This window comes from Homo sapiens, chromosome 4 (assembly GCF_000001405.40).
Source record: "Homo sapiens chromosome 4, GRCh38.p14 Primary Assembly".
Taxonomy (NCBI): Eukaryota; Metazoa; Chordata; class Mammalia; order Primates; family Hominidae; genus Homo; species Homo sapiens.
The window spans coordinates 44,944,841-45,016,929 of record NC_000004.12 but is presented as its reverse complement, the minus strand read 5'-3'; the positions used below and the strand labels follow the sequence as shown (position 1 = coordinate 45,016,929).

Sequence of the window (72,089 nt, the reverse complement as noted above, 5' to 3'; positions counted from 1 at the left end):
AAAAACCATATGATCATCTCAATAGAAGTCACAAAAGCTTTTGATAAATCCAACAAACTTTCATGATAAAAGCCTCAAGAAACTAATCATTTAAGGTATGTACCTCAAAATAATAAGAAACATCTATGAAAAACCCACAACCAAGATCAAACTGAATGGGCAAAAACTAGAAACTTTCCTCTTGAGAACCACAAGAAGATATGGATGTCCACTCTCACTACTCCTATTTAACATAGCACTGGAAGTGCTAGCTGCAGCAATCAGGCAAGAGAAAGAAATAAAAGGCCCCCAAATAGGAAAAGAAGTGTCAAACTATCCCTCCTTATAAAGGACATGATTCTCTACCTAGAAAACCCTAAGGACTCCACCAAAAGTCTCTAGAATTGTTAAACAACTTCACTAAAGTTTCAATATATAAAATTAGTGTATGAAAATTAGTATCATTTCTATATCCCAATAACATTCAAGCTGAGAGCCAAATCAAACAAAATTCCATTTTGAATTGCCATGCCAAAGGAATAAAAATAAAAAAAACTAGGAATACATCTAAACAAGAAGGTGAAAGATCTCTACAAGGAGAATACAAAACACTGCTGAAAGAAAACATAGATGACACAAATGGAAAAATATTCCATTCCATGCTCATGGATTGGAAAAATCAATATTGTTTAGATGGCCATATAGCCCAAAGCAAGCTACAGATTTAATGCTATTTCTATCAAACTACTAATGTCATTTTTACACCACTAGAATAAAGCATTCTAAAATACATATAGAATCAAAAAAGAGCCTAAATAGCCAAAGCAACCCTAAGCAAAAAGAGCAAAACAAGAGGCGTCACATTACCCATCTTCAAACTATATGTATGGTTATAGTAACCAAAACAGCATGGTACTGGTACAAAAATAGACATATAGACCAATGGAACAAAATAGATGGCCCAGAAATAAAGCCACATACCTACTGCCATCTGATCTTGATAAAGGTAACAAAATAAACAATGGTGAAAAGGCTCCCTGTTCAATAAATACTTCTTGGAAAGCTGTCTCACTGTATGTAGTAGAATAATAAAATTAGACACCTTCTCTCACCATATCTAAAAATTAACTCAAGATGCATTAAAGACTTAAATGTAAAACCTCAAACTATAAAAATTCTAGAAGAAAACCTAGGAAATACCCTTCTCAATAATGGCCTTAGTAAAGAATTTATAGCTAAGTCCTCAAAAGTAATTGCAATATAAACAAAAATCGACAAATGGGACCTAACTAAACTAGAGAGCTGCTGAATAGCAAAGGAAACTATCAACAGAGTAAACAGATGGCCTACAGAATGGGAGAATATAGTTGCAAACTATGCATATCACAACGCTCTAATATCCAGAATCTATATGGGACTCAAACAACTCAACTAGAAAAAAAAAAAAAGACTTTATTAAAAAGTGGGCAAAAGATATGAACAGACATTTCTCCGAAGAAGACATACGAGCTGCCAACAAAAACATGAAAAGATACTCAACATCTCTAATCATAAGATAAATGCAAATCAAAACAACAATGAGATATTACCTCACACCAGTCACAATGCCTATTGCTGAAATATCAAGAAACAACAGATGCTAGCAAGGCTGTGGAGAAAAAGGAACATCTATACCCTATTGGTGGAAATGGAAATTAGCTCAGTAACTATGAAAAGCAGTTTGAAGATTCCTCAAACAACTTAAAACAGAGCTACCATTCAGCCCATCAACTACATTACTGGGTTTATATTTATCCAAAAGAAAATAAGTTGTTCTACCAAAAAGGCACATATACTTGTATGTTCACTGCAGCACTCTGCACAATAACAAAGACATGGAATTGACCTGGGTGCATATCAACAGTGGATTGGATAAAGAAAATGTGGTATATATACACCATGGAATGCTTTGCAGCCATAAAAAAGAGCAAAATCTTGTCCTTTTCAGCAACATGGATGCAGCAGGAAGCCATTACCTAAGTAAATTTACTCGGGAACCGAAAACAAAATACCTTCTATTTTCCCTTATAAGTGGTAGCTAAATGTTGGATACTCATGGACATAAAGATGACAATATTCATGGCGATAAGGGTAACCATTTCACAGTTTCAGAATTTCTATAGAAAGATGAAGAAAATTTCTGAAGTTATTGAAACTGTGTGAAGACGAATTATTTGGTTGAAAAATTACTATCATTCTAAATGGACTTCACTTTCTGCAAAAAAAAAAATAAGGATGAAATATGTATTGGATGAAAATTATATTTTGTTTTTCCATTTTTACATAATAAAAAACAAACAGAAATTTAAAAAGAAAAGATGACAATAATAGACAATGGAGACTACTAAAGGTGGTAGAGGGGGCAGCCGGGGTTGAAAAACTACTGGGTACGAAGCTTCACACCTGCATGATGAGATTAATCATACCCCAAACCTCAGCATCACACGATATGCCCAGGTAACAAACCTGCCTACATACCGCCGGTATCTAAAATACAATTTGCACTTTGAAAAAACTAAAAAATAAATAAAGGATATCACTACTATTTGAGTAGGACATTGTTTTAATTTGTTTGGGCGCCCTGACATATTTCCATAGACTAGATAGCTTAAATAAAAGAAATATACCTTCTCAGAAGTCTAGAGGGTAGAAATGTCCAAGAACAAGGTGCTGTCAAGGTTGGTGTCTTCTCCGGCCTCTCTTGTTGGCTTTTAGAGGGCTATCTTTTCCATGTACCCTCACTTCATCTTCCTTCTGTACCTGTTTGTGTCCAAATTTCCATTTTGGCTTAATTACCTCTTTAAAGACCATGTCTCCAAATACCGTCACTGTATTTTAGGTACTGGGAGTTAGGAGCTCAGAATATTAATTTTGAATGAATACATGAGGCAAGGGTGAAACAGAGCTATCATTTAAAAGACTATTGCATTATCCAAAGGAAAAATTTTGCTAATTGGACTAGAATACAGGTTATGAGAATCAGTAATTATAAAGTTATATAAAGAAAGGAATTGTGCTGCTCATCAATGTTTTTTCATGAAATCCTCCAAACAACATTTGAGATTTGTTACTGTTTTCCCCCATGTTAACTATAATCCATGCATTAGATCACCCAACTGAAAATTCAAAATGTAGAATTCAATGCAGGTATGTCTGATTCCAAAGAACACATTCTATCCTCCATAGCGTGCTTCCTGGAGGTTGACTTTTATCCTCTTAGAGTTATTTAATAGTAAGTGAATAAAAATATGTTAATTAGGAAGTCTTTGATCATAGAGTGATTATATTTGTTTTCCTAAAGATATAATGTATATTTAGTTTGCTTTTATATAGAATACATATCAGTAGTAACTAGGCTTGAATTGAGGCTTTTTGTACAACAGTTCTTTATTTAGTTTGTTGGATTTTATATTAAATACTGTGAGGAGTCAGAAGTGACTATCTTTGCTTTGAAGGAATTTCCCACGATGTTGAGAAGAAAGGTAATATGCACACGCAAATATGGTATTTGTTATGAACCAAATGAGTTAGCTGACAAATAGTGCTAGAGTTCAGAAGAGGAAAATGCAGAATCACTCCAGGCTTAGAAAAAGTAAATATGGATGAAGCTTAACTTCCAAGAATCTACAAATCCAATTAAAAAAAATAATAAGACAAAGCCTAATAATATCAAATTACAAAAGTAGGCTTCTTGTATTCTAGGTAGGCAAGGGTCTTCTTTTTTGAAGTCCTGTGTGAATCTTAGTCTTACAGTTTTAGGCTTCCAAAGATTGCTATTGTATAAAAACAGAGAGCATCCTGTGTTTTTCCTTCCTAGCAGTCTTCATATTTTCATTTTATTTGTTTGTTTGTTTAACACCAGCATCAGTTGGTAATTGGCAAGCATCAGGAAAGCAGGGATGACTTATATTTGTTTTCATTCCATTTTTACTCCTTCAGCACATAGAAAATATTGTGAGAAAGAAGTCAGTAGATTAGGTTCAAAGACATAAAATGTGGCAGGAATAGCAATCAGATTAGACATTTGTGTAAAATGAGATGATTGCAGGGTAGTTTTAAAAGTCATTTCCTTTATGAAAATATGGAATGTTGTGCACACTATTTCATAGACTTTGTGTTTGTTAAAAGGTCTTAACCAAAAATTATAAATGATTTCCCATATTAATAAATATCAATAATATCATTTTAATGGCTCTATAAAGGCCTTATTGTATGATTGTATCATAATTCAACAAGTGCCACTTAGACTCTTTCTGATTATTTCCCTTTACAAAAGAATGCTATATTATACATTTTGTATATATTTTTCAGATATGAGATTGTTAGGGCAAAAGATGGGAATAAATGTATGATAAATACTGTCAGAATTCTCTCCATAGAGGATATGGTAAAGCATCTTTTCATTTGAAGGAACACGAATAACTGCTCCATACTTCTGAGACTTCCAGCACTTTTTTGTTTTTAAGTTTTGATGATGTTTATTTGGTTTCTGGAGGTTTTCTGTTTTGTTTTCTAAGTAGATTTGAGTATTACTTAATATTCAGTCATGGTGGATATTTGAAGAATAATTTCTCTCTTTGGGATTATTCCTCTAACACCTACAAACAAGTATCACTGTGCTCTTTCTCTAAAGGAAAATATAAAGAGTAGACAAATTAAATGCTGCTCAGATTCTAAATCTATGAAAATATAACAATGGAGAAAACAAATAGAAAGTCTGTAGCTACTCAATGACTTTAGCATTGAGTGGATCCTAGCATGCCCATTTTTGCATAGAATGAAAAAGACACAGCAGGTTCCTTTGGAACATCAGACTGAGAAAATTGACTACAGCTTTAACAGCCTTAAAAGAAATTTTTGGCAGAATGAATAAGTATGCATAATTGAGAAAAGTACCCTAATCTGTAGAATAAAATAGATATAAAAAGAGGCTAAACAAGAATGCTGCTGCCTGTTCTTTTAACAACAATCTTCCACCTGTCCCTGACTGCTAAGTTTAGGAAATCAAAGTTTAGAGCTGAAAAAACAGGAGGTTGGAGAGTTTAGGATGAAGGCAGTGTAGGGCTGTGTAAATTGCAGAGAACTTGGAGCCAGAAGACTTGAGTGGCATGCAATTGTGGATGGGCTATGAAATCAGGGAGCCTGGCTTTAAATCCCAACTCAGACATTTACTAATACTATGATCCCAGGCAAATACCATATCCCCTCTTTGGCTCAGTTTCTACATTTTTAAATAGAGATAAAAATAGTGCCTTACTTTCTCAGTGCCTGACTCATATTATTTATTAAATATTAGCCATTCTTTTATTATATAGCTAGATTGGAACTGGGCAAGTCACCTTACCTTGTGTTTCAATTTCTTCGACTATAAAATGAAGTAGTTAGACAATGTGAGCATGTGATATCACAACTAGATGTGAAAGTCTATGGTCCTATCAGAACATCAAAACAAATTCACTGGATATGATTATGCTACCATTACAGTAGGTTTGGAAATGATTTGAAGCCAGCAAAGTGAATATGAAAATAAAGAATTTGAAGCAAAGTAGGGGAGAAAAGGAGAGAGGAGAAATAAGAAAAGTCAGTTTTACAGATTGTTTTTTAATATCTACATTTATCATCTGATACTATAATTATATTAAATATATGATTGATTGCATAGACAATAAAGTTACTATAAAACAGTCATTTGTGCATTGCAAGAAGAGTGGTTTTTTCCAACTTCCTTTTGGAAACCAAAAAGTGAATGAGGCAGATCTCAAGTGATTTAGAGATTTTGCTTTGCAAGGTAGAGGATGTGGCTGGGAAAAAGAAGCACAAGTCACAGTAGGCGGTGTCCTGTGCTTTTTCTAAAGAGGGTTTTGGGAACTTCAATATTTAAAGGAGAGAGAGCAAGCAGGCAGGAAATTAAAACAGGGAAGGAAAAGAAGGAGAGAGGGTAGGCATGGAAGCTAATGGCTACATTCTTGTGAGGCTCTGATTAGTGCTCAATGAATCTATGTTACATGTGGCAAAAGGAGAAAGGAGTCAATTGTGCATTTATCCTCACTCTCAGTAAATCTACATTTTACACAAGATAAAGTAAGCATGTGAAATTATAGCTATCTGTTTGGGGACAAAAGAATGGCAGTTTTTGCATGACTCAGGTCCCAAGCTTAATTTTCCTTTGTCATAGTGAGCTTGGGGTCCTGAGATTTTATTTCCTTTAACACTTTTCTACCAATACAAAGCTTCCTCATAGATGCCTTCTTTTTTCAAACATTAACAACCTTCATTGTTTTTTCTCCTTTTAAGTACAGAAAAACATAATTTTGTACAATAATTTTATCTGTCTTAAATATAAGACTGCTTATGATTCACTTAAAATTGAAAAATGGCTCCACGTTGCCGGCTTTTAGCCAGATTATAATTTCAACCACAAATCAGAGCTTTTTAACATTGAGTTTGAGTTTCAAGGACCCAGTAAAGTGGAAATATAGACTTTTTCTTAGGATAGTGTTATAACAGTCAAAAGAATCATGGCCAAACTGAATTGCCTGTTGCAAACACCATTGCAGTTTTTTACTGAAGTATCAGAGGCTTTTTAGTACCTATCACAGTGTATACTCTAAATAAATATTATGGGGCCAGGCATGGTGGCCCATGCCTATAATCCTAATGCTTCAAAAGGCCAAGGCAGGAGGATCGCCTGAGGCCAAGAGTTTGAGACCTGCCTGGGCAACATAGCAAAACCCCATCTCTAAAAAAATTAAAAAATAAAATTAGCCAAGCATGGTGGCAGGTGCCTGTAGACCTAGCTGCTTGGGAGGCTGAGATGGGAGGATCACTTGAGCCCAGGAGTTTGAGGCTACAGTGAGCTATGATCACACCATTGCACTCCAGCCTGGGTGACAGAGTGAGACCCTGATTCTAAAAATAAAAAAAATTAAAAACACATAAATACATAAATAAGTATTATGGGATCAACAAATAAATAAATTGAATAAACAATTGAGTAAAATTACTTGGTAATGAGGCCTTTCTTGACTATCCTATATAAAAGAAATCCCCAGGTCCCCACATCCCCCTTACTGTTCTTATTTTTCTCCATAGCATTCAGTCATGTTATACTACATATGTATTTGTTTATGGTCCTTCTCTTACTGCTAGAATGTAAGCTCCATGTTAGAAGAGACGTTGTTGGTGTTTTCCTTTGTATTTTTTTTTCACTGCTTAATTCCTAGTGCACACTGTAAGCACATAATAAATATTTACTGTATGGATATTTAAGCAAGTCACTTACCCTGATTTCTTCTTCAAATTACTTATGTCACTTTGAAGTTAAAATCTCTCTTCTATACATCATTTTCCCTTCAATCTCCACTTTTAATATCTGTCACTGGCAAACTTAACAAGTATGCTCTTTGTTCAGGTTGATAATGAGAATGTTTAAGCACTTTATTAAATATGTATTGAGTGTTCCTCTACAATGGACACTCTACTATGTATTTTACATGCATAGTAGTTTACTTCTTAAAACAATCTTATGAAATATGTTTTTATATCCTAACTTTAGAGCTAAGAAAGCTAAAACCAAGTAAATTTACTTGTTCAAAGTTACGCAGTTACTGATAAAGCTGAGATTAAACCCATATCTGTCAGCTATAAAAGACTGGGTTTTAACCATGAGCTTCGTCTGCTCTCTAGTTTTCCTCGCTGCTTACTGTTTGAGGTTCTCATTCTTGAATTCAAGAATCTTCCATTCAGACAATGTAGATTTGACTTGGGCTTTATTCCTAGGTTCTTCTCTTCTCCCTAAATCTCAGTCTGAAGTTTCTCAACAGTCTGCCCAGGGAACATTCCTGGTACAGATTTTCCTATGACATGGCAATGACTTCTTTAGGGATGTATCTCTCTTTGTTACTCCAGGTAAACGTGGGATAAACCCTCTACAAATGGTTACTGTTATTAGTCAACTCAAGCTACCTTAACAAAATGCCATAGACTGGGAGGCTTAAAGACTTGAAATTCATTTTCCCACAGTTCCGGAGCCTGAAAGTCTGAGACTGGGGAGCTAGCGTGGTGAGGGCCCTCTTCCTGTCTTGTAGATGGCCACCTTCTTACTGTGTTCTCATGTGGTGGAAAGAGAGCAAGCTCTCTGGTAGCCTTCTTATAAGGAACTTAATCCCATCCAATCAAGGCCTTACCTTTATGACCTCATTTAACCTTAAAGAACTCCAAAAGGTCCTATCTCCAAATATAGTCACATTAGCAGTTAGGACTGTAACATGAATTTTGAGGGACGTAGTTAGTCCATAGCAGATACTTAAAAGCATGTTTGCTATTTATGATATTTGTATCAGCTTTCATTACACTTTGATTTCCAAGTCAAACTCTCCCATGCAAGTAATACTATTCATTCTTAATGAAAGAAAAATAGAACTGTTCATAATGATAAGAATAGTACTATCTGATATAAAGGATAAACTTCTGTGGTAGTGAATGTTTAAAATCTGAAGTGAGGCTGGGTGTGGTGGCTGTAATCCCAGCACTTCGGGAGGCCAAGGCAGGTGGATCACCTGAGGTCAGGAGTTCAAGACCAGCCTAACCAACATGGTGAAACTCCATCTCTACCAAAAATACAAAATTTAGCCATGCATGGTAGCTTGCGCCTGTAATCCCAGCTACTCGGGAGGGTGAGGCAGGAGGATCCCTTGAACCCGAGAAACGGAGGTTGCAGTCAGTCGAGATTGTGCCACTGCACTCCAGCCTGGGTGACAGAGGGAGACTCCATCTCAAAAACAAACACACACACACACACACACACACACACAGAAAAAAGAAAATCTGAAGTAACTAGCAATAAGCCTTATACTCCGTTATCCACACTCTTAGGTAGCTCTCACATTGCACCATTATTCTTCTGTGTGACCAATAGCACAGTGATGGTATGCTATCTCTGAGATCAGATTATAAAAGACCGTGGCTTCTGTGCCTCCATCTTTAGTGTCTCCCACTCCTTATCTTTTTTAGTTCTTCTCCCCTCTCTCTACTACCAGCTCTGGTGGAAGTCAGCTGCCATATAGGGAGGCTGTTCAGACAGCCTCTGGAGAGGCCCATGTGGCAAGGAACAGAGGCCCCGGCAAACAGCCAATGAGACAGTGAGGCCTGCCAACAACCCTGTGAGCTTAGAAGCAGATTCTCTGGCTCCAGTTGAGCCTTGAAATGACTGCAGCCCCAGCTGACAACTTGATTGCAACTTTACAAGAGATGCAGAGCCAGCACCACTCAGCTAAGTTGCTCCGAGATTCCTGACTCTCAGAAACTGTGTGAGATAATAAATGTTTGTTAAGTTACTAAATTGTGGGGTTGTTATGCAGAAGTAGATAACAAATATAACCACAAACGCTCCAATTCTTAAAATAGCTGTTTATTTTGTTACTTACAAGTGGTCCAACACAAGTGTTCTCAACGAGCAGGTAGTTTTCTCTTCCAAGTACTGATTTCTAATTAGGAAAATTCTGTATTGTGGATCAACCATCTTTGCATGGCTTCTAGGTTGGTTGTTCTCATTCGTATAAAGCAAATGGAAAGGGAAAGACATAGAGGACTGAAAATGGATTTTTTTTTAATTTTTTTTTTTTTTTTTTGGAGACAGAGTCTTGCTCTGTCGCCCAGGCTGGAGAGCAGTGGCGCAATCTTGGCTCACTGTAAGCTCCGCCTTCCGGGTTCACGCCATTCTCCTGCCTCAGCCTCCAGAGCAGCCTGGCCAATTTTTTTGTATTTTTAGTAGAGATGGGGTTTCACCGTGTTAGCCAGGATGCTTTTGATCTCCTGACCTCGTGATCCACCGCCTCGGCCTCCCAAAGTGCTGGGATTACAGGCGTGAGCCACCTGCAAATGGAAAATTTTTAATACACTAGACCTAGAAGTAGTGTGTATCATTATTTTTGAATTCCATTAGTTAGAAGTGAGTCACAAAAACTCACCTAACAGAAGGGAAGCTGAGAAATGTAGTCTCTCTGTATGTTCAATAGGAATAAATAACGCATTTGGGGTCAACTAGAGGTCTGCTCCCAAAATGTGGCTCTAACATCGTTCTCCCTTTTGAATTCCAGACCTGAATATGGAACTGCCTATTGACATCTCCACTTAGAGCATGACTTTTTTTTTTTTTTTTTTTTTTGAGACCAAGTCACACTCTGTTGCCCAGGCTGGAGTGCAGTGGTTTGATCTCAGCTCACTGCAACCTCCACCTCCTGGATTCAAGAGATTCTCATGCCTCAGCCTCTCAAGTAGCTGGGATTACAGGTGTGTGCCACCACATCTGGCTAATTTTTGTATTTTTAGTAGAGATAAACCATGTATTTTGTATTTTTAGTAGAGATAGACCATGTTGGCCAGGCTGGTCTTAAACTCCTGACCTCAGGTGATCCGCCTACCTCAGCCTCCTGAAGTGCTGGGATTACAGGCATGAACCACTGCACCCAGTCTAGAGCATGACTTTTTAACATCAACATTATTGACACTTGGGACCAGATAATCCTTTGTTGAGGGGCTATCCTGTACATATTAATAATTTTAGCATCTTCTCTGGTCCCCACCTACCTGAGGCCACTAGCACTCACCACTCCCAGTTATGACAAACAAAAATGCCTCCAGGCATTGACACACCCTAGAGATAAAAATCAACTACTTGATGTTCCAAAAATTTTGAAAGCTCACCCTGTTCAACAGTATACTCATCATCTATTACAATGAACTGAACTTCTTCTGATTTTCTTAATCCAGAAAATAGCAGAAAATTAAACTTGTGTGTCAACATCAAACAGACTTTTGTGCTTGATTCTGCTCTCCCTCGGCCTAGCTTGAAAGCAATCATGAAATTCTCCTAGTCCTTCTTCTTTAACAAGACTCCATTTTATTTTCTTTAACACTAATGCCAATATATTAGTTCATACTTCCTCTAATTAAAAGACTTTGGATTCATCTTCAGCCTTCATTTTCCTCTTCCTTTATCTCTAATAATCAATTGCCAGAGAGATTTTCTTTGAAATGAAAATCTGGGGTGGTTTTACAATGAATTATCTGAAACTCCAGCAATTATAATTTAATTTTCTTCCTATACTCCCAGCCAAAATCAACAAAATAGAAAAAAATATATTTACTGAAACAACAAATTAAATAAAATGACAAGTCAAAACTAGGAAGAATAACTGCCAAAGATAGTAAAGATTTTAAATTTTAAACTTACACATCTAGAACCTGTACATTCATCTAGACAAAATGTTCAGGGAGAAGATTTTTCTAAAGTAATGAAGCTATTCAATAAGGAATTGCCCAAAATTATTTTACCTGGATGTTGGAATTAATGAGACAAGGTAAACAGGCTAATGATAAAATTCAATTTTTATAAAAAAGATATAAATAAAATATTAGATGTAGAAACAATACCTTTTTATAGGTGGGGTCACAGAAAAGCTAGAGACATCTCTAAATTACTCAGAGTCATACCACAGAATTTCCAGGTATGTTGTCATGTCACCAAGTGGACACTCATTATTGTCTCCCTTCTTCCTACCTTACATAAGTGAAGATCACTGGCTGTCTCCGGTAATCTCCCTGAACCCAGTTTAACACCATGGTATGGCAAAAAGACAGCACTGACTTTGAAAATAAGCAATGATATCCACCTTTCCCAGCGGGGTACCTTTGTGTCAGAAAAGAGAAATATTCTGAGCCACAAGAAGCTTTGCATATGCCAATTTTTTGTCATCTGAAAAGACAGCTACATGAAGAGAGAGACAGGAAAAAAATCTGCAAAGTTTATTCTGAGTCACGGGGACTTTCAACTTACAGGAAGGCAAATCAAGTCAAAAGGGCAAAGAAGTGTTGATGAGAAGTTTCCATAGACCACAGAAGGAAGCTCGAGCTGCTTGTCATAATTGCTCACTCTCCAGGCATTCCTTACATTATTTATAGAAGAATAAATTATCTGATCCCAGAACTACATCAATTCAAGTAGAAAGAGTAAGTTAGAAATTTCTATGTAAAATTATCATATTAAAAACAAGAAAAATCACAAATCAAAAGCAGATGAGCAGCATACAATAAAAAATTTATATGGTTTATATGTACTTACTAAATATTATAACTAAATTTTTAATTTAAACATGACATGAAAGAAAATAAGACACCTATAAAACTAAGAGATTAAGATATAGATTAGCAAAAATTTCCAAAACCACAGAGAAATATGAACCGTGAGCTAGTCGAGAAAAAAAAAAGTGTTTTGGTAGGGGAAGCCTTCCAAAATAAAAGTAGAAAAAAAGTTGTATAAATATCATGAGTTCACATTTGGCCTCTCCAGCATGGTGGTCTTGCTTCTTACATGGCAGCTGTCACCAAAGACAATGTTTTAAGACAAGCTGAAGCTGTGTGGTCTTTTCTAAACTGGCCTTACAAGCTACAACATCATTAATTGCATTCTGTTGGTTAGGAGCAACATACTTAGTTTGCCAAATTCAAGTAGAGAGGGCAAAGACAGCAGGTTGTCAAGGTCCACTGTAAAACAGCATGCAGAATGAAAGACATAGTTTAATCCATCGTTGGAAAATACAGCTTGCCAGAGCAAGATACGTAAGAGTTACTTAGAAATTAGTTTTTCACACATGGTGGACATTCATCAGTTATGTTTTACAGAGAGAACAAACAAGCAATGCTTAAAACAAGTCAATTAAGTAGAGATCAGCTAGGAAATCTCTAATCTGATTACTTCATTGTTTACAATAAGGAGTGAAAGTTCAATGGAAACTGTTTGAAATTAATAAATGGAGTAAAAGAGGTATAAGCATTTTCTTAAAGGTGCAAATGTCACTATCAGAAAAACTAAAAATAATATAATCTGATCATGAAGGCAAGAGAAGAAAGCTGGAAAGAAATGAAAGAACGCACATTAAAGTGTGAAGTCAATAGGTAAAGTCTAAAATGACTACATCAAGATCCAGTATTTTTCATACACTAGGCCATATGTAAAATGATTTCCCAGAATACAAAAATAAAATATTACTACATCTATCTTAGTTGTTTGTATCTGGTATATGAGAGAAATTTATTTTTTTCATGCATTTAATGTAATTACTAAGAATTTTACCTGTAAAAATACATAACAGTTTTTATTGACATGTGGAAACTGTATTTTGGATTTTATTTTATTTTTTTGCTAACAATGGTTTAAAGTTTCTTTTTGCTAATAATGGTTTAAATCTTTAAAGTTTTTGAAACTTTACCAATAAACAGTTAAAAAGTAACCACTTGAAGAAAGTAGACTATAAAGTGTCACATTATAAAAAGGAAACACACACATGAACGGAAATAGAAAAAAAGATAGAGTGAACAGTTTTTTAACGTCACAAAAAAGATGAAATGTGAAAAAATATGCATGTAGGTAGGAAATTTTTTTTGTCATATCAAGAAGGAAAGGCATTCACTTAATAAAGGGAAAAAATCTCTCAAAATGCTCAAAACAAATCTTAGGAATATCTTACCTACAGATGATCCCCCCAAAATTGAAATGAGAACCATGGATCCACCACCAAAGAAGGTTTATTTCATGTTAAATAGCAGTAAATAGATATTTTAAAGTTCAATTTACAATGTTTAAAAATATGTAAAATATGCAAAAATATGTCATAAACCTTTAGGCATAGAAAATGAAAGCATCAAAATTCATGTTATAAACTGTAATAAATACTAAATGTATAAAAATAATAATGAGACATTCAAAAACTCAAGTATTACTCGAAGTATTGCCAAAAATTTACAAAATATTGAGCATATAAAATAATTTTAAAAGTCTGCAACTATATTTATGGCATATTAGTAAAGCAAGACTCAAAAAATAATACATGGATTGAAACACCTAATTTAAAAACAGAATAAAAATAAATGAATTGAGTAACCGGTTCCAAACGTTAGAAAATATATAACTACGTAAGCCGAAGGAACACAGAATGAAAGAATTGGTAAAGCAGAAACAAGGAAGTAATAATTTTTAAAGTAATAAATAAACAAAAGTTCTGTTTTTGCATAAGAAAAATCAACACAATAATAAAATTAAACTACAAGAGTAAATGAACCTCACCAAAACGAACCAACCAAAGGAAAAAAAGTTAAAATTCATAAACTTTAAAAGTGGGGGAAAATTACAGGTAGAATTCAATGTAAAAAATCCTATTCAATTTACCAACATTATGAAATAAATCTGAATAATGATTTAAAATTGCTATTTTCTAGAATAATACAAACTACCTAAGCATAATTGACAACAAATAGAAACTCTCAAGTTTCTGTTCTAAAGAATTTAGACATTTGAAAATTGAGAATGATAGCTGCCCCTTAAGCAAGCTCTAGGCTCTGATGGTTATAAAAGTTCTCCCTGGTTGGGAGGCTGAGGTGGGCGGATCACCTGAGGTCAAGAGTTCAAGATCAGCCTGGCCAACATGGCGAAACCTCGTCTCTACTAAAAATACGAAAAAAAATTAGCTGGGCATGGTGGCACGTGCCTGTAGTCCCAGCTGCTTGGGGAGGCTGAGGCAGGAGAATCGCTTGAACCCAGGAGGCAGAGGTTGCAGTGATCCAAGATCACACCCCTGCACTCCAGCCTGGGTGACAGAGGCTCCATCTAAAAAACAAAAAAAGTTCTCCCCGGAGCTTTCAAAGAAAAGAAAACATCAAATCTGTCCAAATTGATCCAGGTAATAGAGATAAGTATGTCTACCAATTGATTATGAGGACAGCATAATACTGACCCCAAACTGGCAAAGGTTACACATTAAAAAATAAATCAAACTAATCTCATGAACAGAACTCAAAAGTTAAATATGCAAGCAAATAAATTAAGAAATAGAAAAAAATCTGTAATGGATTTGAGCAAATTGAAATCAGTAGTAAATAAAATAGTTAAACAAATTATTCAATATTAGGAATTTGTAATAGAATCTTGATATGGTTTGGCTGTGTCACCATTCAAATCTCAACTTCAATTGTATCTCCCAGAATTCCCACATGTTGTAGGAGGGACCCAGGACGAGGTGATTAAATCATGGGGGCTGGTCTTTCCTGTGCTATTCTGATGTGATAGTGAATAAGTCTCATGAGATCTGATGGGTTTATCAGGGGTTTCCACTTTGCTTCTTCCTCTTTCTCTCTTGCTGCCACCATGTAAGAAGCGCCTTTCGCCCACTGCCATGATTATGAGATCTCCCCAGCCATGTGGAACTGTAAGTCAAATTAAACCTCCTTTTCTTCCCAGTCTCGGGTATGCCTTTATCAACAGCATAAAAACAGACTAATACAAATGTGTAATATTAATGACTATGAAAACTTTACAGTCACCTCCATAGTTGTCAAGAAGGCTAAGTACACATCACTAAAGAGCTGATTACATAAGTTATGCCAGTGCTATGTGAAAGAAATATCTGCTGCTTTTAGAAAGATTAAGCTAAGGTTATAGGTATTCTGAAATTTTGCTTCATTTACCATTAACTGGGTTGAGGAGGGGAAGCTTGTTGCAAAAGAGCATGTATAATTCCCATGAATATAAAATATAAAATACTAAACCTTAATAACCATTCTTGCAATAAAGAAATAATATCTTAACATGGAAAATAAAACTATCTAAAAATAAAATAATTCTGTGTGAAATAGATTATTACTAAGTCAAAATCTGTGGGAAAAATTTTTAAATAAAAACAAAAATAGTTTTTTAAATAAAGGATGAACTCCTCCAAGGCACTTAGAAAAGGCCAAAACAATTCAATTTGAAATAAAAAGGAACCTACATAGGAGTTCTCAGGAAAAAACAAACAAACAAATATCGTTTATAACTCAAGATATGGAAAAACAAAAAAATTGGAGTATCAGAGGTCAAGTTCTTGATAGCAAACAATGTTAGTGAAGGTATAAAATATTTAGTGAGAACATAATCTGGTACAGGCTATTCAAAAAGCAATTGAGAGAGAATATTAAAATTAAATGCAGATGTACTTTTGAAATTTAATTCCTGGTAACATATTTTCCAGAGGAACCCACACACGTATGCTTATTACTAGAATTCTCTACCTAAGGAAACCTTTGTGATTGCTCAAACACTTGATTCACCATTTCTTGCTAGTAATTGTTCCCTTCTCCCTTACTTAGCCTTATTAGGCACTCATCTCTCTGTATCACATTTACTTATTCTCTCACCATCTTTACTTCTAATTCATAAATTACTTTAGGGCAGGAATCATTTCTAAATAATGGTATATCCAATGATCTCTTATAATATCTGGCAAAAATTAAGTGCCTAACAAACTCATGTTGGAAAAATACTGAACAAGAACAAGGTAAGATACAACAAGTCATCAAGCTGCTAGTTATAAAATATTATGTGAATCACTTTTAATATTAAAAAATATCTTTTCCAAGTTTGCATGGTTGTTAAAAAAGATTTTAAAAATTCTCATATTCCTATATATAGGCTCTATTTTAGAGAAAATAATGCGTAGATTCTGTATTTGACTTCTGCATTTCTTAATTTCTTCCCTTGTCTTTTTTTTCACATCACAGGTGAGAAAACAGCTCTCACAATGCTAGAAAGTGTTGTGTTTATCATTCACAGATATAATGATAACACTGGAAACAACACTCTCCTTCCTTCTTCCCCCTAGTTGTTTTGTGGTGTTTTGTTTTTAATAGATGCTTTTTCTCAAAGTTTACCCATTTCCTTTACATTGTGTAACATTACTGTCTGTTTTCTAAAAAGCAAGGAAGAAGTCATTTAAGTAAGAAACTAAAATATATGTTGCAGAGGGCTGTCCTCCTCTGTGGCAGGGTTAAAGAGATGAGCAGAACGTGATCATTAAAGGACAGAGGAAGCAGATCTAAGGCATCAGTTCTTAGAATGTGGTAAGAATGAGGCACTTGGGTGAACCCAATAATGACATTGAGCAATAGGGCTTTGGAGAACAGATATAAATATGTAAGTTTGGAGACCTGCATAAATTGTAGAAAGTTAATGGGAAAGTAAAAATATCTGAATTAGTGTCAATGATAATTACTAGGATGGAAAATCAGGAAGACCTGTATTGACAATAATTGGTATTAATAATCATACATATCTGATTTATAAAAAGTTACTTCTCTGGAAAAAAAAAAACGTACTCTCTGCCATTCTCATCAAAGATACTCTAGGGCTAACTCACTGTGAAAGACTCAAAATTTGCATGATGTAATTGTCCTCTTTATCCTTATAGTAACCTCAGCTAAAACTAGTTCTTTTTGGCTGTAAAATTTAGGTTATTTGTTTTGTCAGTGTTCAACATAAAATGTATTGTTAGTTCTCTAGTATACCTTGAAATACCAAAATTTAAGGCAAGGTACTTAAACAAGACAGCATCTGAAGTCCCTCTTTCCATTTTATTGTTGTTGTTTTTAGGTACACTGCCATAGCTTTGGGAACAAAAAAATAGCTATTAAAATATTTTAGTTGTATAATGTTTATGAATGTGGGTCTCTCTGAATCAAGCTTAGAATAAAGTCTAATTGTCTTAGGTAAACAGTATCTTGTGCCAGTTAACTCTCCCCAAAAATTCTCATTCTTGTGTTAAATTTCTCATGGCTCAAAGGGTCCTGGTTACAAAAAAGGAGTAGCAGGTCCCAGCATCCCTAACGAATGTTCATGCAACCAAGTTGAAGTAACGTTTTGAGTCTAACCGTGGAAGCCTTCATGATTCCCTCAGCTTGACTGAACTTTACACAGAGTTCTTCCTGACTACAGAGCCCTGACAAAACTTTTCTTAGAATATTTATTTTAGAAAACTTGCAATCATAAATTATTTTTCTGCCCTTTGAAATGTATGTAAATCTTCTCCCAGCTTCTTGCCAGTATTAAGGCTCAGGAATGTCCTTCTCAGTGACCCAAGACCTATCTCTTTGAAATATAAACATTGTAGGGAATAGCACCCTTACCTCCCAGTCTCCTTGGGAGAGCAGGAGACTAACTTCCATGGGTCCCAACTAGCAAACACAAATGGCCTAATCACAGAAAATAAAAATGCAAGCTCAGAATAACCAATTGTGCTGGACACATTCCAGTGATTAATCTCCTCCCTAAAGCCCTCCAGTACTTTTCCATGTGTTCACTCCAATGTTTAAAAACCTTCTCACCTTTTGCTTAAGTGGAGTTGATTTCAATCTCTCTCTTTTTGCAATCATCTTGAATAAAGTCTTCTTCACCTGTTTAACTTTGTCCAGTGGAATTTTATTTTACAAGCCCAAGATGAGCATAGTCTAGGCAGAGGAATGCATTTACCTATTTGAACATGGCTTTGTAAAGGATATAGTTTTTGCCAAATGTTGATTATATATCAAACTTGTTTTACATTTTCAAAAAATAGAAAGTTTCAGTCTGTAATCTCAGCATTTTGGGAGGACAAAGGAGGAGAATTACATGAGGCCAGAAGTTCAAGACCAGCTTGGGCAAGATAGTGAGACCCCCCCAACCTCTACAAAAATTTTTTTAAAATATGGCCCGGCGCGATGGCTCACGCCTATCATCCCAGTGCTTTGGGAGGCCGAGGCAGGTGGATCACCTGAGGTCAGGAGTTCGAAGCCAGCTTGGTCAACATGGTGAAACCCTGTCTCTACTAAAAATACAAAATTAGCTGGGCATGGTGGCACATGCCTGTAATCCCAGCTACTTGGGAGGCTGAGGCAGGAGAATTGCTTGATCCCAGGAGGCGGAGGTTGCAGTGAGCTGAGATTGTGTCACTGCACTCCAGCCTGGGCAACAAGAGTGAAACTCCATCTCAAGAAAAAAAAAAAAAATTAGCAGCCAGGCATGGTGGCACACTCCTGTAGTCCCAGTTATTTGGGAGGCTGAGGCAGGAGGATCACTTGAGCCTAGCAGTTTGAGGCTGCAGCGAGCTATGATCATGCTACTGCACTCTAGCCTGGGCAACAGAATGAGATTCTGTCAAAAAAAAAAAAAAAGTTTCTAAACTATTTGCTTATACAAAATCTGTGATAACTAGAACGAATGACATGACTCTATAGCTGGTATACCTGGAAAAACTGCAAAATAAAAGAGATGTAGCAACATGCTATGAAAACATGGACAATGGAAATTGTGTCTATTCAATACATTTCTGAAAATTAGTAGTAAAAATATCAGTGAACACTAGAAAGATGCTTTATAAGTTTGGACTTGTAAAAAAGATCATGATACTTGAAAATTAGAATTTTGACAGCTTGGCATAAATTATAAAAACTAATACACTGCACCTGTTAAGAGTAGAAACACTTTTAACTATGGAAAAGTATAAGACTAGCCAAAAAAAGTATTTGAATTATGATTTTATCACTATTAATTTAAAAAGTAACAGAGCAGCCTTGACATTTAGAACAGTCTCTTTACCTATACCCGTTTGCTTCATTTAAAACCATATGATGTGAATTTTAATATACATTTGTTGTATTATTCTTCATTTTAAGAATATAAATAAATATGACATTATTAAATTTCTCCAGATTTTCATGGCATCAACAAAAGGATATACAGAAGTATGAAACAATCACTTGGTTAGTAAGTATTCTACATCTTAGCCACATTGATGGAAATGGGACTATAGCTATGGTTAAAGTACACTATTTTTCATATACTAAAGTGCTAAAATGTTTGTAATGTGTTTCATAAATTTAAATAGGAAATAATCTTTCTACCCACAAAGTACAAAAAAATCTGCCAAATAAAAGCTACAGATTTTTAAAAAATGGGAAAACATGCCATGTACATGAATAAAAAGATAATCAGTTGCATTTTTAGTATTCTTCTTTTCAAATTATGTACTGTTTTACTTTATTTTTCATGTCTTTCTTCACTAACAGACTTAACAGCTATTGCTAAGTGATACCGTTACTGGTGGTGAATCTGTACAGGTCTGCAGCAGCCTCAGTTCTTGCCTCCTTAGAAGAAAGAGTTCGGCCGAGGGGCATAAGGCACAATGCGAGATCGATGCAAATCTTAGAGCAGGAGTAAAAATTTATTAACAAGTTTAGAGCAGGAACAGAAGGAAGTAAACTACACTTGGAAGAGGCCAAGTGGGCAACTTGAGAGATCAAGTGCCTAGTTTAGCCCTTGACTTAAGGTTTTCTAAATTGGCATACTTTTGGAGTCTTGTGTCTCTTCCTGATTCTTCCCTTGGGATAGGCTGTCTGGATGTACAGTGGCCTTCTAGCACTAGGGAGGGGCTGCGTGTGCAGTGTGTTCACAGGAGTTGTAAGCATGCTCACTTGAGGCATTCTTCCCTTACTAATCAAATGTCCCTGGAAGGTTATATACCAGTAAAAGTTCACCATTTTTCATGTTAATGCACAAGCTTGAATTGAGCTGACTCACCCAACTCTTGAGATCTTATCGAGAAGCTGCTGATCAAGAGTTTCAGGTCTTTTTATCCGTTGGAAGACTGCCTTTCCCTGGTGCTGCTGGCTGCGACCAGTTTTTATTTTAGAGAGACAGTTTAATACCATGTGATCATTACTTGATGGTTGCTTGACATTTCTGGTGGTGGTGGGGTCTCTCCTACTCTGCTCATGTCTGACTAGCTACCTTCTGTAACATTCCCCCCCGCAGGAGTCTAAGACCCCAATTATTTTGGGAAAATGAACACATGTCAGTCTTCTGTAACTGCTTCCTGCTGACAGAGGGGTGGTGGTGGTTGTTCAGTAGGTCTTAGCCTCTTGCTAGCTCTCAGGGCAGGGTAGCTCCATGGGCTGGTGAAAGCAGTATCTAGCTAGGTCCAAGGGATACAGGGGCAGAATGCCACTTCTGTCGTGTCCCACTGATGGGCACTCTAGGGGTCCTCTGCAGAAGGATGGTTCTTGAATATTGAAAGCATGTATCCTTCACTGAAGATTATCTGGAGCTTGATGGCCTGAAGGTAAAAGGGGCCAAACTGGATTATTAGATTTAGAGGACATGAACCAAAAAAGAGCAAAAGTAGACCAACAAGTGGTCCTAAAAATGGAAGAACTCAGGAGAACCATTTCCAGGTTCCTTCCCAATTTAGCCAACTCAAGAGGCTTGTTCCCATAAACTGGAGGCTTGATTTAGGAGTTGTCTGATGTTGTCTTCTACTTTTCCCAATTGATTTACTCAAAAGCAATATTTTTCATGTAAGGCTAAAAAAATTCCTCCCTGTGCTGCTGTTAGGGTATCTAGTCTTCGACAATTTTGGAGGACTTCAGCTGCTAAAGAGTTGATTTTTTCTTGCTTGGTTGTTAAGGTTTTAGCCATGGCATCAGTGTTGTTGGCTATTTCCTTTGAGAGCTGGCTATAGGTTAAGGAGGGTTTTGTGATTCCAGTAATTCCACTTCTTGTATTGGCTATAATGCTGAGTCTCATGAGAAGGAGAGGGAAATTAATTGGATAGCCTTCCTGGGCAAGATGGAATGCTCATAGACTGGTACTGTAAAAGAGAGATTACCAGGGCCCATAAAGACGTCCAGGGATACATAGCCTATGGTACAAGTTCCAGTCCAGCTAGCAGGGAGGCGTTGGTGAACTAATTAGCCACAAATATAGAAGTCTCCTTGGGTTTTAAGAGAAGTAGGGATGTTAAAACAAAATAAGGGGGTGAGGGAGGTTCCAAAAAATTCCAAGACTGCTGACACACCCAGGTAGTTGGTGGCTACAGTTTTGCCTGCTAATACTTTGATGCATGAGGTTTGGCTTTGTTTAGATCCCTTGATTTTATTTTCCCAAAAAAAAGAATTTTGAGTTTCGTCTAATAGGATCCATTCTGCTGTGGAGCTGAGATTGACAATTTGCAGATATTGGTTATAAACAACAGGCTGGAACCAGAAATTTTGAGTACTGCATGAGATTGGGCATCCCTGACAAAACTGGGTGGACTTATCTAGCAAAGATCCCCAAGGAAAGGTAATATCTGGAGGTTTGGAGAATCTTGGTTGATGGTAGAATTGGCTATGGGTATATGCTTGGTATGTCTGTTGGTTAGGCTCTACAGTGAAAGTAACACTACAAACTGTACTGTTAGAACATGTACATGGAAGAGTGCCTACATTCTTTACATTTTTGCTTTTGGTTATAACACAAATAGAGGCTACTGCCATTAAATCGATGTTAGAAAAGATGGGCCCAAAAATGGGAGGCTCCCTGCAGATACCAATGAAATCTTGCTTTACTTTTGCAAGAAGACTATTTGCAGGTCCAAACATCCTTTTCAGATTAGGTCTCATTGATAGAAACTACGTAATTCCACCTGTATGCTTGTCCAGTCTCTGGGCGAGGCTGGAAAAGCTCTCTCTGGTGTTTTAGTAGAAGCAATTGGTGGGGAAGGGAATCCCGTGCTTTGGATCAATTGCCGAGTATTTTCTCATGGGAAATCAAGATGATAGCATGCTACTCATAAAGTGGTGAGTATGAGAACCAGCAGGAGCAGACCACAGCGACCTATGGTGATTGTAAAAGAGAGAAATTGTTCACAAAGCAAGCTGCTGCTGAAACTTCTGGTGGTGTACAGGTTAGGGTTAAAATAATGATAACAATCAGAGCAATTGCAAGTAAAATTCCTGACATTGGGATCACCTTACTTTGAGGTGAATAAGCATTACTTATCTTTTCACTTAAAGAGGAATTTCAGATCTTCCAGTGCCTTGCAAGTATATTCAGGAGCTGTGGGTGTTTCTTCTGGCTCTGGTGTGTGGGGTCCTTTCCACAGCTTCCCTTGGGTATGATATATCCAGCAGGCAATCTCCGGTACTGTAATGGCTATGGGAGGAGATAATAGAATAGTGAAGGGGCCCTTCCAGAGTGGAGTTAGTTGGGAATTCAGGGTTGCATTCTTTCAGGCTTTAATCAGAACTGGTGAGCTTAGAGGATGCAGAGGTGGGGATTTTTCCCCTTCTGATTTTAGGTTTCCTCCATATTCCTGGAGAGCCTGTTGGAACCCTGCTAAAGAAGAGACATACTAGGTGATTTTGGCAGTTTCTTCATCTGGTAATAAGTCTTAATATAGGAATGGTCTACCATATAAGGCCTCTAAAGGCCTTTATTCCAAGGGAGTGTTAGGGGCAATACAGATGCAAAGGAGAGCTAAAGGTGAAAGGTCCACACTCATGGCTATGCTGTTTCCTGGCAGAGTTTATTAAGGATGCGTTTGAGGGTTTGGTTAGTTCTCTCCACTTTTCCTGAAGATTGCAGTCTCCAGGCAGTGTGAAGGTACTACTTTATACCTAGGGAACTACTAACCTGTTGAGTTACATGGGAAATAAAGGATGGACCATTGTCATTCTGCAATGACCCAGGGAGCCCAAATCAGGGAATGAGTTCCTTTAAGAGGAATTTAGCTAATTCCCATGCCTTTTCTGTCCTTGTGAAGCAGGCTTCTACACATCCTGTGAAGACATCTACACAGACCAAAAGGTATTTTTACCTGCAGAATGTGGGGAGCTGAATGGAGTCCATCTGCCACTCCTCCCCAGGGTATGTACCTCTACTTCGGATTGAACTTACTAATGAAAGGGGATTCCATCTCTGGGGATTATTTATGGTATACAAGGTGCAGGCTTAAAAAACCTGTTGAATAGTTTTGTTTAGATTTAGTCCCTTCCACTGAACACTCATTTACAAATTTGCCTTAGACTGTCCTTTCCAAGGTGCCAGGAGTCAGGTAAACTCTTGATGACTTTCCATTGGGAGGCTTTAAGTAGATGGAGAAGTTCTCCCAACCTGTACAATTTGTTAGTTTCTTCTTTATACCCATGTAAAGTGGCCCAATCTACTTCTTCCTTAGTGTATTGGAGATGGGGAAGTTCACTGGGGAGAGAGGGGAATAAGGCCTCCATGAAGGTATCGTTTGAAATGGCTGTGTCTTTAGCTTTTTGGTCAGCTAACCTATTTCCCATGCACTTTCATCAGAGTTCTTCTGGTCTCCTTTATAGTGCACTACTGTCACTTCCTGGGGCAACTGAACAGCCTCTACTAGCTCTAATATTTGAGGCCCTTACTTAATAGGAATATCCCAAGGTGTTAGATACCCACTTTCCTTCCAGATAACCATGTGCACAGGAAGCACCAGAAAGGCGTATTTGGAATCCACACACATGGCTATTCTTCTTTTTTTGCCCTAGTTTTAGTGCTCTGGTCAGAAAAATCAGTCTGGCTAGTTGTGCTGAGGTTCCCAGGGACAGAACTTTAGCCTCTATAACTTGGTGAAGGGACACTATAGCATACCCTTCCTATCTGATTTCATTCCTATCAAAGCTACTGCAATATGACAACCATATTCTATCTGGATTATCTAGGGGCTGATCCTTTAAGTCTTACAGACTGGCATAAATTTGGTTAAGCATCTCACAATGCGCATGTTTTGAGTCATCCTTTCCTGGTAGTGGGAGTAAGGAGGTTGGGTTAAGGGTAGAACGCCACTCAACAGACTGCTCAAGTTTTCTAACAACAAGACTTAGTACTTGATCAGTCTGTTGTCAGTGAGCCACTGTGGTTCCTTTATGTCCAATGAAGGGCCTATTTTGTGGAACATCAGGAGCCAGATTGACTGTCCCATCATGATTTTGAGGGCCTTCTCAAGTGAGAGGGCTGCTACAGCCACTACCTTGAGAAAATGTAGCCACGCTTATGCTACTGGGTCTAGATTCTTTGAAAAGTAGCCTACAGGATGATTGATTGGCCAGACACTTTGAGTTAGAACTCCTAGGGCTACACCTTGCTTCTTAGTGATGAAAAGATTTGGTTAGTATGGGTGGCCCAAGGGCAGGATCTTGTGAGAGAGCAGTGTTTAGCTGCCTAAAGGCTTGCTCTTGATCCTTTTCTCACTGAAGTGGGTCCCTATCAGTCCCTTCTTTTGGAGCCTGATATAAGAACTTAACAATTCCACGATATCCCAGTGTCCAAAGTCTGCAATATCCTGTGATCCCTAGAAAAGCCCGAAATTGCTTTCAAGTGGTTGGGGTAGGTATTCTAAGGATGAACTTTATCTGTTCCGGAGAGAGCTTATGTTCTCCAGGGGTAAGGATCATTCCCAGGTATTAGACCTCTTGTGTTAGTAGCTGTTCCTTGGCTTTGGACACCTTGTACCTTCTGTCTGCAAGAAAACTTAAAGTCTGGACTAGATGTTGGATTCCTAATGTTCTTGTGGGAGAACAGACTAACAGATCATCTGCATACTATAGAAGACACCCTCTCCCCTTAAGAGTTAGAACCTGCAAATCTCTAGCCATGACTTGCCCAAACAAATGGGGACTATCTCTGTAACCTCGTGGAAGCACTGTCCAGTTGAATCTTTCCTTTTTAATTCTCTCACTCAAATGCAATAAAAGTCGGGATGATGGGTCTAAGGGGATACAAAAGAAAGCATCTTTGAGATCTAAGACTGAAAACCACTGAGCCTCTGGAGGTACTTCTCCTGGAATTACATATGCATTGGGGACCATTGGGTGTATTGAGACTGCTGCCTCATTCAAGATTTGCAGGTCCTGGACTAGCCTGTATTCTCCATTGTTCCATTGCTCTTTTTAACAGGTAAGATAGGGGTGTTACAGGGTGAGTTACAGGGTATTAATAATCCATGTTTTACAGATTTTTCAATCATGGGTGGAAGTCCCTTTTCCTCCTCTGGCTGAAGAGGAAACAGCCTTCTACAGGATAGCAGGAAGATTCTTGAGCTGAATTACTATAGGCATTGCCATTATGGCCTTTCCTGGTATTCCTGGGGGGCAGACCTCTGGATTAATGGGAAGGCCTGTGCACAGTTCATACATGTGTGTGTGTGTGTGTGTGTGTGTGTGTGTGTGTGTGTGTGGCCTAAGATTGTATTTGGAAAAGGGTGTGCTGGTCCTGGAGGAAAGGTTAACTGAGATCCTAGTCTGAACAAAATATCTCTACCCAAAAGGGACATAGGACATTCTGGCATCACTAAAAATGAGTGAGAAAAAACAGTTGCCACACACAGGCCCCACAGAAGAGGAGTAAACCTCCAGGTTATGAGTGCCCCATTTACTACCATCAGCTGAGGGAATTTGGAGAATAATTGCCCAGTAAAAGAGATAAGCACTGAGCAGGCTGCTCCTGTGTCCAAAAGAAAACTTATATTTCTACCTACCACATCCAAAGCAGCCCTTGGCTCCATCTCTTCTATAGTGAAGTTTGATCCAGGAGCCAACCAGAGCATAGGGCCTCTTCAGCTCAAGGCTATCAGGGATTAGGATTCTGTCCCAGGGTTCCTTCAGAGCTCAGGGCAGTCCTGTTTTCAGGGGACGAGCTTGTGGCAGAGGAGCCAAGCTGTTCAGGGCTTTTTCCCATCTATCTCATTGGGGCAATTGGCCTTCCAGTGGCCTGGCTTCCCACACTGACAGCAGTTGCCTGGGAAGATATTCCAAGAGCAACCTCAAGGGGCTTAGCAGACTTGTAGGGCAGCAAGTAGTTGGAACTGCTGCTTTTCCTTTTGCCTCTCCTTTTCCTGAGCCCTTTCCTCTTTCACCAGGTCCTGGTTGTAAAAGACCAAGGAAGTTAGTCTGAGGATGTCAAGCATAGGGATATCAGGGCCCAGTGTGAGCTTTTGGAGTTTCCTCTGAATATCTAGGGCTGCCTGAGTTAGGAAATGGTCCTTTAGGACCAGTTGCCTTTCTGGTGTCTCTGAGTCAATGTTGGTATGTTTCATTAGGGTCTCTTGTAGCCTCTCTAGGACAGCAATGGGTTTTCAAGATGGGCTTGGTCTATTAAGGCCAATCTATTAGAGGTCACAGGCTTTGTTATTCTAGCTTTTACTCTTCTACCAGACAGATGAACATGTGGTCCTTTGCCCATATACCCCCCTGGGTATTGTAATACCAATTGGGGTTGACCTGGGGAACTGCAGTGGATCCCACAGGGTAGCCACCAGGAACCATTATATGCATTGAATTTGCAAATTGTTGGCCCCCTCCATAATGGAGTCATATTCTTAGACGGAGTTTTCTCTATATGACTGATAAATCCTTCTAGGTGAGTTCAAATGTTAAGCCCAGTTTATGGAACCCTTTGATATATTTGTCAGGGTCCTTTATAAACTTCCCTAGTTCTGTTTTAATTTGGCTCAGGTCTTGCATAGTGAATGGAGTCTGGACTCTAGTGGGTCTACTGGGGCCACTAACCTCTTGAAGAGGGCGTAACTTAAGGGGGTGATTTCCAGAGGATGACCCTGGGTAGGGAGGGGAAGTTTCTGGGGCTGGGAGATTTGGATATAACAGGGTAGAAAGGACAGTGGGGTTTGAGCTAAACTCTGCTCTTGGTTCCTCTGGTGCTTCAGCCCTGAGTAAACTCAATAATGGATGTCCTGAACCAATTGCAGGCGGCTGCCTAATGATGGCCACTACCATTGCTGGATCAATTTTATAAGCCTGACAAAGGGCAGGGTTGTTTTTTCGGGCCATGAAGGCCTGTACATAGGGGTTCTGTCCATTTTTCTTTCTGGTAGTAAAACAAATCTAGTTGATAGATCATATTAAAATTTAGGCTTCCATTTTCCAGCCAAAATTCCTGGTCCCAAAGCTTGTATTCAAGCTTGTATTCAACACAGGCTGTGTTACAGAAAAACACTAGTCATTTACTTTTTAGGACACACCCCTCGCATGCATCCTCAATTGAGGATGCATGCGAGGGTTGTGTCCTGTGGTATGGAGCCATAATTACCCATCTGTGAAGACAGAACAGAGGAGAAAAAAAGAAAGAAAAAGGAAAAAGAAGGCATCCCCTCTTAGTTTCATATTATCTTTAATAAGGTGTCCCCATTTGTGACTTGGGTTCTGGAATGAACCTGTCTTACCATGTTCCCTTATCCTTGGTCCCATCTCATCACAACTACCCACTTGAGAAGAGATACCAAAGTGAACAGTGGGCCCTGTCCTGTTCTTCCTTCAGGTTCTGAATAAACTGGTCTTACCATATACCCCTAACCTTGCCTTCATCTCTGTTCTAATGATAATCTTTCAGCCTGGGACCGACCTTCATCTCTGTCCTATGAGTTTCTTCTGCCGGCAACCTTGGGCCAGCCTATATCCCTGTCTCCATCACCTTATAGTGACTCTTACTCGAAGCATTCCAGCCTCAAAATGATTACCTCTTTTCTTAGATTCCCATTTCCCATGGTCTTTAAGCTTCTCATCTGAGAAGCCTGTTTTTCAATTAACTGATGAAAGGGGACTAAACTTCTCTCCCTTCAAATATGACCTTGAATGTCTTGATGAATGTTGGGAAGGGCATGGTAGTAATTAGAGAAATGGAGGCTACAGGAGGAAGTGAGAGGGATACTCATGGAAAGGCTTCATATACTCACAAAACAGCAGCTCTTGGATTTGAGAGATCAATGCTTATTTGTCCTCTTGACATAGAGTAGTAACCTCCAGAAGTCTTGGGGCTTGGGATACGAAGTCGCAAATAGCAAAGGAAGAATTTTTCCCTCCTCCCAAAGGGGTGCTAACTGAAAAAAGCAAGTAAGTGGGATCTTTAAAGGGCTACAGAGTGAGGCCCTATGCAGACAGACAAACGCCTTCAAAAGCCACCAGAAAACTTGGTCCTGGGGCATAACAGGAATGAAAAGCATATGGTAAGTCATAAGTTGTCGGCAGAGCTGGAGTTCCAATTAGTGTCTGTCCTGGCAGCGTGCCAGCAGACAGGGGAAGGGTTGGAAGCCATCTGAGCTGGTAGGGTAAAAACAAGTATAAGTTCCAGGGAATATTTGCAAGTGAGTCTTTGCTGCTGCACAAATGCACCAAGAGCTGATGGCACATGAATAACATGAAGTGTGTTTAAGACGTCACGTGGCATATGAAGTGAAAGCAAAGACACAGATTGGCCCCTGAGTCAGATGGTCCAGTGGGTGCACAAGGCCCATTTTAGAATACCCACAGAGAAAACAGGAAAATAGGCTAGGCATGGTGGCTCGCACCCGTAATCCTAGCACTTTGGGAGGCTGTGGCAGGTGGATTGCCTGAGCTCAGGAGTTTGTGACCAGCTTGGGTAATGTGGTGAAAGCCTGTCTCTACTAAAATACAAAAGAAGTTAGCTGGGCATGGCGGTGTGCACCTGTAGTCCCAGCTACTTGGGAGGCTGAGGCACAAGAATTGCTTGAACTTGGGAGGCGGAGGTTACAGTGAGCCTAGATGGCACCACTGCACTCCAGCCTGGGTGACAGAGCGAGATTCTGTCAAAAAAGAAAGAAAAGAAAAGAAAAGAGGAGAGGAGAGGAGAGGAGAGGACAGGAGAATAGGTGGATAGGTGGTGTGGGTTTATGGGAAAGAGCCAACTTTAGTTGAAAAAGCAGAGGAAACCCCAGACATTTCACAATTTTAGGCTTTAGTCCTAACACTCTCAGAAGCCTCCTGCCCAGGAGGGCCATTAGTGGCTCAGTTATATTCAGTGAAGACTCCAAGGTCCTTCCCAACACCAACAACCACCCATCAGGGTGAGCTGAGATATCAGCTGGAGCAAGCAGAACCACTGTGGCCAAAAGGAGTCATCCTGGGGGTTGGTAAGCAGGAGAGTGAAAGGGGAGAAGAAAATTATTTATGGGGTTGAATGCCACCAACCAAAGATGGTAAGGCATAGAGCTGTTTTACCACTGGGGAACATATGTTACCAAACCAAACATTTGTATGGAACCTATGTAACATACCAAAGTATGTTACGGAGATTGAATCCATATGGGTCTTCAGCAACCTCAGTTCTTGCCTTCTTGGAAGAAAGAATTTGACCAAGGGGCATCAGGAAGAGTGAAAGACCTAGGAAAGTTTTGGAGCAGGAGAAAAAGTTTATGAAAAAGTTTAGAGCAGGAATAAATGGAATTACACTTGGAAGAGGGCCAAGTGGGCAACTTGAGAGATCAAGGGTGCAGTTTGACCTTTGACTTAGGATTTTATATGTTGGCATACTTCTGGGGTGTTGCATCCCTTCTCTGATTCTTCCTTTAGGATAGGTTGTCTGCATGCACAGTGGCCTGCTAGCACTTGGGAGGGGTCACATATGCAGTGTGTTTACAGGAGCTATACGCATGCTTACTTGAGGCATTTTTTTCTTATCAGTCAAATGTCCCTACAAGGTCATATACCACTTAAACTCTGCCATTTTGCCTCTCAATGTGCATGCTTGAGCCCACTCACCCAACTACTGAGACTTTTTTTTTTTTTGAGATGGAGTTTTGCTCTTGTTTCCCAGGCTGGAGTGCAATGGCATTATCTCAGCTTACTGCAACCTCCTCCTCCCTGGTTCAAGCGATTCTCCTGCCTCAGCCTTCCTACTAGTAGCTGGGACTACAAGCACCCACCACCACACCTAGCTACGTGGTTTTCTTTTTTCTTTTTTCTTTTTTTTTTTTGTATTTTTAGTAGAGACAATGTGTCACTATGTTTGCCAGGCTGGTCTCGAACTCCTGACCTCAGGCGATCCACCTGCCTCAGCCTCCCAAAGTGGTGGGATTACAGGCATGAGCCACCACGCCTGGTCCAACTACTGAGATCTTATCCGGAAGTTGCTGATTACCAGCTTCAGGTGTTTCTGTTTATTGGGAGACTGTTCCTGCTGCTGGCTGTGACCAATTATTATTTTAAAAAGACAGTTAACAACTGCCGGACCATCATCTGATGGTTGCCTGACATCTGACATTCCTGTTGTGTGTGTTTTGAGGTGAGGGAGCCCTCTCCTGCCCTGTTCTTGTCTGACTAGCTACCTACTGTAACAAAACTATATTTGGATTCCATAACGTGATACTCAAATGAAATTTCAAAATCTTTCAAGACATTTATGAATCATCAACTTTCGGGGTTGTTCTGCTAGGCTCACTTTAATGCAAGTTCTAGCAAGGACACAGCAGAAACTATTTTGAATTTCGGTGTGCCTCTTAAGAAGGATTTTCTTCACGTTCAAGCAGGGTCAGTCTGGCCATTTGAAGATAAATATATACATAGGTTAGTGGCTACATCTCTCCAAATATAGCTGCAACATCTGTTCAAATAACACATTTTCCATTTTCATTACTCAAGCCATACTGTCTAATAGTGTGTTACAGATGCTGCAAGTTTTTTAGTAACACTATTCTGCTAACTTGTCTTGAAAGTATCACTGTATAATGCATTGTTACTCTGAATTCTTAGTGTCACTTTGATATAAAAGGCATACTTGCAGGTGTATCTCCTGCTTACCATCTTATTTTTAATATAGGACTAACAACTTCATATGCCCCTATGAAGTAACAGACTCATTACACAGAGACAGCAGGGTTTGTAGCAAAGAGTTTAATAATAATAGGGCATCAAGCAAGTAGAAGGGAGGAGACCTTCAAATCCATCTCCCTGAGGAGTTCTGGGCTGGAGTTTTGTAGGAATCATGGAGGGAAAGGGGCTGTGTAGATTTGGGGTTGTTGATTGGTCGGGTTAAGGGGGATGAAATCATCAGGATGCATTTTTTGGTGAGTCAGTTTCTTGTGGCGTCCTTTGGACAACAGCTGATGTCAGTAGGGTCCTTCAGGCAAGTTGTGATCAGCAGGGTCCTTCAGACCAGCCAGTGCCAGTGGGGTCCTTCAGACCAGCTGAGTCAGCAGTTTCATCAGTACACAGTATCTGAAAGAATATCTGAAAGGGAAAACAATATTTTATAATGTTCACATTGTTATCTACACAACAATTAAGGGAAACTAGAGTCTTGTAACAGAGTATTGTGATTCTAGGACAATGGGCACGAAACAGCTATGATGAAGCAGGGCCAAGAGCAAGCTGACCTCATGATTGATGCTGAACGTGCTGCAAACTCGGTTTATTTTCATTTCTCCCCCTCCTTTTTTCCCTAAATAATTTTATAAAGTTTGTGTGGGTGGTTTCATTTTGATGAAGAAAAGTTTTAGTATCAACTGGGCGAGACTCATATATATTACATAATCTTGAAAAAAAATGCTCATATTATTTTACCTGAGTGAAGTAATTTTATCAAGTTTAAATATACCTGTTATATATATTTATGTTATTAGATCATTGTTCTTTCTTCCATTATTTATCAAACCAAGAATACCTTTCAACCTAAATAATTTTTACATTATGATAATAGTATATCTCAGAAATTCAGCACTTTAAAACTTGACAAATATAATTTTAGTTACCTTGGGTCTTTTGAATACATTAATCACAAACATTAATCAAACTGTCTAGCACATTCGTGTTACATTTACTCACAACAGTTGTTATAACTCAGGGTCTTGGAATTAGGCAACTCTGATCTCAGTCACTGAATATAATAAAAAGTCATAGTGTCACTACAATAGGATAATTGGGCAAGTTGATGAAATGTCCAAGTGGGCAAATGTAAGGTGATTTGGACAGGTGTCAGTAACTGAAAAAGTAAAATTCAGGAAAGAGACAGAGAGGTATGGTAAAATAAAGATTGGTGAGAACCAATTCTTGGAGACAGGGTGAGAAGAATGAATGTTCTGGATAGCTGCTCTGTTTATAGAAAGACATATACACAGTTGAAGGTAAAATGTACAGAATTCAGCTCCAATGGAGAAAGGACTATCAAAAGCAAGCAGTGTCAGGTTTCTAGATAACTGGGATATAAGTCATCACAGGATTCTGGATGCCAAAGTCAACCTGAACTGGAAAGGAGAAGTCAGATAGAAGCTTTCTTATTCTGATTTGGCAAAAATGGCATTTAAGAAATCATGAGATGTTATAACATTTAATATCCAAGCATGACCAGGGCTTACTAACAGCAGCCCAATAACAGCACAATGAAATGCAGACCTCAGTTAAAAGGCTCGGGTTACTGATCGGGGTGTACAGAAGTTCCTGAACAGTCAGGAGAGCCAATAATTGTACACAGTGACTTTAGGACAGTAGCTTGATATCGACCATGGTGGGAGTATTTATATCAGGAAAATAGGCAAATGCTGAAAATCAGGGCTCTTTTTCCCCGCTAAGAGCCTGTAGTCAAACACTTACTACCACATTCCTATTATTCATATAGCTGACCCTTTAACAAGGTGGAGGTTAGGGGCACCAAATCTCCACTCAGACGAAAATCTGCTTATAATTTTTGACTCCCCAAAATCTTAACTACTAATAGCCTACTGTTGACTGGAAGTCTTACTGATAACATAAACAGTTAACACATATGTTTTATGTCATATGTATTATATACTGTATTCTTACAATGCAGGTGGAAAATGTTATTTTAAAAATCGTAAAGAAGAGAAAATATGTTTACAGTATGGTAATGTATTTATTGATATCATAAATTATGTTCTCTGTTTACAACATGAGTCATCTATCTGACATGGTGAACAATCTTAGCTTCAGGCCTCAATCTAAGGCACATATCAAGCAATTCAAGCTTTTTTGTGTATGTGTAATGTCATTACTTTTCTCTGCTTCTTGTGAGCATTGTCAGCATTAGTGGTCCTTTGTATAAATCCCATGGCATTATTTAATGTTTACAGTGTTACACTAAATGTGAAAAATTTGCAACAGCTAGGAGAGATCACTTTTTACTCTAATATGCAATTTACTGGCAATAAACTGCTCACATGGAGATGATTAGTGACACGTAGCATTTCAAGTGGACACTCACAGTATGAGCTTATGCCAATAGCAAAAGGAGGTGGTTACGAAATTATTACAGTAATACAATGTATACTACAGTGAATTTTATGCAGTTATGATTTAATCTGCATCTTTACATATGTTTACTTTTCCCTCAACTATGAATGGTGTCATGTAAGGTCTGTGTCTGTGTGTATATGTTTTGATAAATTTTAACCTTTTATTATAGATTTGTGCATATTTTATGGTGGTAAATAATAAAATAAACTAGTATCTACACATAGTTTATGCATTCATGACATACCTAACATTTTCTTAATTTTTAAAGGATACTCCTAAGCTAAGGAATATTATCTGCAGATAATATTCACCTTACAAGGTGTTTTCAAATTGTGCAAATCTACAGAAAAATGTACCAATATGTTTATTGAAAAAAATTTGTATACAAATGGACCCACTCAGTTCAAACTTGTGTTGTTGAGGAGTCAACTGTATTTGTTTACCTCCCCCAGTAAGGGTTAATTCAAGACCTAAACCTACCAATGAAACTCTTCATTCATGATTCAAGTTAGATTGGCTAGAATGAGACATGATTTTCTCTTTTCCCTAACTACTGTTTTGTCAAGCCAAATCAACAAGGAAGTCTATAAAATAACCATGTGAGTGTCTCATGTGAAACAAAAACAAAAAGCAGAGTTACAAAACAATCAGAAAAACATTTTAAATCCCATTAACATTATTGGGTAGTAACAATAGCGTGTATCTTATTAAGATACGAGGAAGTTTGTTTGGACAGATGATCAAGATAATTACATTTAGAGTATTTTAAAGATCAATTATCAGTGACCAAATTCTTTTTTCTTAGAAATATTTACTTTAAGAAGACACAGAGTTAATAGCTCAGGCTGGAGTGCAGTGGCGCCATCTCAGCTCACTGCAACCTCTGCTTCAGGATTGAAGTGATTCTCGTACCTCAGCCTACCGAGCAGCTGGGATTAGAGGCATGTGCCAACATGCCCAGCTAATTTTTGTATTTTTAGTGGAGACAGGGTTTCACCGTGTTGCCAGGCTGATACCAAACTCCTGACCTCAAGTGATCTGCCAGCCTCCACCTCTCAAAGTGCTGGGATTACAGGCATGATCCACTGCACCCAGCCTATTTTCACGTTTTCAATTAAACTTGTCCTACTAGATTCTCTAAGATTAAAAAAAAATCTGTATAGTCAAATATATTTGGAAAATAGAATGTATATGGTTCACTGGGTATTGGTGCAATTACAGACAACACCAAAATCTCAGTAGTTACAAAAAACAAAGGTGGATTTTCTTCTCGTGTCATTTTTTTTCCTGGGCAGCTACAGCTCCCCTCCAGGTCTTCATTCACAGACTCAGAATTAGGGAGCAGCCTCTATATGACACATGCTGGGCTGGTGACGGAGGAAAAAGAGGAACAGTGGAAATACATGATGCATCTTAAACTTTTGTTCAAAAGTTCCATATGTCCACTCAAAAAAAATTTTGGCCAAAAAAATTGATCCCAACTCCAAGTTAGCAGAGTAGGAATCAATCATAATCTCTTAAAGGACTCACAAATAATTAGAACAATAATATATCCTAATTTATTCACCATACTATATCCTCCTCATTGATACTTGTGTTTTGTTAAGTGTTTTGAAGAATTGTGATTAAAAAGCTATTTCCATTTCCACTGGAAGTGTGTTGCCATTTATCAGAGGTTTCTACAATTTCTAATACATAGTTAGGATCATAGAAAGTCAAGATTTCCTTGCATATATGCCACGTTAGAATTCCCATAGTCACATAAAAAATTCATGTTGCCCATTTCATGCAGAACTGAGTTTTTCTTTTTATCAAAAAAAGTTGAACCTTTTCTTTTTTAAGGAAACTTGGAAGTCAGCTAATTCATACCATGCTTTGCTTCCCTATGATATTTACACAACACCCAAAATATGATTTCCCCTAGCCTTTTTCTGGTCCTATAGAAGTTTCAGAGTCATGCTGCTCTGTGCTTACTTGGCTTTAATGCAATCTCCCACTGTTCTTTCCTTCAAAACTTTTTCCTGTGACCTCTTTAGTCCGTGTCCCACAATAACAAATAAATCTGTGTCTTAAACTCATTGGTTGATTTCCTCTCTACCTCCTTGTCTTAACTCATCTTACTTGAAGTTACTTCTCCCTGATAATGTTCATTCACACTCAGCATTATTCCTGCCCACTAAGCATCTCACCACCATATATCATAAGATATGAAGATTGGGAAAATTATTTTCCAAACTTCTTTACCAGCACAGTCCTTTCTGAGTCTAGTGAAACACATCCAGTGGAATTAGTGCTTCCCTCTGTTAATGCCTACTTCAGGTCTGCAAACAGCTAAGAGTATTAACAGTGCTTTCCTCCACTTTTCAGGAGTAATTTCCTGAGTGAACAAAGTGGTTGCTCTGTTTTTGTAAGTTGCTAATTCTCTCCATTAAATCCCTTCTTTGAAATTTCTAGAGAGCCTTCCACTATCCCAACAGATTCCTGACAGATCAAGCACTACTTTTTATATAAAACCCTATTAAGTGGTGTCTTATCCATCCATATTCTGCTTTCCTCAGAGACAGAGCAAGGGAAGTTCAAAACAATATTTCACTTCATGGTGCTAATTTTGGACCATCACTGCTTTAACTTCCACCACTCTTCCTGTATCTGTATAGCTCCCTATCACTCCAATTGATGTATCAAAGACCTTGGCTCCTTGTTTTCTGTCTTCTTTTCTACGCCAACCTCTAACACTATCCTCAGTAAACCTAAGAGCCAGGTGACAAAGTTCTCTAACTTTCAAGCTTTTTCACTTTCTGGTTTTAGAGAATTCTAATTAGTTCATGCTGTTCTATTCCTCCTGCCCACTCTGATGTCTACACCCTGGACTTTGTTATTACCAAAGAATTCCTCTGCTCCTGAAATGTTAGATTAAAAGACATCACTCTGATTAAAACATCCTATTCTTCTGGCACTAGTTTATTTTCATCAAAATTTGGCTCTAAATCAATCTAAGATTTCATCATTTCTATGACTTTCTCCAAGTGATGAGCACGGCAATGAGAAAAATAATAGTTACCCAGACTGATGCTACTAAAATATTATAGTCTTCAATGTTAATAGAGGACAGTCCTTTTTATCCCATCATAATCAGCTTTGTTCTATCTCTCCCTCTCTCCTGTTATTATTGGTTGATATTCAGTGGCTAATGAAAATTTCTTGTTATATTCTCCCAAACTGACATCTACTAAGCCCTGGACTTTGAATTCCATAGTTCTTTGATTCAGCATCACATTCAGGCACATTCTAAGATATTGTTGCATTTTAATTACATATAAATATAATAACTCCAAAGCCTACATTTGAATTCCAAATATATCTTCTGAATTTTTCAGCCAGTTTCTATAGATAAGAAGATGATATGCTGTTTAAAAATATATCTTTCAATATCAATTTCCTCTTCTATAAAGTGAGAGAGATGTTAGACTCTCTCTAAGGTTCTTTATATTTCTAGTCTCCCATGGTTTATTTTAATCAATTACTGTTTACAGCATACCAATCCTATGACTGTGACAGGAAATATTTTTAAGTAATTATACTAAATTAATGGCAATGCTTTATTGTGCATTCAATAGCAGAAAAATGTGAATCGATGAAATATGGCAGTTGTTTTTACACAAAAGAAAAATACTTATTCTGATATTCACTAGATTCAAAGAGTATAGTTTATTTTATTTAACAAATTTTAAAGTTACAGGAAAAATATAAATAATCCCTCTATCGGATGTCTTCTCCAAAAGACCTACCAATTGTTCAAGTTCAATCAGTATAAAATCACAAGGTATTTCCTCTTGGCCTATGAATTTATCTTTTCTATATTGATGTGACTATAATACAAACCCTCATTCCTTCTATCCATTTATTTTATACCTTTTCCTAAAAAATTATCTAATTCTATATTCTTTTGCAACTTTAAGTAGAGAGAAATGAAAATCCTTAACTATTCCATTCTATATGATTCTATTTTGTATTCTAGTGATTATTTTTCCTTTATCAGCTTTTTTAGGCTATCAAATATTTTTAACTCTGCTTTTCTTCTTTTCATAACATTCTTGTATTATTCATGCCAGCTTAAAGCAATTGCTACCTTACAATCTTCAATTAATGTGAGACTCATACCTGATAAGTTTAACAAGTTAAGAGCCATCTGCTGAGAAAATGACAGAACTAGAAAATGACATCTTTGTTAAGATATTTATGGTTATTTCTAACCAAGAATAGTATTACTTCTCCCACTCCATCCCATACTCTACATAGGGGGCATTTGAAAAGGTGTGGTGAATTCATATTTAGTTGTCACCATGACTGGGGCAGGTAGTTACTACTGGCATTTAATAAAGGACAGGAATGCTAAGCTTCCTAAAATTGTAAAATTAGTCCTTCAAAATTAAGAACTATTCTGCTCAAACTTTCAATGTGAGAGACGATGCCATCTATTCCTAGCAGTGTCTGAAGCAGGTGAGAAATTTAAATCGATAAATAATGGAGAAATTGAATTTATTTACAGATTTTCTGTGACTACATCTTCCTAGTACAATATTTATGTAAAATGTAGTAAATTTTTTAACATCAAATTTCTTGATCTATATTGAAACATCCAGGAAAAACAAAAACGATCTTAGAAAGAATTCTAGCAATTTTTTCACTTAGGAAAAACAAAGCATTTCTATTTTTTGAATCTCAGGGTTTTACACCATTATTGCAAATAATACTTTTTAGTTGACTACAAAATCTATATACTATCTAGCCACAATAATGTCTCAGTGATGCTATCAACAGTTGTCAACCAAAACTCTAAAAGCTGAAAGATGTGTGGTTACTATTTTTAATGCAATGTTTCATTATTTAAAGAGAACCATGATATTTGTGGATAATAAAGGTGCCAGAAATAAGACATCTTATCTGACCAAATGGATGTACATGTCAATTACTGTTTGAACCTAGAAGAGATGCCTAGAGACTTCAGTAATGTCAAAACAGGCAGTTTCCATGACAACCATGTCAATGATCTGTGCAGAAGGGTCCACATTTCAAATATATTGTTAATTCTGCTCAGGGCCAGTACATCATGATATTAAGCACATTTTGTTCTCTCTTCATCTAATTGCTTTGTGGTTTACATTAATCATAGGTCTTTCAGTAAACATAATTACTTTTCATTACGACTATAACTTAATTAGAATTTAAGAAGGATTAAAATGCAACAATAGGTTCACAAACCAGTGATTGAGGACTCCCAAATGTTGGCATTGGATCAAACCCCGGAGGTGAGTATAGAAAGAGCTAATATAACCCTCAAGGTCTTATCTGTGAACCGTGACTAGCCAAGGGGGAGTCAATCATGAAAACTTCATATTTTTCTCCAGGCTGTATGTTATTAATATTGATAACATGGTAGCTTTCTTAAGAGTTAGGGCTGGAATTTGAATTTAACTAAAAGTATAAATCTATATGAGGTTGCTCTCTATTCAGTTTGGGGGCAAATTCTGTTACAAGTAGAAAAGGGAATAAACTAGAGCATCACTCATTCAGTCTGGTATTTGGCATGTTTTTCCTTTATACCCTTGTAGAAAGAGGGCATTGGAATAGGACAAGTCAGGCTCCAAGCTCTAACCATTTATAGCCCACCCTAATACACTCCAGTTACCCAGTTATTTCTGCAACGTGTAGCTGGATTCCAAAGTTTAGAATAAAGGGATGTGGTTTGATTTAGTTTATAACCTGCATAAATTAGTTCTTTGGGATATTTGTAAAAATAAAGATGTCAAGACTTTCTTTTTTTTTTTTTTATTATACTTTAAGTTTTAGGGTACATGTGCACATTGTGCAGGTTAGTTATATATGTATACATGTGCCATGCTGGTGTGCTGCACCCACTAACTCGTCATCTAGCATTAGGTATATCTCCCAATGCTATCCCTCCCCCCTCCCTCCACCCCACAACAGTCCCCAGAGTGTGATATTCCCCTTCCTGTGTCCATGTGATCTCGTTGTTCAATTCCCACCTATGAGTGAGAATATGCGGTGTTTGGTTTTTTGTTCTTGCGATAGTTTACTGAGAATGATGATTTCCAATTTCATCCATGTCCCTACAAAGAACATGAACTCATCATTTTTTATGGCTTCATAGTATTCCATGGTGTATATGTGCCACATTTTCTTAATCCAGTCTATCATTGTTGGACATTTGGATTGGTTCCAAGTCTTTGCTATTGTGAATAATGCGGCAATACACATACGTGTGCATGTGTCTTTATAGCAGCATGATTTATAGTCATTTGGGTATATACCCAGTAATGGGATGGCTGGGTCAAATGGTATTTCTAGTTCTAGATCCCTGAGGAATCGCCACACTGACTTCTACAATGGTTGAACTAGTTTACAGTCCCACCAACAGTGTAAAAGTGTTCCTATTTCTCCACATCCTCTCCAGCACCTGTTGTTTCCTGACTTTTTAATGATTGCCATTCTAACTGGTGTGAGATGGTATCTCATAGTGGTTTTGATTTGCATTTCTCTGATGGCTAGTGATGATGAGCATTTTTTCATGTGTTTTTTGGCTGCATAAATGTCTTCTTTTGAGAAGTGTCTGTTCATGTCCTTCGCCCACTTTTTGATGGGGTTGTTTGTTTTTTTCTTGTAAATTTGTTTGAGTTCATTGTAGATTCTGGATATTAGCCCTTTGTCAGATGAGTAGGTTGCGAAAATTTTCTCCCATTTTGTATGTTGCCTGTTCACTCTGATGGTAGTTTCTTTTGTTGTGCAGAAGCTCTTTAGTTTAATTAGATCCCATTTGTCAATTTTGTCTTTTGTTGCCATTGCTTTTGGTGTTTTGGACATGAAGTCCTTGCCCATGCCTATGTCCTGAATGGTAATGGCTAGGTTTTCTTCTAGGGTTTTTATGGTTTTAGGCCTAACATTTAAATCTTTAATCCATCTTGAATTGATTTTTGTATAAGGTGTAAGGAAGAGATCCAGTTTCAGCTTTCTACATACGGCTAGCCAGTTTTCCCAGCACCATTTATTAAATAGGGAATCCTTTCCCCATTGCTTGTTATCCTTGATGAACATTGATGCAAAAATCCTCAATAAAATACTGGCAAACCGAATCCAGCAGCACATCAAAAAGCTTATCCACCATGATCAAGTGGGCTTCATCCCTGGGATGCAAGGCTGGTTCAATATACGCAAATCAATAAATGTAATCCAGCATATAAACAGAACCAAAGACAAAAACCACATGATTATCTCAATAGATGCAGAAAAAGCCTTGGACAAAATTCAACAACCCTTCATGCTAAAAACTCTCAATAAATTAGGTATTGATGGGATGTATTTCAAAATAATAAGAGCTATCTATGACAAACCCACAGCCAATATCATACTGAATGGGTAAAAACTGGAAGCATTCCCTTTGAAAACTGGCACAAGACAGGGATGCCCTCTCTCACCACTCCTATTCAACATAGTGTTGGAAGTTCTGGCCAGGGCAATTAGGCAGGAGAAGGAAATAAAGGGTATTCAATTAGGAAAAGAGGAAGTCAAATTGTCCCTGTTTGCAGACGACATGATTGTATATCTAGAAAACCCCATTGTCTCAGCCCAAAATCTCCTTAAGCTGATAAGCAACTTCAGCAAAGTCTCAGGATACAAAATCAATGTACAAAAATCACAAGCATTCTTATACACCAACAACAGACAAACAGAGAGCCAAATCATGAGTGAACTCCCATTCACAATTGCTTCAAAGAGAATAAAATACCTAGGAATCCAACTTACAAGGGATGTGAAGGACCTCTTCAAGGAGAACTACAAACCACTGCTCAAGGAAATAAAAGAGGATACAAACAAATGGAAGAACATTCCATGCTCATGGGTAGGAAGAATCAATATCGTGAAAATGGCCATACTGCCCAAGGTAATTTACAGATTCAATGCCATCCCCATCAAGCTACCAATGCCTTTCTTCACAGAATTGGAAAAAACTACTTTAAAGTTCATATGGAACCAAAAAAGAGCCCGCATCGCCAAGTCAATCCTAAGCCAAAAGAACAAAGCTGGAGGCATCACACGACCTGACTTCAAACTATACTACAAGGCTACAGTAACCAAAACAGCATGGTACTGGTACCAAAACAGAGATATAGATCAATGGAACAGAACAGAGCCCTCAGAAATAACGCCGCATACCTACAACTATCTGATCTTTGACAAACCTGAGAAAAACAAGTGATGTCAAGACTTTCTAAGCCTTTGTGTGTTTTTTCATAAAGTTAAACATAAGATTTTTTTGAGTTCCTTACTGGAAGGAGGCAGGAGTACAAAGTAAAGTGCTATCTGCAGCCAATAAGCTCTGTGTATTAAGCATGCCACTTAGTGAGTGACAATATACTTTGGTTACATGCTATGTACATAGCATTCTACCTAGAATATTGTAGTAAGCAATACAGGTACTTGTCCTCATGGAGCTTACAGACTGAAAAGAAAATATTCAGAACTCTTTACTTTTGAAAGAATAACAACCCTATATATAAATAAAACATATCTTTTATCTTTCTCACTGGTGTTATGAGAATTAATATGAAATATACCTACAACACTCTCCAAAAAATAAGTACACAGGATTTAGAGTCTGTGACATTGTTGTATCTAAAGCACAAACATGAATAAAGAAGCCAGAATCTTTTGAATTTGAAATAATTTTAGTGGTCAATGTAAGAATGCTCTTGTGTGTCCTTAGTGGATAAACCCCAACTGCTACTCAGACCAAAACATCTTTCTAATGTCTTTTTCTGTCTTGTCCTTGCACTAGGAATATAACATGTTCCTTCCTCATGACATCAGTGTCACTTTTTAAAATAGGAGCACTTTTCTTTCACTTTCCCTTTTCTATTTCTCTACAGAGGGCTATGCTTGTTCCTGAGTTTTATTGCTATTAGTTACAAGGAAATAAAAGAAAATAATAAAAATCATAAACATCAAGGAAATCATGAGGCTTAAGAAATGTTATAACTTCCTGTAGAAATGATTCCACATGAATTGTCTGTGGTTCCCTTGCTGTGATAGTGACAGGAAACTTCCTCTGATTTCTGTGCTCTACTTTTCTTCTTTGTTTAGTAGGATGAGGTGTTTCCAATTTCCTCTTCAGCATCTGCATTAGTCAGGGTTCTCTGGAGGGACAGAACTAATAGAATATGTGTGTGTGTGTGTGTGTGTGTGTGTGTGTGTGTGTGTGTGTTTAAGTATTAACTCACATGATCATAAGGTCCCACAATAGGTCATCTGCAAGCTAAGGAGCAATGAGAGCCAGTCCGTGCAAGCTAAGGAGCAAGGAGAGCCAGTCCAAGTTTGAAAACTGAAGAACTTGGAGTCTGATGTTTGAGGGCAGGAAGCATCCAGCATGGGAGAAAGATGTAGGCTGGGAGGCTAGGCCAGTTGCTCTTTTCACATTTTTCTGCCTGTCTAGCCATGCTGGCAGCTGGTTAGATTGTGCCCACTCAGATTAAGGGTGGGTCTGCCTCTCCCAGCCCACTGACTCAACATTAATCTCCTTTGGCAACACCCTCACAGACACACCCAGGATCAATACTTTGTATCCTTCAATCCAATCAAGTTGACAGTCAGTATTAACAATCACAACATCCCAGTGTTTCTGACCTCGTCCTGAATTTAACACAAAAACTGAAAATGTAAACAAAATAAACTCTAATTTCCTCCAACTCCCTCAGTTGGTCAATTTTCTTGATGAGGATTTCAAGACTGAAAGTCACTCATCTTTCTGTGCATGTAACTTAAATAACACCATAAATTAATTTTCACAACTTTATGATAATATTTGAACCATTTCAAACTGGAGCAATAGAAAAGTTGCTACTGGAAAAATTATCATTACTGCCAGACAATATCATTGCTCCATAATATTTCACATGTCTCTTGAATTACCAGTTAGCAAGCAGCCAGGAACCAACATTTATTTCTCTGTTATTAGAAAAAGATGTTGAGGGTTAATGGGACTAGGACAGCTAAGAGACCTGCAAAGTTTAAAAGTAAAAGGAAAACAAACACACAACAACAATGTAGGGGTGCATCCAGCTACAGACAGAAGGGCATCCACTTAGGCAGAGTCAATTATTTAGAGATTTAAGCCACAGATAACAAGCAGGCAGTATTATAGGCTAGTTTCAATAAAATGTTAAGTGACGGATTCTGCAGATCAGTATAATATAGTGACAAGGAACCTAAGATTATACCAGGCAAAGAACCATTAGTGGATTCTAATAGTGCCTTGCAAGACTCTAGTTAAAGACTTGGCATTAGAAACAGGGTGTTTGTTGTGTGTATACAGGGGTAGAGGTGGGGGCAGAAAAGTCAGAGAAAATAGATAATTATTCACAGAGGAAATTAGTGAGAGCAAAGAAGAGACATAAAGATGGAAAAATCAGTGGTGAAATTATGAAGAGTCAAACGATTTTAGCCAAAGTGCCCCCCCACAACATACATGTGAATTACAAAGAAAATATTGGCAAATTTAATTGTTTACATGAGCATCATATGATACACAACAACTGAACTGTATATTTAAAAATGCCAATGTTAGGAAATAAAAGAAGAAACAAAGAATGGCACCAGATTGAAGACAGCTAAGGAGATATGACTGATGGATGCAACTTATGATCCAGGAATTTCTTTTGCTAAAAAGATCAAAATTGAGACAATTGGCTAAAATCTCAATAAGGGGTGCAGATTAGATAATATTGTCTATGGTAATTTCTTGATATTTCTTATTTACTTCATTATATAAGATGATGTAGCTGTATTTTAGGAAGTACACACTAAGGAATTAAGGCTCAAAGGGCATCATGTATGCAAAATAGTCTCCATATGTACAAATAAATGTATAGAGAGGGAAAGAAAAGGATGCAGCAAACATAGTAAAATGTTAACACGAGTAATCTGAGTGTAAAGAAAACCCTTGTACTATTACAGCAATTTTTATAACTCTTTTCATATTTCACAATAAAAATTAAAAGGTCTACTAGGCAATTTTTCAAAATAGATACTCAAGCATAGAACACAGGACAAGAGCCCACTTACTAGAAAAGTCTCAAGAACCGAAGAATGTTGTCAATGTCTCTTTGTATTGTTAGTGATGGAAATGTAACTATAATTCATTTAACAAACAATAACAACAACAAGCGTTTTGGAAGGATACTGGCATATGCCACAGAATCAACAAATAAAAGGCTGCAGAAAAAAGGAAACATTCAGCACTCTCGATGCCTGAAACCTGCAGACTTCTCTATAAATACATTCCTCAAGCTCTCACCTTAGCTTATCGCTCAGTATCAAGCTTTTATATAAGATGACTGTCTTTTGCTTATAAGTATTATATATATCTAAGGGATAGACAATGATTTAACTGACATTGGTCACTCATTGCACCAATCACTTTAGATGGGAGGATACAGCATTGTGATCAACCCTCTGCATCTTATATCTAGCGCTGGGTGGAGTATTGGAGGTAGTAGTGCTATGATTGGCAGCTTCACAAGCAGTCACTGCATTAAGGGTCAATTCCCCAAAGGTGAGAAGTGAAATAAACATTATAGGTGTTACAATCAGTGCTTTGGTTTGAGTGGGGATTCACTCCAATCCTACATTAAGGATGGGTCCTAATTTTTCTAGTCTTATGAATTGGATAGCATGCTCTGGACAGGATATTTTTCAGCATCAGCAGATTATGCAGTCAGATTCATTATAGTACAATGCAAATTCTGCTAAAACTCCAAGGATACTAGCAGGTACTGTCTTCTACTGAAGTTGACCCAGAAAGTCTGTAATTGAGAAGCTGCTATCCCAAAAGCAAAGGCACTGATAAGAGTTGAGTAAGAGAGGGAGAAAAATTGATCTTGATGACACTGGTTGAGTGCAGGGAACCATGCTTGAAGCCAATTATACCCCTGAAGTTTTTAATCAGAGTCATTAATTTCTTTTTGCTTTTTGCTTATATCTACTTGGGTTTGGTTTACTTGTCACTTATGTCAGAAATATCCTGATACAATACTATTAACAAAAGAAAGGGGAAACAAATGCTTGACACCTAACACCACCACCACACACACACAAACACACACACACACACTTTTATGTGCACACTTCAATAGACTTTCATCACTATGAATGGAAAATAAAATCAAAGCAAGATAAAAAAGTAAACTTATTTTGATAGTTAACCAAAGTAACTCAATTGTTCTTAAGACCCATTTACCAGAGACTTAGTGTATGAGGTAAGGCCATTTTACAAGTGAGAGGAAAAAAGTAGAACTTTAAGAGCAAGAAACCAAACATGTGACACCATTTCAATTTGAGAGTTGAATAATTATTATATTCCTAGATTTATATGAGCCAAGGAAACTTACATAGAAGGCTGCTAAGAAGTACACACTTCCCTTACCCTGTTATCACCCAACAATTTGTACAAGAATTCAGATTAGGTCTCAATGAGTATATACATTGAGAAAGTTTAAAATAGATATTCATTTACCTCATCTCACTACCATGCCAAAAAGAGATTCAAATGAACTCATGATTTCAACAGTGTGATGGTTAATTTTATGTCAACTTAACTGAGCTAAGGGATGTCCAGATAGCTGGTCAAACATTATTTCTGAGGGTGTGTCTGAGGGTGTCTCCAGAGAGTTTAGCATCTGAATCAGTGGAATGAGTAAAGATCCCTCTCAACAATGTGGGTGGGCATCACCAATCCATAAAGGACCCAAGTAAAACAGGATGGCAGAGGAAAGGCAAATTTGTTCTTTCTGCTTGAACTGGGTCATCCATCTTCTTCTGTTCTTGAACATTGGCACTCAGTACTTGGGCCTTGGGACTTGGACTGAGACTTATCCCATTGGCCCCATGGTTCTCAGGCCTTAGAGTCTGGACTGGAACTACACCACTGGATTTGTAGACTTCAATCTTACAGATAGAAAATCATGGGACTTCTCAGCTTCCGTAATTGCATAAGCCAATCCCTTGTATAATAAATAATAAATAATAATAATAATAATAATAAATATATTAATAATATATAAATATATATAAATATAAATATAAATATAAATATAAATATATAAATATAAAAATAAATAATAATAATAATAAATATATTAATATATTATATATATAAATATATATAAATATAATAAATAAATAAATCCCTCATAATAAGCGAATCCCTCATGATAATATCTTTCTATATATCTATAGGTGTAGATATCTGTGTAAATATCTACAAAGATAAAGATATATAGATCTATCCTATTGGTTCTATTTCTTTGGAGAACCCTGACTAATACAAACAGTTATCAAATATTGGTGCCTCTTTGTTTTCAAGGCTTAATAATCAGATTGAGGGTTAACATTTTAAAAATAATAAATAATTGATTTTACTACATCTCTCTGAGCTGGCTGTTTAATGTCTCTCTATTCCCATTTTTATCTGTACAAGGTGTTAATTATACTTCCTTATCTCCCATAAGCACTGTGATAATTACTGTTAGTAAAGCACTTAGGTTTATATGGATAAGGGAGATGGTGTACGGGCAAAGCATTATCATCATAATTATCATTGCCCTGGGCATCTGCTCATTAATGGCTGCATTTGACTAAAAACCCATGAAAGGTTTAATTGATATGAGACAGAAATTGGTCAACCTTACTCATATTCATTGCCAAAATTAAGTCCAGAGAGAAAAAACTTTTCTCTAAATAGATCATCTCAAATTCCATCACAGAATGGAATCCAGTAGTTTTAAAGCATTTAAACAATTCAGAATTCATTCATTTAACAAAGATTTATTGAATATCTAGTGTGTGCCAGACACCGTTCTGGATTCTGAGCATATACTGGTGAAGAAACATAAAATTGCCTTTGTGGAGTTTACATTCTAGGGTTTAGAATATGCACCCGGGCTATTGTCTTTCTCTTCTGATCCAGATCATCTTTTAAGTTCTTCATCACAGACTCCATTCCTGATGCTGTCTTTTGCAACACATCGCAAGCCACTTGCATTTTTTCCCTCTCTGGAAGGTAAGTTCTAAATATTTATTTTCCTAAACAATGAATTGCTGCCCATTATGTAAAACTGCTCTATATTTGCATGTTATTTTTTTTCCCCTAAGACCACTGGAAGTTTAAATTGTCCATGGCATTTAGCACAGTGCTATACACATAGTGTGCTCGTAAGTGATTCTTTAATTAAATTGAACATGTAACATCTGTTATTAATTTTTTGGAACTGTATACTTAGAACTGATTTCTAGACACAGGCAACCTATTTGTTATTCGGCCAGGCAAAACTAGGGTTTGCAAAAAGGTCAGATTTAGAAAAACATACTTCATTTTCTGTCTGTGCTACTACACTGTCCAATGCCACTGCAGCATCTCCAGTTCTTTTAAAGAGAGTGCCTGCCAAAATCACCCCAGTTATCCTATCCTACAGTGTATTTTCTGGATACTCATGACCATGTCAATTAGCAACCACAGGATATCCAAGTATCCAAGTATTATTTCTTCAACTCTGACTCTCTTCAGTGCTGTCAACTGCTGAGTTTCCAACTGTCTCCAAAACTGCAGGAAGGCACTTTATCTCTTACTAGGTTGAGATTTTTTTTTTTCCCAAGTACTATTGGCACTACTTCTGCTAAGCAAAATACCCTGGAGCACTGGTGATAACAAATCCATTTTCAATTTTTTCCAACATTAGGGTTCAAATCCAGGTTGTAGATTCAATACAAAAAAGGAAAAAATCAAATCCAGGTTGTAGGTTCAGTAGTGTCCCAAGAACACTAAGAAAATACTGTTTTTGAATCCCAAAATTTTAAGGATTCTTGAAGTGAAATATTTCCATCAGTTTCTGTGTCCCTTGGTCAATTTCTCCATTTTCTCTATCATCCTAACTTCTCTCCCTGCTCTTCAGAATAAATGAATGAAACCCTAGTGGCTGAACTAGGAATAAATCTAGTCAATAAACACCATAACGTGAACAGACTCAATTCTGGCCTCTACAAGGGCAAGCTTATCTAATTTTTTTAAGGTGTAACTGTCATCTCAAAAGTTCCCTCATGCAAAGAGTTTTCTTGTAGCATCCTCATTATCTGTCCTGAAGTGGGCATATCTCTGGTTTAGGCTAAATGAGACAGAGGCTTTCACACAATGACTTTTTCCCCCCTTTACTTCTTTGTAGGATCAATGGACTGGGAAAGTATAAACCAAGAAGTCACTCTGTTTTGGTCACTAAACCAGGCTGATTTTTCAAAAACTTAAAGGTCGTGGAAAAGAAAGTAAGCTTTATATTGCTTTCAATACATGGAAGCTATAGAAAAGCGAATTTAAACTAGTTTTATGCTATAAAGTTGTAATTAGGGCTGGGCACAATGGTAATCTGTAATCCCAGCACTTTGAGAGGCGGAGGTGAGAGAACTTCTTGAGGCCAAGGTTTCAAGACCAGCCTGGGGCAACATAGTGACTTGTCTCTACAAAAACAATTTTAAAAATTAGCTGGGCATGATGGTGCATGCCTGTAGTCCTATCTAATCGGAGGCTGAGGCAGGAGGATGGTTTTGGCCCAGGAATTCAAGGTTACAGTGAGCTATGATCACATCACTGCTCCCTAGCCTGGGTAACAAAACAAGACCCTGTCTCAAAAAAAAAAAAAAAGTTGTAATTAATGTTATAAACATTAGTAATAATGGTGGGTTTGGGGTGAAGTTAGCTGACATTAAAGACAGGAATGGAAAACTGTTGCTCTTGCCAATTAAACCATTGCATCCCCAAATTCCACCCATAAACTCTCTGAAAGCATTATCCTAAAGGAACAGCAGCAAAATGAGAATCAAATACTGCCCAATACCCTTATTATGCACTCTGTTAATAGCTAAGTTCAACACATGCTTTAGTCTTGGAAGCCAAACAGAGACTTCTACTCCCTGCATCACTTTCACATTTACTCCTTTCCCAAATCCAAATCTTGAGATCTTGCCACATTCTTAACAGTTGCACAGGGGAAATAAATCAAGGATAAAGAAGATGCAAGATGGTTGGGCTTAATTTCAACAATGCCAACTTCTTGGATAAGTCCTTAACTTATCTGTGTCTCATTGTTCCTGTCTGTGAAGTAGGAATAATCATCATATCTACCCCATACTTGAGTTATGAATAATAACTGTGCTAATCTATGTAAAATGCTACAAAGCATGGTCAAAAGTTTCAATAAATATGAGTTATCACAATGATGATAATTATTATCATCATCATGCTATCTTCATCATGACATATCAGGCCCTCCCAACCTTATCACTTATTTTCATGTATAGAGAAAGGAAGAAAAAGAGAGAGGCCTATTTTAAATTCCTTGATCCATTCAGTCACAGAAAAAGGAAGTAACCATTCATAAGAGGAGTCTTCCCACTTAGACAAAATATACACACCAATGTGGCTCAGTCAATTGTTATGAACTTGAACTAACCAAATTGGCATGTCCTCTTTCTTTAAAGAAAATAAAATCTAGTCAAGCAAAGGGGTGAGTTGTTGTGAAGAGGGACTGGGGAATAATCTTTCTCTATAAATCAAAGCTGTCAAAGACATGAGATGCCTCAAAAATATTAAATTAGAAATTGGAAGACCAACTTAGGAATTCTGAGGGAGAAATGCCTGCAGTGATATGGCACTAAATTTAATGTTCTTAAGAGGGCATATGGGAGAGGCAGAGCACATAACCAGTGGAAGGCTAGGGCTAAGTGTGAGTGAGGGAAAGAAAGTGGCAAGGAGAATACAGAGAGAGCAGTCTAATGATCAACATTAAACACAAACACAAAACATATGTTGATCAATCTACAGTTTTTTTAGCAAGAAGTTTTCAGGTCATTAAAGACCTCAATATTTTATGAGAGTCACAAATTTTATTGCAAAGCATATTACACTATTCCAAGGATTAAGCTGATAATATCTTCACTGTTTTTAGTCACCCACAAAATTATATAGCCCCATAGGAAATAAACAGATTACTTTTCACTAGTCAAGAAGAGAACGTGCAGATTCCAGTTTCTTTGACAGAGGTACATTTCTGAAAGGACTGGCTGCTCTTCAGACTCTTATAGAATGGAACAATTCATATCACCTCTGGGATGAATTGCAATGATGTTAGGACTTTAAAACAGAAGAGTGCCCATTGTTACCTTACTAATGAGTAATCCCAGGGAAGCAAAATCAGATTAATCATTCAACTTCTCTTTGAAGAACTCTCAAGGGAGCTCTGCTTAAGGAAGAATGCTAGAAAGATCATGATGGAACACTCATATTTGCATTATTCTACACAAGACAAAACAAGCTACCAAAGTAACAATAGAACCTAGCGTCAAAAGTGAAAACTGCTCTAAAAAGGGGTGGAAGTGACAAAGATGAGTTGTTATATTTTCTTTGCATTTGGGCTGGCTCTGTTTTCTCATTTCAATTCCTTCTTGGAAAAGTGGTAGCTTAAGTGCTGTGTGTGTGTGTGTGTGTGTGCGTGCGCGTGTGGTTCACGCCTGCATGTGTCTATTCCTAAGGCAATCGTAGCCCATTCACTTTAGTGACTCATATTTTGAAAGGCACCAATTTTCTTTTTCTCTTTAATAGGAGGGTGCCTCTTTTCTTTGGTTTTTGACCTCTTTTATGCCATAGGAAATGTGATTTTTGGACACACTGAGATGGAACTATTATTGTTATATTGTTGGGTAGTAGTGATACAGCTGTGGACCATCATTAGGCTAAGATGTTTTAATAACCATACATTTTAAAAAATAGCCATTTGAAAATAAGGCATAAGAAAAAATTTCAGCATATTTATCACAAGATGTAAAATCTTTTTTAAACCAGTAGTATCATCAGTAATTGATATCTAGTTGAACAATAGAAACATATGTATTACTGTGGTAATATGTGATTAAAGATGTTTTTTTCTTAGTATTCATTGCCAAAATCTTTAATTATTAACTTTTTGTGTATTGAGACAAACTGACATCTTAAAATTGATCTACTGAAGCCTTTCTTTCTTTCTGAAAGATGTGTGTACATTCTTTTTTAAGTAAAATTCGACCATTTTTAAACCATCTGTTAAGGCAAAGTATGTTTTTCTCTCACAGGCTTACTACATTTTCTGTCAATACTCACTCTTGTCTTCTGTGACTTTCTGTCCCTGGACTATCATCATTTTCTCTTAGGGAAACTAATACAGACAACTGATTTAGTTACTAGGCCTGCTATTACCACTTGACTTTAATTCACATAAAATAATATGCTTTTTACAAATGATTTTAAATCAGAATTTCAGGTCAAGGGAAGCATATTTGAATGATATGTGTTTCATCATTATCTCTTCATAATTTTTAGGCAATTGCTGAGAAAATTTAAGATATATATTGCATGCTAAAATACATATTGCATGGTAATCTTAAGATTATCTTCCTGGTATTCTGCAACTTGGTAAAGGGTAATTAATAGTACTCAGCCTCTCTTATAGATACGTTTTACTAACCCAAACAGTTGGTAGAAATGACTTTTTACATTTTGTCACAATCCAGTAATAGGTAACATGGTTCAGTGTATGTAATATGAAGTAGTAGCTACTGATAGCAACAGGAGACAGACAAATTCCCAGGTAGACAGGGACAGACCCAGTGAAACCTGACCTTCGAGCCAAAGACAGTTTAAAACCTGAAAACCGAGCTGCTAGTTCCAGATAGAGTTCAAGACCAGAGTGAAAACATCTATCCCTTGTTGGAGGCCGAAAGACTGAGGGTCGTGATCAACTCAGTATACCACTGGAGGCTATATGACTAAACAGCAAACTGTTCTCATAAACACAGAATGTTGGCAAACTGACAAACTACATCTGCCACCCAGAAAGAATGCTGAGGGCAATCATGCCCCAAGTCCAATGTTTCTTGTGATTAGGTACATCTGAAGCCTGTTAGTAATAATATGAACCTGTGATCAATTAAGCAGCTGACCAATCATTACCTCCTCCTCCTTGCTCTTGTTACCCGATAAATATGAAGGGCAGTGGAAGCTCAGGGGCTGCCTTTGCCCACTAGAAGCAGGGAGCTCTCTTCTTCCCCTGGACCTTTCCTTTAAAACAGTCTCTTTTGTTTTTTATTATCATTTTCTATGTTCATCCCTTTGTTCAGTCTTGTAATGATGGTCTCAAGCAGTAACAGTAGTAACTGCTGTAATGACAGCCTCAAGCAGTAACAGTAGTAACTGCTGTAATGACGGTCTCAAGAAGTAACTGTGACAGTCTGCCACAATCCCTGTCTTACTCTCTTTCTCTATTGTTTCCTTCTGGATGATGCCTTTTAACCAATCAGATGGTTCTTTTTCCAAGACCACCCATACATTCCCCCATTCTAAGCCCATAAAAACCCTGGACTCAGCCTCACAGATGGCTACCTGTTTTCAGGGTCCCCTCTTGCAGCTGAGAGCTTTTCTTATGTTACTCAATAGCATTCTTCTCTGCCTTAGTCTCTCTCCCCTGTCTGCATACCTTATTCCTCTTGGTCATGGGACAAGAACCTGGAACTCACCAAGCTGTGGGCAGTGGGAATGAAAGAGGTGTAACCCTCCTGTTTGCCAAGCTTCAGGGGCAAAAAGGCCTCTGATTGCCACTCCCTCCTGCTTGCCAAACTATGGGAAAGAAAAACCTGATGAGTCCCACTCCCTCCCACTCACTGAACTACAGAAAAGAAAAAGCCACAATATTTTCATGATGGAAAACAAGATGAAATTAGTTCAACTTGCAAGAAATAAAATCTTGAATGGATAAAATTATAACTATTGTCCATAAGAATTGTTAAATGTTGCAAAAGGCCAGAAAAAGAGTCAGTCAGGGTGCTTAAAGAAGTAACATGTAAAGATTATGAGAATCCCATTTTCCTATACTTTTTAAATAATGTATACATTTTAGGAGTTTTTCATATCCAAGAACCTTTAATATATGTTTTGAATAAAACGACTTATTTTTCTAGAATAAATTTAGTTTTAAAAAAGGAATTCTTAAATTAATACAAAACATAGAATATCAAGTATCATTAGCCATAAATAGAAAGTAATTAAAGTAAACCAATGCAGTGAAAGTGAAAAAATGTTATTTACTTTATTTACTTGAGTAAAGAACTATCACAGATAATTACATTAATATCATTTTGTGTTGGCTTTAGATCTCAAAATATGACAAGTATTTACATTGGCCCTAATTCTTAATTGCAAGCCACCAGGTAATCTTGATTAAGTTTCTCAGTGAGCAATCTCTATAAACTCTTCTGAAACTTGCATTGCTGTCTCTAAACACTTACCCATAATGTGGTCATTTCTTTTTCAGTAAAGTGATAGCACAGGTTCTCTTATGGTATTAAATAAATCTTCCAAAGAAGAAATTAAATTTTTTCCAAGATGGTAGATTAGAGGATTTTAGCATGCCTCAACCGTTTGGAAATAGCAAGCAATACATAACGATAAACTCTGTGGGGTTTAATTCGAGAAGGAAAAACAGGAATCCACCAGAATTGTGAATAAGACCCCAGATCCCAGGGAGGATGAAGGAAAACAGCTCCCGTGATGACATCCAGCTAGTAGAAGTGAATGAAGCCTCAGTATGTGAGAGTGGCAGAGAGCCTCCCTCTGTAGCTTACCTTTCCACTGGAGACCTGAGCAACCCAGGCCAAGGGAAAGCACTTGGTCTTCTTATAAGCACTGGAGCTAACAGGGGGATAGGATTGGAGACACTGTGAGGAAAAGACAAGGAGGAAAGCTGCAAACATGTTCTCACACCAGGGATTTAGGGCAAGATGCCAATTTTAATCCAGGGACATATAAAGTCAGCCATTCTTTGGCAAACTGGCAGCATGGCTATGCAGGCATTTTAGCCTTGGGCCAGAGATTGGAATCCCTGCACTGGAGTGAGGGTAGGGGTCTCAACAGCCAAAACTGAAAACACCTCAGCAGTAGGTGCTGGAATTCCTGGGGCAGGAGGAGAGCTATTAAAGCTGCTCTTTCTCCTGGATGATGAGACTTGCATTCAGGGCCAGCTTGGCGACCTAGAACTGGTCTATAAGTGTCATTGCTGTGTGCCCCAGCCAGCTCCCCTGAGATCATGGTACAGTGGGACCCTCTCTGCTCCATGTCCAGGCAGGTCTTCAGGTATTCAGAATACCTCCTCATCTGATTCAGCAGCCAGACCCACCCCACCCTTCCTGTACGTAGCTGTGGCACAGTGGCTTACTCTTCACTCCAGATTTAGGCAGATCTCCAAGCATTCGGAGCACCCACTCATCTAAACCAGCAACCCGGACTGTCACACCCTTTATGTGCAGAAATCCTATTCAGGGGGCCCCTCTGTACTTCACACTCAGGCAGATCTCCAGGCATTCAAAGCACTCACTCACCTGGATCAGCAGCCTGAACTGCCCCACCCTTTGTGTGCATAGATCATGGTGAAGTAAGGACTTCCTTGCTCCACACCCAGGCAGATCTACAGGCATTCAAACCACCTTCTTTCCTGGATTGGAAGCCTGAGGTGGCCCAACCTTTCTATGAAGAGATCAGGGTGCAAGGGGGCCCACTCTGCTTCATGCCCAGGCAAATCTCCAGGCATTCAAAGCATCTGCTGGCCTGGTTCAGCAGCCTGAGTCACCCCATCCCACCTGTGCAGCAATCTTGGTATGGAGTGACCTTCTCCCTTCCATGCTCACGCAGGTCTCTAGATATCTGGAAAACTCACTCTCCTGGATTAGGAGTTTTGGTTGCCCTCAAATCCCCATGCAGAGAACTCAGGGCTGAGGTTTCCCAGCTCCACACCTCTGGGCACTTAGTGGCCACTCACTGGATTCTTCCTTGGCAGTGGTGTTTGTGGCTACCACAGGAGACATGTAGGTGGACCTGCCTGGTCTAGCCCTGTCCATCTTGACCCCCACATCCTGGGAATGAGGAGAGAACTTAGATGACTGTGCACTCCATGAATCAGCCCATTTCCTTAGGCAACAAAGAGCTTCTCTCAGCAAAAAAGGATTAAGTAATTACCCAGAAGCATTGGCCAAAGCTGTCTCTTACCCATAAGCACCATCAAACTGCACAGCTCAACATAAAACCTGCCAACAGAAATGCATAGGGCTACAGAAGCGAAGTCAAAAGACCCTACCCACCATTCTCTATGGTCATATCCCCTAGGGAGATGGGGAAAGGGGAAGGAAAAGGGAAATCAGAAAAAAGACAATAATATTACAGGGAAAGGAAGAAAAAGAAAAAAAAAGTTCTACCTGCACAAAAATAGTTACAAAAATTACAAGTACCAGCTTCTCCAGATGAGAAGAAACCAGCACAAGAATTCTGGCACCATGAAAAATATGAATGTAGTGATACCATCAAAGGGCCACACTAGTTCACTTAGAACAGTCTATAACAAAAATGGGAACTCAGAAGTTACAAAGAATTCAAAGCATGGGTTGCACTGAACTCAATCAGATCCAGGACAAGGTTGATAATCAAGACAAAGAAACTTCTAAAGCAATACAGGAAATGAAGGAAGGGATAAAAATCTGAAAAAGAAATCACTTGGATCTTCTGGAATTGAAAAACTGCATTAAGAAATTTCAAAATATAATTGAAAGCTTAATCAATAGACTGGACCAAACAGAAGAAAGAATTTCAGAGCTTGATCACTGGTCATTCAAAGTAACTCAGTCAGACAATAATAAAGAAAATAGAATTTTAAAAAATGAAAAGTCTTCAATATATGTGGGATTATATAAAGTGACCAAACCTATCAAATATTGGTATTACTGAGAGACAAAGAAAAAGAAAATAAACTGAAAAACATATTTGAGGTAATAATTCAAAAAAATTCCTAATGTTGTAAGAAAGGTAGACATCCAGATAGCACAACTCCAGAGAGCACCTGTGAGATACTACACAAAAAGAGCATCACCAAGGCATATAGTTACCAGACTGTTTAAGGTCAATGTTAAAGAAAAAAGTCTTAAGGACAGCTAGAGAAAAATGTCAGATCACACACAAAAAGAACCCCATCATGCTAATAGAGGACTTCTTATCAGAAACCTTACAAACCAAGAGAGATTAGGGGCTTATTTTCAGCTTTCTTAAATAAAAGAAAATTCCATCTAATAATCTCATATCCTGCCAAACTAAGCCTCATAAATGACAGAGAAATAAAATCATTTTCAGATGAGCAAGCATTAAAGAAATTTGTTACCACTAGACCAACCTTACAAGAAATCCTTAAAGGAGTTCTAAACACAGAAATGAAAGAACAATACCTGCCACCACAAAAACACACATAGCACACAGACCCTATAAAACAATCATATAATAGAAACTATAAAATAACCAGCTAACAGCAACACAACACAATCAAAACTTCACATATCAATGTTAACCTTTAATGTAAAAAATTTAAACACCCCACTAAAAAGGCACAGAGTGTCAATTTGGATTAAAAAACAAGACCCATCTGTCTGCTGTCCTCAAGATGCCTGTCTCACATATAATGACACTGAAAGGCTCAAAGTGACAGACTGGAGGAAGATCTATCACCCAAGTGAAACACAGAAACAGAGCGGGAGTTGCTAGTCTTATACAAGATAAAACAAACTTTAAACTAACAAGATTTTTTTTAAAAAAGTCAGAGAAGGACATTATATAATGATAAGGGGAATAAGGGATTCAAATCAACAAAAAGATTTAAGTATCCTTGATATCTATGCATACAACATTGGAGCACCCAGAATCATCAAAAAGTATTTCTAGACCTACAAAAGACTTACGCAGCCACACAATAAAAGTTGTGGATGTCAACACCTCAGTAACAGGATTAGACAGATCATCAAGGTAAAAAACAAACAGAAATTTTGGATGTAAATTAAACACTTGACCAATTGAACCTAAGAGACATCTTCAGAATACTCCATCCCTCAAACACAAAAACATGCATTCTTCTCATTTTCTCATGAAACAAACTCCAAGATCAACCACATGCTTGGCCATAAAGCAAGTCTCGACAAATTTTTAAAAAATCAAAATCATGCCAACCATACTCTAAGACCCCATTTGAATAAAAATAGAAATCAATACCAAGAAGATCTCTCAAAACCCACAAAATTACATGGAAATTAAACAACTTGTTTCTGAATGACCTTTGGATAAAAAAATTAAGGCAGTAATAAAAAATTATTTGAAACAAATGAAAATGAAGACACAAAACACCAAAATCTCTGATGTAGCAAAAACAGTGTTAAAAGTTTATAGTGCTAAACACTTACCTAGATATCAAGATAATGGTCTAATATCTCACCTGGAAGAGCTACAAAATAAGAACAAATAAACCCTAAAACTAACCAAAACAAAAAAAGAAATAAGTAAAATCAGAGCATAACTGAACAAAATTGATATCCAAATATCCATACAAAGAAAGAATAAAATCAAAAGTTAATTTTTGAAAATATAAAGATTTATACACCACTAGATAAATTAACAAAAGAAAGAGAGAGAAGATCCAAATAAGCACCATTAGAAAGGCCAAAGGTGACATTATAACTGATCCCACAGACATACAAAAGACTCTCAGAGACTGCTATGAATACCTCTATGCACAAAAACTAGAAAATCTAGGGGAAATGGAAAAATTCCTGAAAACACATACTCTCCAGGTATTGAAACACAAAGAAATTGAAACCTTGAACAGGCCAATATTGAGTTCTGAAATTGAATCAGCAATAAAAAAAACCTACCAACCAAAGAAGTCATGGATCAGATGGATTCACAGATTAATTTTAGACACAAACAAGAGCTGGTACCAATCCTACTGAAACTAGTCCCAAAAATCAAGGTAGGTCCACTCCTCCATAACTGATTCTATGAATCCAGCATCACCCTGATATTAAAATCCAGCAAAGACACAATGAAAAAAGAAAACTACATGCCAATATCCCTCATGAACAGAGACACAAAAATTCTCAACAAAATACTAGCAAACCAAATCCAGCAGCACATCAGAAAGTTAATACACCATGATGAAGTAGATTTCATTTCTGGGATTCAAGGGTGATTCAACATATGAAAATCAACAAATGTGATTCACCACATAAACAGAATTAAAAACAAAAACCATATTATTATCTCTGTAGATGTGGACAAGCATTCTACGAAATCTTATGTTCCTTCATAATTAAAATCCTCAACAAACTAGGCATTAAAGAAGATATCTCAAAATAATAAGAGCCATCCATGACAAACCCACAGCCAACATTATAGTGATGCAGGATTTTTTGCTCTTTAGCTCAGCTAGGTCTGGGCTCTTGTCTCACAATGAGGAATAAATAGACATATGGACATCAAAGAGTGAGCGGAGTAGAATTTATTAAGAGAAAAGGAAAGCTGTCAGCAGAAAGAGGGGTCCTGAAGGCAGGTTGCCAGTTGCCTCTCTTCACAGTTGAATACAAGGGCTTCTATATATCCAAGCTGATGGGGCTGGGTCCCCTATTTGTATAAGATGTGAATTCCTGGTGGCTCCACCTTATCCTTCCAGTGTGCATGTGGGCCCTTAAGTCTGAGTCACTCCACATTGATTTATATTCCTTACTGCACGTGTTAAAGGATGGAGTTTTTCACTGCAGGCAAGTTTAGGCAAGCTCTCTGTGCACAATGACCTTGTCAGGTTGTAGGTTCTCTGAGGACCCTCACCTATCTGCCTTGGAGAGTTCTCTGCCTCCTACTTCTATCAATATTGAATAAACAAAAGCTGTAATCATTCCTCTTGAGAACTGGAACAGGACAATGATTCCCATTCAGATTCAATATAGAAGTGGAAGCCAGGGAAATCAGGCAAGAAAAGATATAGAAAACATCCAGTAGGAAAGAATTCAAATTATCTTTGCTTATAATATGATCCTACACCTAGAAAACTCTAAGGAGTCTACCAAAAGATCCCTAGAACTGACATATATGACTTCAGTAAAGTTTCAGAAAACAAAGTCAATGTACAAAAATCAGTAGCATTTCTATACATCAATAACGTTCAAGCTGAGAGCCAAATCAAGAACACAATCTCATTTACAATAGCTGCAAAAAAAGTAAACACATGGGAATATATCTAACCAAAGAGCTGAAAGATTTCTACAAGGAGAACTACAAAACACTGCTGAAAGAAATCATGGATGAAACAAACAAATGGAAAACTATTCCATGCTCATGGATTGGATGAATCAATATCACTATAATGTCCACACTGCCCAAAGTAATTTATAGATTCAACTCTATTCCTATCAAAGTACCGAAGTCATTCTTCACACAATTATAAAAAAGCTACTATAAAATTCATATGGAACCAAAAAAAGGATCCCAAGTAGCCAAAGTTTTTATAAACAAAAAGAACAAAGCTAGAGGCATCATGCTACCTTACTTCAAATTATACTAAAAAGCAACAGTAACCAAAACAGCATGGTACTGCTACAAAAACAGACACATAGATCAATGGAAAAGAATAGAGAACCCAGAAGTAAAACCACTGACCTACCACCATATGAACTTTGACAAAGCTGTAAAACAGAAGCAACGGGGAAATAACTCTCTATTCAATAAATGGTGCTGGAATAGCTGACAGGCCATATGCAAAAGATTGAAACTGGACCCCTATCTTTCACCATACACAAAAAATTAACTCAAAATGGATTAAGAATTTAAATGTAAGACCTCAAATTATGAGAATCTAGAAGAAAACCTAGGAAACCCCATTATGGATATCAGATCTTGGGAAAGAATGTATGACTAAATCTTCAAAAGCAATCGCAAGAAAAACAAAAATTGACAAATGGGACCTAATTAAACTAAAGAGCTTCTATACAGCAAAAGAAACCATCAACAAAGTAAACATACAACCTACAGAATGAGAGAAGATATTTGCAAACTATGCATCTGACAAAGGTCTAATATCCAGAATCTATAGGGAACTTAAAGAATGGAAGAAGCAAAAAACAAATAACCCCATTAAATATAGGCAAAAGACATGAACAGATATTTCTCAAAAGAAGACATACGGCCGGGCGCGGTGGCTCATGCCGTAATCCCAGCACTTTGGGAGGCCAAGGCGGGCGGATCACGAGGTCAGGAGATGGAGACCATCCTGGCTAACATGGTGAAACCCTGTCTCTACTAAATACAAAAAATTAGCTGGGCATGGTGGCAGGCACCTGTAGTCCCAGCTACTCGGGAGGCTGAGGCAGGAGAATGGCGTGAACCCGGGAGGCGGAGCTTGCAGTGAGATCACGCCACTGCACTCCAGCCAGGGCGACAGAGCGAGAATCCGTCTCAAAAAAAAAAAAAAAAAAAAAAAAAAAAAAGAAGACATACAAGCAGCCAACAGCCATATGAAAATATGCTCAACATCACTAATCATTAGAGAAATACAGATTAAGACTACAATGAGGTTATCATCTCACACCAGTCAGAATGGCTTTTATTATATTAAAAACTCAAAAACAACAGATGCTGAGGAGGTCACAAAGAAAATGTTTACCACGTACAGCGTTGGAGAGAATGTAAATTAGTTCAGCCACTGTGAAAAGCAGTTTGGATATTTTTCAAAGAACTTAGAAGTAGCATTCGACCCAGCAATTCCATTACTGGGTATATATATACCTAAAAGAAAACAAATTGTTCTACCAAAAAAACACAAGCACTCTTATATTCATCACAGCATTGTTCATAATAGCAAATACATAGAATCAACCTAGTTGCCCATCAATGGTGGATTGGATAAAGAAAATACGGTACACATACACCATGGAATAGTATGCAGACATAAAAATATATCAAAATCATGTCCTTTGCAGCAACATGAATGTAGCTGGAGGCCATTATCCTAAGTGAATTAATAATGCAAGATCAGAAAACCAAACACCACATGTTCTTAATTATAAGTGGTAGCTAAACATTGGATACTTATGAACATAAAGATGGCAACAGTAGACACTGGTGACTATTAGAGGGAGTAGGGCAGGATGAGGGAAAGACTTGAAAAACTAACTATTGAGTACTGAGCCCACAATATACCTGGTAACAAACCTGCATATGTAACAACTGAATCTAAATAAAAGTTGAAATTGTAAACAAAAGATAACAAAACAAAATTCAAAAACAAAGAGGAAATCCATTGTACTATCCCTACAACTAAATTTAGAAAATAAAACAATTTTAAAAATTTCTTCCAAAAAATGACACAATAAAAATAACCTCCTTCTACAGACAAATACTTTTTAAAATCTAGCTACAACTAAAATAGCTACCAGTTAATTTTCTCAATGGATTTTCATATGTATTTTAAAATTCATATTTAGAAAAATATTTATCTGCTGCAAATAAAGCAGGCCAATTTTTCACTACTAGTTATTGGAGAAACATATTAACCCCAGCCACACTAAACCTGCTATATGAATATGTATTCTATTCTCCAGAGACTAGGCATCTTTATCAATGGAGATCTGTATAAATGTATCTACATATCTGAAAGATAGACTTTTATCTGAAGAAAAATTCAAATTACGTGGAAATTTTCTTTATCATCTCCTTTGTGGGTATAGAAACATACAAGTAATAAATCAGAACTAATACTATGTATCATTCATTTACTCATAAGTTATATATTAAAGGTTTTCTGTCAAGAACCATGCTATGGGCCCACATCAGATAACTATTGCAAAATGTTAAACTATGTGCTTTCTTAGAACACAAAGTAGTATAATAATTCAATTGCTATTTAAGAAAAATAGGATGTTCACTTTTGCCTCATCTAAGGAACTTATCCATGTGTTTTTTTTAATCAAATGAATCATAGGCAAAAACTCTCAGCATTGCTAAGGCAGGGGAAAAAAGTAAGAAAAAGAAGCATCTAAAAGAAATGGAGCATAAAGTGAAGCAAGATCTTTGGAAAATTCAGTTCCCAAAAGGTTTCATGGTATGTAATTTATTCATGGCTTCTGCCAGATGGAGTTAATAGCAGTTGCCTATCCTCTTGGTTGTGGTAGTCATCCCCTAAAATGTTTCAGCTTATATCCTAAGAAAGAAGGCATCACTGCTCAATTACAATATTATCCCTGCTGCACAATATTCTATAGATGAAGAGGCTATGAAACAGGCATGTAGATGTGTCTGAGGCTAGTCAGTACTGTTTAGGGATTGTATTTCTACTGCTGGAATTCACACGGCCCTATGGACTCATCTCAATGAATCCCTCATCTGACCTATGCCCCTTATTTTATATTTTTGTTTATTTGGAATATATATGCAAAAAGGAAAGTCAAAATAATTGTTTGATTACATAAAGAGAGAATAAGGATTCACAAAATACCAGATAAGAGTCTGAACTTCCACTTACATTTTGTGAATTTCTTATATATCATCCTCACGCATTTAGCCTAATTTTATTTGATTCTTGTAGCAACCCCGTAAGAAAATATTTGTATTTCTAAATTTTAGCTGAGATAATAAAATCTCAATAATATACTTAGTAAGTAGTTGGCCTGAATTGGACTGACTTGATCCAATTCACCTACATTCCAATCTAGTCTATTTTGTTACAGCTGCCACTCCTCTCTGACACTTGCAACAAGATTCAACATTGAACAGAAACTGGATAAGTGGGTGGGCCAGGTAACTAAAAAGTCTGTCATTAACTGATCTGAGGTATATAAATTGCATCCACTCTAGATTTCCTTAAAGTTACCATCACCAGATCACAGACAGGAAATGAGAGTTTTAGCTTTAAATTTGTAAGAAGCTATCTGACACAGTCTTGATTCTATGTGTAAAGTGAACGAACATCAAGACCACATGATGCCTACAGAAACCATGACCTACATCATTTAATGACAGCTCTGAGTAATAAATGCTAGCTTAGACAAAATGGGGATCACCCTTAGAAGGTGTCATTGAATATAAATATCAAAGATACATCACTCAGAGAAGATAAAATATAAGTACACGCAGGATATTTATGAGACTGAAGACTAAGAAATATTAAAGGGCAGTAAAAGCAGCATCTGCCACATTATACAAAACAGGCTGATACCTAAGGAAGTACAGATATGTAGTTACTTTTCAGAAGAAAAGTGCGCAACTCATGGAAGATCAGAAGTCAAAAACCGACTTGCAGGGACAGATGGGTCGTGTCAAGAATAGGTCTGCAGGGACAAGTATAATCAATACTAAGGATTGGGTTAGAAAGCAGGGCCTGAGGACAACTGAAACTTTCATCAAATTAAAAAATATCTGCTCAGGAATTCTACCTAGTACTAAAAGATTACATTTCTTTCTTTAGCAATTAAACCAATTCGGAAATCTCCTGCATATGGCTTTTTAAAATGGGTGCAACAATAATATTACATTCACAACTTTAGTGGCTTTACTCTTTTACTTTCTTATCAGTAAAAATATCTAGTTAATAAAATTGTCCAAGTTAATACTTCAGTATTAGAAGAAACTAACTGCTGTAACAAATCGACCTCAAAATTTATAGTGAGCTAATCGAGATAGAAGTTTAATTTTCACTGACATCAACTATCCAAAGAAGTGTTCCTAAACAGTATTAGCTTAGTTTTGCTCAGTGGTTCAAGGATCCAGGTTCCTTCCATTTAGGAGTCCTGCTATCCTTTAGGGTCCCATCGTTATTTGCATTTAGCAAGTGAAGAGGCAAGACAGGAAAGAGAAGGCACAGTCTTCTTAAAAGGCTTGAGCAGAAAGTGCACACTTCTCTTCTACTCACAATTCTTTAGCTACAGGCCTGTCATATGGCCACACCTAATAGCAAGTAAGACTCGCTATATGTCCAAAGAGAGGAGAAGAATGTGAATTTTGATGAACATGTAGCAGTTTTTGCCAATGAATCATTTTCCACTTACATATATGGGTATCCAGTGAACACCAAGTGTGATAGTAGCAGTAACCAAAGGCTGAAGTACATTTAAAATGAGGAACACCCAAACAAAATTGAAGTATAATATGGTAGGTACCAACCAATTCAAGAGAGCTAAGCAGAATTCTAAAGCCTAGAAAACAGTCATGTGCCACTGAACATGACTAGATCTTATTCCTTCTAACTGTATTTTTGTACCCATTAACCATCTCCTCCTTATACTCAATTCCCAACTACTCTTCCTGAACTTCTTTTTTATTCTAACATAGATACTTGCTTTTCTTGTTCTCCCCTCGTATGTTGTATTTTAATATTCATGGATAGGGATATTCATAGATAAAATATTTCTTTTGATTACATATGTGAATTTTTCCAATTTGATTTGAGGAATAAAGACAATAACCTGGACATTGGAGAATACATATATGTCTAGAAATAGCCTAGAACTATCTGTGAAATTTCCCAGCATTTAAGAGTAATAATCATCTTACAATTTGTTATGAGCCAAGAAGAAGGAAAGAAATATTTAAATGAGACCCACAGAGAGCACACATCTCCAAATGGCAGGCAAGGTGGTGGAGTAGAAAAAAGAAGGCTACATTTCAGGCTGGCTTTCTTGTCTTCTGTCATAATCCTGTGTCTATTGAAGTTGATACTAAATGAGAGATTGGTGAGTAAAGTTGACAGGATTTTATCTATGTGAATTTACTCCTTTAAAGTAAACTTGACAGATTGCCTTGCTCATTCCCATGACAACAGCAAGCATCTAAAGGTCAACAATATTTCCTAAAATTCTGAAAGCCTATTGAACTCCTTCTTTTCAAGGGCTTTAAAGCTAAGAAAGGCAGCAAAGCTGGGCACTGTGGCTCACGCCTATAATCCCAGCACTTTGGGAGGCTGAGGCGGGTGGATCACCTGAGGTCAGTAGTTCGAGACCAGCCTGACCAACGTGATTAAACCCTGTCTTTACTAAAAACTACAAAAATTAGCTGGGCATGGTGGCAGGTGCCTGTAATCCCAGCTACTTGGGAGGCTGAGGTGAGAGAATCGCTTGAGCCCGGCAGGGGGAGGTTACAGAGAGAGGAGATTGCGCCATTGCACTCCAGCCTGGGAGAAAGAGCAAGACTCCGTCTCATAAAAAAAAGCAATCCAATAAAACAGAAAATTTCCAAAATCCAAGAGAACTAATGAATGCAGTTTAAGCAGAGAATAGAAAATCAGTGGTCAGAGAATTGAGAACAACTGAGGATGCCAGCCTCCCATTGCACTGAATAGCTCACTTACACATGGGATTTTGAATCATGTTTCCACTAGTCCCTGGCCTGTGAATCTCTCTGGTCAGGAATACTAGCCTAACTAATAAAACATCAAGAAATAACCCATATACAAATTTAGAAACCTTGCTTTCAACACACAAAAAGGTATTGAAGAAATTGAGTCAGCAGCAATACCTAGTCTTTTACTCTCTTATTTCTTCTTATGTGGATAGAATTACTATTGCGATTACCAACATTTTAGGGAATTAGAATTAATTTTCTCATTTTTATTTTTCCCTACTCTATTCTTAAAGGGATAGAGAATTTTTTTTAATTACAGTAAATTTGATGTTAGTTTCAGGGCAGCAGATAATAGAATTTGGGTCACGGGAGTGGTGATTAGTGCATATGATAGCATTCCTAGAAATAAACTGAGTCACCTTGAGGTGCCCTCTTTGAATCACTTGAGTTTGATTCAATAGTTAGATTCCACATCTTGAGTTATTTTTCTAAGATTTATCTCTTTTTAATTTCTATGTGAATGTTACTAGTCAGTTTTAGGGAAATTAGACTTTTTCCTGGATTGCCCTGAGGAAATGTTTTCTCAGGATGGTCTTCCTTGAAGTTGTTCAAACACATGTCTATGGGAAATTCACTATATCAATATGTATTATTAATTATGTATATGAACTGGAGCACAAAGAAACAGTATACTGGCTCAAAGAAGTTGCATAGTTTGCTTTGTCAAGAATGGGTACGGGTCTGATTAGAGACTGATCGTTCTATTCTAAAGTCATTAAGAGAATAAAGACAGCAAAGAACAAATCTAGCAAAACTGGGTTTACCAACACGGATAATGGTTTTGTCAAAATATTTAAAATGACACTGAAATAGCTGCTTTTTACATTTTTTATATTTTACTTTGAAACAACTGCTTTTTGCAAGATACTTGTTTTATTTTTCTTTAATTTTTATTTTACTTTCCTAGAAAATCTCACATGGCAGAATCTATTTGAAAGGGACCAATATTCTGCCATTACAGAATTATAATATTTTTAATAAAATTCACTGCTTCAAAACAATTTGAATTTTTGCAGTCTTTAGTAAATAGTCTAAGGAAGGATTTGAGCTTAGTGCTTTAAAATTTCAAGTTTTCATTTGGCACATGTTGGGGCATAAGAGCATACGGTGCTATGCTGTGTAAGTTTGATGGACATCATTGATAACTGCATAATGGACACTATCTTCAGCTTCTTCATTCACATTACATTAAATAAATATTAAAATCTTTATATTTACTTTTCACAGTATTAATTCTTGATCAAAGCAATAAAAATATTATTTGCTTTTCAATTTACATGTTCTTTTCTAAAAGGCTTAGGTTATTTGAATGGAAAGTATAATGATTCAAATGCAAGTGAGAAGAATCTCTATTACCAAAATACAAATTCAAGAAGGTAAAACAGCATGCCTTATATAATAAGTAGATATTGACACATAGAAGGAAATATACAAAATGTAAATATATTCAGAAGCTGATTTAAAATTTTAAGTTAATTTCTACATGGTTTTGAACAGCATTTCATTGCAGCAGAATACACTCTGTCTCCCTAGAGCTATTTTTATCATTTAGCAAAAATATTAGTGTCATATACTTCTAAGTTACTAATTTTAAATAATATAAAGAATCTATAACCCTGTCCCCCATTTATTGTGGTTATCTGTACATTTCAATTTTGGCAATCACAGAAAATTTTCTCTAATATTGTAAGGTAACAACAGTTTTGCATTAAAAACCTTGCATTAATAGTATACCATTTTTCTTTTTGACTTTCAACTCATTGAAGCATGAACATCCTTTTGGCTGGATAATTGGGTTTTTGTATGAGAAACAAACTTTTTGAATTGGCACTAGAGTACAAATTTAATTAAGGACACAATTCCTGTAATAATCAGAACATCTGTGCCATGACCAAATAGTTCTCACTGCTTACATTTTTAAGGCCTTTATTTTAGACTCTACAAAAGGTTCATTTGGCTTCTGATATTGAACATCTATTTGCAATTTTTAAACTTTCTGAAGCAATTTGGTGACTATATATAGTTCATGTGAAGTTAATTATAACAAGTAACTAGAAATTTTTAAAGTCTATTTTAACAAAATGCAGATTTTAAAAACTTAAGAAGGGAAATTTTGTTAAAAAACACTAATTTAGAGAAGTTGTACATATTTAAAAATCAATTTCCCATAAAATCATTAGTGGAAAAACAAGACTTTTATATTGAGAATTATTTCTTCTTTCTTATATCTTTATAATGGAAGAGAGAGACGTTAACATGAATATACAAATGAATATAGATTTACCAAACGAGGGACATATTCCTATAACCCCCACAACCATCAAGTTAAGGTTAAACTTTGAGAAAATATTAAAATGTCATGTACAATTTTTGGCTTTGAGAAAAACAGGGAAGGCAGGGGTATTCAGAGGCAGAATAAGAAAGACAGCCACCAAATCTTTGAGGACAAAGACATTAGACAGAGAACATGATGAGAGAACATGTACCACTGTTTTTTAAGTTTCTAAAATGATTTGTCTTTTTTTTTTTTACTTTTCAATGCAGTAGACGAGAGTAGACATGTTTATAAATAATAATACTACTAAAAATAGTAAATGAGCAATTGAGAAATTGTAGAGTCACATAAGCATGGATGCATATGTGTTATCAACATAACTAAAGCAGTAACATAAACAAATGGAGTGTAAAAAACCCACCAAAACACCATCAGTTGGTTTCTACTTTGTTGTAAGAAAGATTTTCATTATACCAACCATAAAAGAGAGTCACACAGAAAAGGCTTTGATATATTTTTCTGCCTAGTACCATCCAAGGCATAAAAGTAGAATTCAACAAACAACTTGAATTAAAATAATTTATTTAAAAAGCAAAAACTTATTTTAAAAAATATTGACACTGTATGTCTTTTTTTATCCCAGTAGAATGGAAGTTTCATGAAGTCATGTTTTGTTGTCTGCTTTCTTCATTGTCATATCCTTAATCCATAAAAGAGTGCCTAGGATTAAATACAAGTACACCTCCAAGATATTGTGGGTTCAGTTCCAGACGAACACAATAAAGCAAATCACAGGAATTTTTTGGTTTCCCAGTGCATATACAAGTTATGTTTACACTATACTGTAGCACATTAAGTGTGAAATAGTATTATATTTAAAAAGAGTACATACTTTTAAAAAACACTTTGTTGCTAAAAAATGCTAACAATCATCTGAGCCTTCAGCAAGTCATAATCTTGGTGGTGGTGGAGGGTCTCGTCTCAATGTTTGTGCTTGCTAACTGATCAGGGTAGTGGTTACTGAAGATTGGATGGTTGTGGAAATTTATTAAAATAAAACAGTAATAAAGTTTGCCTCATCAGTGAATTCTTCCTCTCACAAATGATTTCTCTGTAGCATGCAATGTTGTTTGATAGCATTTGACCCACAATAAAACTTCTTTCAAAATGGGACTCAATCCTTTCAAACCTGCTGCTGCTTTATCAACTAACTCTAATATTCTAAATGCTTTGTTGTCTTTTCAACAATGTTCTCAGCATCTTCACTAGGAATAGATTCCGTCTTAAAACCATTTTATTTGCTCAGCAATAAGAAGTAACTCCTGATTGCTTCAAGTTTTATCATGAGATTGCAGTAAATCAGTCACACCTTCAAGCTCCACTTCTAATGCTAGTTTTCTTGTTATTTCTACCACCTCTGTAGTTACTTCTGCTGAAGTCTTGAACCATAAAAGTCATTTATGTGTACTGGAATTAACTTCTTCCAAACTCCTGTTAATGTTAGTATAATGACCTCCTCCCATGAATCACGAATGTTCTTAATGGGATCTAGAATGATGAATTCTTTCCAAAAGGTTTTCAATTTACTTTGCTCAGATCCATCATAGGAATCATTATCTATGGCAGCTATAGCCTTACAAAATGTTTTTCTTAAATAAGACTTGAAAGATGAAATTACTCCTTGATCCATGGGCTGCTGAATGAATCACTATCTATGGCAGCCATAGCCTTACAAAATGTTCATCTTGAAAGATGAAATTATTCCCTGATCTATGGGCTGCTGAATGAATATTTTGTTGGCAGACAGGAAAACATTGATCCCCTTGTACTTCTCCATCACAGTTCTCAGTGACCAGGTGCATTGTCAATGAACAGTACTATTTTGAAAGGAATCTTTTCTGAGCATTAGTTCTCAACAGTGGGCTTAAAATATTCACTAAACCATGATGTAAACATATGTTCTGTCATCTAAGCTTTGTTTTAGTTATGGAACACAGTCAGAATAGATTTAGCATAATTCTTAAGTGACTCAGAATTTTCAGAACGGCAAGTGGGTATTGGCTTCAACTTAAAGTCAATAACTGCATTACCCCTTAACCCATTTACACCTAGTGTTCCATTATTGGAATGCTAAGCCTGTGGGAGTTATTTATATCCTACTGTTCAAGGTCATCACCACGGTCTGATTTTTCGTACAAAAAATTTGCAATCTCCAGCTATAAATGGGTTAACAAGGGAATCACCCTGTCCTTGAAGCTTTGAAACCAGATACTGACTTCTCCTCTCTTGCTATGAAAGTCCTAGATGGCATCTTCTTCCAATAGGAGGCTGTTTCATCTACATTGAAAATCTGTTGTTTAGTGTATCACCTTCATCAATTTTCTTTGCTAGATCTGGATAACTTACTGCTTCACCTTGAACTTTTATGTTATGGAGATGGCTTCTCTTTTTAAACTTCATGAACCAATCACTGCTAACTCCAAACGTTTCTTCTACAGCTTCCTCATCCCTCTCAGCTTTCAGAGAATTGAAGAGAAATAGGGCCTTGCTCTTGATTAGGCTTTTTCTTAAAGAAATGTTGTAGCTGGTTTGATCTTTTTTCCAGACCACTCTAACTTTCTCCATATCAGCAATAAGAATGCTTTGCTTTGTTTTCATTCATGTGTTCACTTGAGTAGCACTTTTAATTTCCTTCAAGAATTTTTGCTTTGAATTCACAGCTTTACTATTTGGTTCAAGAAGCCTAGCTTTTGGCCTATCCTGGCTTTTGGCATGCCTTCCTTACTAAGCTTAATAATTTCTAGCTTTTGATTCAAAGTGAGAGATATACAACTCTTCTTTTCACCTGAACCCTTAGAAGCCATTGTAGGGTTATTAATTGATCCTATGGTATTATTGTGTCTCATGGAAAGTGGATGTCTAAAAAGAGAAAACAATATGGGGGAATGGCCAGAGAATGTAGAAGTCAGAACACATACAACATTTACCAGTATAGTTTGCCACCTTACATAGTGCAGTTTGTGATGCCCCAAAATAATTACAATAGTAATACCAAAGATTACTGATCACTGATCAATATTACATTTATAATAATTCAAAAATTTGAATACTGGGAGAACTACCAAAAATGTGACACAAAGACATGAAGTGAGCCCATGCCATTAAAAAAATGGCACCAATAGACATGTTTGACACAGGCTTGCCACAAGCCTTCAACTTATAAAATGCACAGTATCTGGGAAGCACAATAAAGTGAAGTGCAATAAAATGAGATATGCCTGTAGATGCTCAATAAATCTTTTTCTTACAATGAAGGAGCAAATAGCATGCACACTTAGAGTACAGAAAGTGCCATTGTCTTTACCATGGCCAGGATGAAATATATCTTTAACGTGTCATCTACCCTTGATGTGATTCCATGCTAAGCAAAAACCATCCAATTAATGAGCCATTCTCACAGACAAAAGTAATATGTATGGTCGCTGAAAAGTTATACCCTCCATTACAAGATATATAATCTCTATTTCATTCAATTACTCAACAATTCAGAGAAATCTCCTCTCTGACCCCAACGAGGCATCCTGTTGTTGGTACATGGCAACTTTATACACATCAACAAAGCCAAGATTTCCAAGCCAACACCGTTTGTGAGGGAAAAGCTGTGATAAACAAAGAGTTCAAAGAGACCATGTAAAATGATTATTGTGGAAAACCCTGGAATTTTTC

General features: G+C 37.1%; 1 long non-coding RNA gene and 2 pseudogenes across 1 annotated transcript, besides 1 other annotated feature; 1 reads left to right on the top strand and 2 right to left on the bottom strand.

The window, feature by feature from the left end:
- LOC100533736 (endogenous retrovirus group FRD member 1, envelope pseudogene) lies at positions 20,711 to 22,705 on the bottom strand (annotated as a pseudogene).
- An 8,624-nt stretch (positions 22,706 to 31,329) lies between these two features.
- On the bottom strand, positions 31,330 to 51,060 carry LOC124900850 (uncharacterized). The gene is made up of 2 exons (XR_007058449.1): positions 50,977 to 51,060; positions 31,330 to 31,680 (listed from the first exon to the last, which is right to left on the bottom strand). It is a non-coding gene; the product is annotated as an uncharacterized LOC124900850 (long non-coding RNA).
- Positions 55,155 to 56,354: an enhancer, noted in NCBI's record as "CDK7 strongly-dependent group 2 enhancer chr4:44962593-44963792 (GRCh37/hg19 assembly coordinates)". NCBI's record gives its function as "activates an origin of replication core promoter dependent on BRD2, BRD4, P300/CBP, MED14 and CDK7 cofactors, with strong dependence on CDK7, by STARR-seq in HCT116 cells {active_cell/tissue: HCT116}" and the evidence as "EXISTENCE:reporter gene assay evidence [ECO:0000049][PMID:35650434]".
- Positions 71,931 to 72,089, top strand: part of PRDX4P1 (peroxiredoxin 4 pseudogene 1) — a 561-nt pseudogene continuing 402 nt past the window's right edge.